Consider the following 72,089-nt stretch of genomic DNA (forward strand, 5'->3'; position numbering starts at 1 on the left):
TCGATACATCGAAACGGAGGAAGTTCGCCGCAACATCTAAATCGCATCTAGTGACCCACATGCGACGCGCCTCGAGGGCGAAGTGCCGAGCCCATTTTCTTCCCACACGAGTAGTGCTCAGAATTATTAGGTTTTCCTTTTTTCCAGGGGCACTTATCCCCCTATGCGAGTGCATCACTTTGTGCGCGCTTTCGGAAATACGCGCTCAAGTGCCGCCAACTTACATCGCGTACGCGAAAGGATTTCGTTCCAGTAAAAAAAATATACGTGGAGGGGTGTTTGTAAATTAAGCCGAGTTTCTTTTTTTTTGTATTTATGAATTCGTAACGGTACTTTTTGCATCGCGGTGGTCTTGGCCTCTCGAAAAGTACTCCCATGTCTTTCGCCTCCATCTTCGGCGAGTGCTTCCACTTATTGCCTTCCTGTCTTCCACCTTTGGCACCGCCCACTACTTTATAAAGCTTCCCTACTTTCGGCTACACCTCCCTATGCTTTTAAAAAGTCTTTCCGCCCATTACAGACATTTTGGACCAACGATCTGACAGCACAGCAAAATCCACCGAGATCATAACAAAGTATATAAATATATAAGTAAATGTTGAGTAAGGCTTTGGTTCTAATCAGATCTTTGGTGGCGGATTGTTGCTACGAGTGTACTAAACCCTCAAGCTAGAGAAGACCACGGGATATTTCACATCTGGCGTGCCCAGATAATCCCCTGAGATGAATCGTAATCCCCGTGGCTGGCATGACGTCACCGGCGTCTCCAGCCCCGACGCCCGATCTCTAGAGACCCATAACTTAGGTCTCCGCCGCGGTGTGCTAACAAACTCGCGTTTTAATGGTGTTTTCCGGGAGGCAGACGCAGGAACTTGAAAAATTAGGTACTTAGCGGTCGACGTCCGTCACGACTGAATAATGGCCTCGTTGTGTGAGGGTGCCGAAAAAAAAACAACGCACAACACACGATGTGTATGTATTTCTTCGACTCACTTAATAACATAATCTTCTCCAGCGCTCATTCCTCATAATTACCACCGAAAAATTACCGGCGATCAACATTTACAATTTAAATCCGTCGGACTGGTCCGAAAGAAAACAAGAAATCCATTTCAGTAGTCGCGGTGATTAATTCCAAAGAGTTTTCTAATGAGGCTCATCAATCACTGCTTGAAGATGAATAGAGGACGCGGCGGCGGCGGCTCCGGAAGGTCCGGAGAGCTTCGCCAACGGTCACAGAAGGCGACCCCGTTGTCTTGTCACCGATTGAGACCGTTCGGTCGACTGCGAACGGCAACTAATTAAAGAAAACAAGCAGAAAGATTTGTAATCGAACGGAGACCGCAAGAACTGACCTCGAAGGCCCTTTCGACGGCCGCGGACGAAGACGATGTCCGTTTTTGGAGATGAAGCGATCACTAGACGTCAACGCGGACCCGTTCGAAAGGCAGCTGTTCTAGTGCCGAATAAGCAATTCCTGAGAACCGAACGGTCGAGAACGGTCTTTTTCGTGCCGATTGACGAGATACGGCGTCCGCCGGAGCCCACGACACCATCTATAGGGCGTTCTGATAATTCCGGACTGAGGAAATGGGGTAGAGGCACGACATGCACGAAATATAACTTAATTATCCAATAGCTGTACCGTCAAATAGATAACGTACTGTTAGATGTATTTTAAGATGTAAACCGTAAAATTATTAAATTGCATATCTTCTTGTATTTAATTCTAATTAGTACACAATTTTACATGGTAAGTGTATTTGCAAATATCACTTGACCAATACTATCAATGTGAGATTACATAGCTTAAAATTTGCAGAAAAGGAAGAATATGTGTCTTACAATATCTAAACAGAAGAACGGTCTTTGGAATAACAATGAATGAGGAGGAAGAAAAGGTAGCAGAAACGTTTGTGAAAAACCACCTAGAATCAAGTTAATCTTCATACTTTCTGAAAAACAGAGAGATAATGAAATAGGGTTGCACTCAATGGACACCAACCGAAGTAATAGAGCAAATCGAAACGTGTAAAATCATTTAAATTGTAAACCATGGAAGAATTATCAATGAAATATGTAAACCATGGAAGAATGAGATTGCTTTATTTCACTTCATATACAGGGTGATTTATTAGCTCACCATCAAACTTTGACATATGATAGCTAATCCAATGACCAAAAAAAAATGTTAATCAACATATGTCCTATTTCAATTATTTACGAAATTATAATAGTTTAAAGTTATCTGCAGCGAATTTATTAATAGTCAGTAAAGTCAAACATTCAACAAAAACAAAGTTGTCATTGTAATATGTCAGTTTGCTGTAAGGTTTAATTATTAGCGTCATTTGCCATATTATTCAGTTTTTAGCGATTCTTTCAGAAGACTTCGAGAAACAGGTAATCCTTCTCCAGCCAAAGCTATTCGACCGCATATAGTTAATGTAGAGGACGAAGGAGCTGTAATTAATGCTGTTATTGATAATCCTTCCATCAGCACTCGAAGAATAGCACACAACATACATGTAAGTCAAAATTTTGTATCTCGCGTATTGAACCGCGAAATCCTTCATCCGTATCGTAAACAGAATGTTCAAGCTCTACAGCCAGGAGATAATCAGCAACGGTTAGCATTTTGTGAATGGTTATTACAGTAACATGCCCAAAATAATGACTTCATTTCAAATATTCTCTGGGCAGATTAATCATGTTTTACACGAGATGGTATAAATAATTACCATAACGAACATTACAAAATCCGCATGCGATTAGAAAAAGGAAATTTTAACAACGTTTCAGCATCAACGTTTGGGGTGGAATATTTAACAATAATTTACTAGATTTGCATGTACTTGATGGACGTTTGAACACTGTAAATTACAGATTTTTTTTGAACAATACAGTTTTTGATTTACTTGAAGATATACCACTTAATGTTATTCAAAATATGTGGTACCAGCACGATGGTGCCCCACCTCATCGCGGAAGAGTTGTTGTCGAGTGGTTAAACCAATATTTTCCAAACAAGTGGATTGGTAATAATGGTCCATTTGGCCACCTAGATCCCCCGACCTGAATCCATTGGATTTCTACTTATGAAGTCATATGAAACAAATTGTGTATCAAGTGGAAATTAACACACGAGAATAGTTATTAAACAGAACACAAATGGGCTGCTACTGAAATAAGAAATCAACCAGACATTTTAATTCGGCTGAAGAACTCTTTAATTCGTCGTTGTGAAACATGATCGTTTTGAACAATATTTGTGTTTTAAAAAAAATATAGCAGTTAATTATGATATAAAAATTAAAACTTTAAAGTGTTATAATTTCGTAAATAATTAAAATAGGACATATCTTCATTAACATTGTTTTTTTTGTAATTGGATTAGCTATCTTATATCAAAGTTTGATGGTGAGCTAATAAATCACCCTGTATTTTATAAGAAAGAACATTTTTGTTGTTGAGTATTATATTAAGGGTTATAGAAAGTTCTTTGTGATGTGTCGATATAAGTATTTCCAAAAAGGTGAATTTTATGTGGATTGAACGTTCCAGATGCTTCCTGAGTATCATAAATCTTTCATGGGGCCTTTGTCTTACGAGTCACGGGCCACATCTACGCATGTAACGGGCTCTCGTTTCATCCGCAGTCCATCGAAGTCGTACCGAGGCACATTTTGCTTTGGTTAGTGCGGGATCGGCAAAGTTTTATAACTCAGTCCGGAAAAACCGGACCGGGAAAGTTTTATTTCGTCTATTCGAGACCTTTTTTGGTCCCAGTACGTTGAACTTTTCTCCGTGGGGACGGGATGAAATTTATCAAGATCAATACTGCGTGCCTAACCGAAGAAATTTTTAATTTTCTTTGTCCAATTAACAGTACGAATTTCTTGTAGTAAAGTTTTAGAGAACACCTTGAACTTTAAGCTAATCTCGCCTCGCTTTTGTATTCAAATTTCACTTTAGCCGCGCGCGTTGCAGCGTCTACTCTAATTAAACGTTGTCACAAAGTACCGTCCCGTTGTGTACACCATCTTGTTTACGACTGTTTGTAGAATAGACGGCCATTAGGTGCACTGCAGTGCTCTTACTTCATTTGTATCATTAAATCTTACTACACCGTTTTCATTACACCTTACCTCGGCTCGCCAAGGTGCCGGTGAGTGCAACTATTTCGTAGTTTCCGACCGTAAATTAAATTTACATTTATCACGAAATTCACGAAACAAGCCATTTCCATTTTGTGTGCTGGTATCTCTGTTACATTAAAATTGTGCACTAATTTCGAAACGTTGTAAAAATAATACTCTCAATCCCACTAATTTATCAAATGTGGAACGATTTATGATTCACGTGTAACCGCTTAATTTATCGAATTTAACTGAATTTAAATTGTTATATTTAAAAACTGTGTTATAACTGATCGAAACGTATCTATTAAACAGTACGATATTATTTTACATGTAAATTAAAAAAGTTATTATTCATAGTCGTGATTAATCTTTTACCGTTTACTCACTTCGACTTGAGTAATTGCACCGATTGATTTGTACCGTTGTAAACTTTCCGCTAAATACATTGATTACTCTGACTGGTACTTGCGTAAACAAATAAATAAATCGGCTCACGTTAATATATTGCGGTCGACTCAAATCGAGCAAGTGAACCATGGTATTGAGGTCACAAGCTTATAGACTACAATTCGGTTGCGTACGTACTCAACATGTCCACTGACAGCGCAAATCGATTTGTTCAAGAACTGGCGAACGTAATCGAGTAATAATTCGCCGTGAACGTAAACTAATGACTTCCCGTTTTATATTCTATCAACGTCCTGTGCGGGTTAAATACTCCGAAATAAAAACGTTTCCTTGAAAATAATAACATTTACCGTATTTCAGATTTCAGATATGATCTATAAGGGTTTGAAAGTCATATGAGAACCGCATGTTACTAATTAGAATGGGACTTCCTACGCCATTAGCAGTTCCTTCCCAAGCACCGCCTGTTCTAATAACAGACAGCAGCTGCGAGCATACGTTTCATTTCCGTTTGCAGTTTTTGATTCGACGCTGCCATACATCATCTGCATGTACACGTGGAGTCTCCGACAATGTCATCTCTCTCACAAGTCCAAGGGGCGGCCCGAGTGAGTGGGGTTGAGTTACACGTCTTTAAACACGTGTTGATGAAATAAATGAAATAAACAAAGGAGAAATAAAACTCGTTAAATCCACTGATAATAGTTATACTTAATAATCGTATTTACATTTTAGCCATGGGATCTTTGACTATAGACTATGTAGTGTGTCACAATCGCTTTTCATAATAGAAAAATAACTTATATTGATATATAATAGATAATTATAATACAGAAAAGTATTTACAAATAAAAAATAAAATAATTTATGATTGGGGAAATAAGAAAAGAAATTAATATGTGAAGAATTCGTTTGAAAGAGTATTTCGAACGGGCGGTTAATCTAATTAAACATTCAATATTCTGGCTAAGAGTCGCTCCTAACGATTTTCGATTCGTTTACATATTGACAGGGTTACTCGTGTCTAAACATGTACAATATTTATATAAAAATGAGATGTTTCGAAAGCATTTTAAAATACTTTGTTTCGTAAATCTTTTGTTTTGTAAAATCGGAGGTATTTCACTCTACGTAGTTGGCATCAGCGATATATTTAATTCTCCATTTAAAATAAATAGTCGGTTATTTAAAAGTGATCATCTCTCTTTTTTGATTAGACTAGTTTTTTACACATATAATACACATTGAATACAGAGTTCGTCGAGTTTGTCGAGAACGACGCGGAGAAAAAAAAGCACTAGATTAGTAGTCTCACAGTCTCTCGAGTCACTAATTAGAAATTTATCACTCACTTGTTTGCACTGTCACCACTGGTTACCTTTCTTTGTCTTCAATCAATAACTTAGGAACTTTTTCTTTAAATACACATACAGGGAGGGAACAAAGAAAGGAAACTAAATCTTCTCTTGTGTTTGTTTCACGGTTTGGCATGGGATACTATTACGTTATCGCAGCTATGGCGTCACACCTGAACGTTTCTTGACTGTTTCTCTTCGTTTGCGTCCGAGAAAGTTACGTCCGGCGTGGCACAGGATTGCGTCAGCGATTGCCTCTCGTTAACCGAACCTACCACCGTCATGATCGGTTGAAAACCTAAATAAAGAACAAATTCATTACACAAATTTAATAAAACTCAACAAAATTTACTTACTTCTATAACACGTTAAATCTTCAACCAATTTGTGACTCCTTATTGAACTACTTCCCGTTATCATATTATCTATACCGTTCCCCCTTCTTCGACATCTCCAGAAATTAACCGCTAAGACAAGTGCAAAGGTTAACACGGCAGCACTACATCCTAAAATTAATTCCATGTTGTGCCACTTTTCTGTTTTCTCTCCTTTTACAGCGCTGACTAACACCGATAAACGAGGCGAGTTTAATTCATCTCTTGTTTCTTCGGGGATCATATTCAAATCATCCTGACTTTCAGTCGAGACTTTTTGTGCCCTCCCTGTATCCAAATCCATCATTTCGGATTTCAAATTTTCAACACCTGGAGTTCTTGAAACTAATTCCACTTGGATGTGATAAACCGTATCAGGCCATAAAGAAAGTGTAACACAGGTTGAGTCGGTGAACAGATTTCCTTTAAGACCTCCCCCATCGACTTCCCAAGTTACCAAATAAATACCCCTCGTCGTTTTCGGTTCCCAAGCTATCTCGCCGATAACCAAAACTTTCTGATGGATTAAAGACACTTCTCTTAAAGTCCACGGAGCGTCATAATCAATTTGTGTACTACGACTAGTCGTTGCTTTAATTTCAGTATTAATCGTCTTCTTCCTCTTTCGATTTTCTCTCGCTACAGCTTCGTCCGGACTATAAATAGTGATTAATCCTTGAGGATCAACAACCAAGACTCGGAGCATAGAACCCGGTTGATCCGAATTAAGAGGAACCCTAGTGGTTAAATCCAACGTTTGAATTATTTGACGCCAAGGACCCGATTGTGATTTTCGCATAACCACGTAAACTAAAGGAGTAGAAGGGTTTACCAATGTAGGCCGAGGCCATCGTGCTAAAGCCCCTGATACCCTGATGACCCCTTCCCCTTTCGTGTGGATCACCGGCTGAGTCTGTTGGATGTTAGCTGAAGCTTCAGCGTGGAAACGGCACGCTTCTTGGCAACCAGGGAACTGAAACAACAAAGAAAATCGTTTTAGAACGCGGAATAAACTCGACGATGGTATGAGTCACGGGAGGTTAAAGCTCCGCAAATTATGCTTGGCGTTTTCTGATGAGCCTCGAGATATCGTAAACATAGCATGCCGCGTCCGACATAGAAGCTGTCCGACAATCGGTAATTATTATTGAACTGTCTAATTTACATTCGAGCGAACCGACCGAGGCGAACCACTCTCCGATGGCAAAAGAGAATAAAGAAACTAAGTTCGCGAGAGAGCAACTCGGAACGCAAAAATGAACTGGCGATAATGCTAGAAAGCTAAACCGGTCTAATTACATGTGTACACCTGAAGTCAATTAGAGGGGCACCGGCTCTATATGAATAACTTAACGGCTCGATTACGCGAACGCATCCGAGCAGCGCAGTACACACTATATTTTCTATTATGCAACAAACTGGCTTATTGTGCTTTATCACGCAAATTTCCCGCTTCCGGTGGGAACTTTGCTGTCTGATTCGATTGCGTTGGCGCTATCGTGACTATTTTTAGTTTAAAAAATTGCTGTGAAATTGATCGCGTTCACTGTTTTAAACTGCGCGTATAATACTAATCACGATGCGTTATGAGCGATATTTATGAGTCGCTAAGTGCACATGTTACACACTCTACCCGGTTGCCATAAATATCAATTACCAGTCCCGGTATACTACGTATACACCAATAGCACCATCAATAATACAGACAACGCCAAATCAACTGCTAAAAATTAAAAAAAAGAGAACTACATCCATATAGACAAAAACTGGTTTTAGTCAACAAAAGATCGTCTAGTTATTACGTCACGCTTAATGAAGCGTACATGCTAAGTTATCTTTATGACTGCAGTAACTAGGCATCGTTATGGTGCCTGCAAAAAACGTACCTTGACGGAAATGTATACAACTAGTTTAATGTAACAATTAAAATAACAAAAAGAAGTTATGTAATATTATTGCAAAATATTTGCTTGCACAAAGATATATCATGTTGTGGAAAAATTATGACACCACTTCGACACCACACAGCCTATTTAATATTGTACCCATATTCCATAAGTTGCAAATAAATTTGAGAAACTAAGACGAACTAAGCCAAAGACAGCATTTTTACAATCAATAATATATTGTTATAAAATTGTTTAGATCTTAGAGCTGCAATCGAACAGGTACTAGATATATGGAAACTAATTGAATTACAAATCGGCCCAATGTTGATATGGATAATTACGAGCATAAATATAGTGAGAGTAGTTGGTCAAAATGGACATAAATCCGAAATTCCCAATGGATAAGGGAGTCAAGCAGCTGCTTCTTTTCATAGTATGCATAGACATTATGAAAATCAGAAACTAAAAGAATAAGAACAGGATATGAAAACATAATGTAAGTAATGATTGAAATCCTGATATATGTGAAGAAACTCCAAAATAAGATAAACCTTAGGAAGGAAACTCAGAAGAAAAGGAGATGGAGGTCAAATAATAGCAAAATAATGTATGTCATAAAGGAAAACTGAAATATGTGAACCAAATCGAATGCTTGGGAATGTTAATTAACAAATATGGAAGAATTGAGGAAAGGCAACCCAATCCAACCCAACCCAACGCAACTCAACCCAACCCAACTCAGTAATAATAACCAAAAACAAATCAGCGTCAAACTAAAAATACACTTTTACCAAGTAATATATACCTGCGCTGCTACATAGGTTTGAATCATGGGCATCTAAGTAATGAAGTGTCTAAGAAGAATGATAAGTAGAAGCAGAAAAGATAGAACCAGGAAACATAGAATCAGAAACAGAAGTTTAAGGCAATAACTAGACCAAAAACCAACACTGGAAGATTTACATAACCACTTACTTAGTATTGACCTCACAATATGAGAGAAGAAATATACTCAAAGAATGTTTTTGAAATGAGGTCAGACCGACAAAAAACAACTAAGTCAAGTAAACAAGAGAAATCAAAAGGTAGAGTTGTAATCACTGTTACATTATGAGTCAAATGACTACCATTACTTTTACAAGGTTTCGAAAAACAATGAGGTATTTCTTAAAAATGTATCTTGTATTTATCCACAAAGACCTCAAAATCTCCATCTTATTCATTCATCATGATGATAAACATCTATATTTGGGGTTCTCAACAAATCAACTCAAGTTATAGAAGACGAATTTTTTTAAACATATTTCTCGTAATTTGGGTTCCTATTTTTGTGGTATTTCAATTTCGAAGTGTTGGGTACCATAATTTGAGTTGGAGGAAATATATAATTACGTATTATTATGCCACATAATGGTTTGGGTTGATTAAAACAACTTATATTTAATTGTCGGTAATTAGTAGAAAACAAATTGGTAGCAGAGCACTAACTCCGAATAAGGCGGCATATGCTAATCAGCAAATGGATGATGGTAGATGTGCTACTTATCTTGAGAAAAAGCTTAGGTATCTGCATAAGATTACCATTTTCATGTGGGCCGTGAGTGACTTCGGTGATAAAGCGAGGAATTATGTGTAGTAATTATTTCTAATTTACTGGAATGAGCTTAACAGCAACCGTTCTACTTAAATAGGTTTCCAGAAAGAAGAAATAAAGTGCGGAATTTAGGTAACAGTAACAGCAATTTCTCGCCTAATATCTGTAAATTGAGTTGTAATTTAATTTCTTGCGAACGTAACATTTTCTTTGATTGTCAATTACTTCTTAATGGACGTACGGCGAACATACCTCTGTGAAATCTTAAATTACGGGTGTTATTAGTTCAGAGTTTTTTTTTTCGGATGCCCATTTAAATTAAGTGTATGTAAACCGGAGTTTCTTTTCCGATTAGAACGAGGAAAATCACTTCGCCCGATTAAAATACCGGGGGACCCCTAAATAATGGCCGCAGCCTTAGGAACACGGCAAACCTTTTAATGTACAATGGTTAGGATTCACTTGTGCCATTGCAACCTTTCCCATAGCAGCGTAGTTAGGAACGGCGCGTATTCAGTCCCGCACATAAATCTAACCCGGTGCTGTTGGTTTTTTTGTCGTGATTTAAATGGATATCGTAAATTTCGAGCGGGGCACGATTTTTTTTAATTCGCCGATGGCGTCCCATCGATCTGCAATATCTGCACAATGACGTGCAATATTTCTATTGAAAAACGTTGGAACGCGAACGTAGTTTTCCCATTTGCCTAAAGGATGGAGTCGTCCGGGTCAGATAATTCGAAATTAAAGTCATAACTCTTAACTTCCAGCGCGGGTGCCACTAAATTACACGTTTAATGCCCGCTTTACTGGTCCGGGTTTCCGGTACTGAGAGCTTCTATCTCAAAATCGGCACGTTACAGTAAATCGCCGCTTAATAACAACAATAATATTGGGGAGAGCCATTGATGTCCTCTCCTAACAAATTGAATGCTACTCGAGGTGTTATCTAAATTGCATCTAGAGGATTATCATCAAAGGCCTTAATGTGAAACCGTTCGTCGTGGCTTATTGATTCGCATATTGTAGGTAATCATCAATACCGTATTAGTATTTCCTTGGTCATTTCTATTCATTCTATGGGAAAGGTAAGATGCGATATTCCACAATGTAAATTATTAATGTAAATCACCAATGTTAAATAATCAATATAAAATTATCAATGTTCCGTTACAAGTCTTCTTGTGTAAGTTTCGATTCTTATTAAACCTGATGTGAGCAAAATAGCAGGGCAAGGATTCCATTAGCAGCAAATTACCCGCTCCGACGTTACGATGCCGGTACGTACCGCAAGTTAAGTGCGTTAGTTTGCTTGTTTATACCCGGTGGTTTGGAAAAATGCGCGGTTTCCGTAATGACCCAGCTGATGTTGGCCCGACCTTATGGTTAAGGTAAAAGAAAAACAAAATATACTTACACATATTTCTTTTTCCTGGCACATGGCGCCCCAAACCTGGAAGTTGGACTGCAACAGCTCGCAGTTCTCCCAGCACTGAAATAGAAAAGAAAATGCTTGTCAAAAAACCGAGGTAGAAAACCGGAGTCAGTAAACTGAGTCGTAAAAGTTATGTCGCGCCAGACATATTTGTATTCGTGATATAAAACAGGAGAGCGCAATTATATGCGTCGGGGGACGTAAACGATTAAATAAACAGACAACAGATGACGATCGCTTTACAAGTTTTATTTCTAACACATGTTGCGTCTGCGGGAATTTTCAAACATCACTTGGTTACAAAAAGCAGCAAAAGCGTTTAGTGTCCCGGTTAAATAGCTAGTTAAAACTTCTAAAAATAGCCCAAATTCATCCGTCTCCATTCGCCGAACGCCGGAGGTCAAAAGCGACGTCCCGTATAGTGACGCTAGTTAATCCGTCCCTCTAATCCAACTTCGAACGCTGTCCGGGGGGGCAGAGGATGAGGGGACCACAAAAAATCAATTCCAGTGAGCGCGGGGCCGTCTCCATTTCTGTTGGCTACGTGGCAGTATTTTTACATACAATGATGTGTACGAACCGGTCCGTTTGGGGCACAATGGACCTGCCTTAGCCCGCGCTTCCACGCGATGGGAAGATTCAATTTTCGAGCACAATACGAACCTTCGGCTACCTGCGATCGAGGGCCCCTGCAAACTTATGCATAGGCGCGAACATAACTTCACCTTCCTGAGGATTTAGGGGCCGGCTTTCGCCTTTCCATCAACCAAGACAAATTGGTGAAGAAATATTTCCTTTCGTTTTTACTTAAATCACCATCACAAATATATACTCTGAGAATGTTATAGATATTTTGATTTGAAAAATTAAAATGAGATATTTATTAACTAGTTTGAAAGGAAGAATTCTTCGTCTGCAAATTCCCACAGCACGAGACCTCCGCGGGTAAAATCGGGGGAATTAAGACGACATGGAGGCAGACGCTCGCCTCATAATGTAGATTTATGGCGGCGCCGTTGGGTGGGTGGCGATCGTCATGCCCTATGGCGGGATGCCGATGTCGGTGCCGCCGCCGCAATTCGTGAGATATCGGCATTAGGTAATGGCCACAGCACGAGGACGCGGTCTGCAATTTGTTGTTCCGATGCCGTTCGATTTAGTGCGCAGGACTATCGCCGAGTCTAATCCTGCCGGGCGACAAGATGGACACGTTCACGACAAAGAATATGCCTTCGTGCCCTCGACCGTAATGCTGCAATTAAAGTTCGCCCACGGGTCCCGATCGGTATCGCACCCAAAGAAAATCAACATATTTCATGTATTAGAAGTATCTTAGACATCGTATGTAAGATTTATAGTTGATTAGGTTTAAATGTTAGCGAAACTGGTGGACACCGTAACCTCTACGCAGCATACAATATCAGGACAAAGATAGATTATTTGAAATGCCAACGTTAATCGGACTGTGCCCTCTGAATGCAATGTAGCTCCGGTGTAAGCGGTTGGAAGGAAACCGTGAGCATGCAATTTCAATTACGCAACACGGCTCCGTAGGTACCTACTTATTCGACTAACTTTTTTCACCGTCGTCTTAACCGACAACTAGAGCACAGTAGCTTATATCTCGTGTTTAACACTGAATGCCTTCTTGAATATTAAAATCATTTCTTTGATTCGTAATTGCTATAGAAACTGATTCATCGATTGCATTGAGGATTGATTTAATTAATTTCATAAATAACATTTTGTTCGTCGAGGATTATATAAAGCAGGCAATTTTGTGATCGATCTTTTTAATTAATCTTTTAGGATTAATCTTTCATTGCGTAGCACGAAGTGTCGGTGCGTGATAAAGAATTTCGGGGTAGATACAGAGTCACCCCAAGGCAGTTAATAAGGATAAAGTCGTCACCCCTTCGAATGCAGAGCCACTGCAACTGTATCAAGCGCTATCTGGCACGCAGCTACGCGGGGAGCACGCGAACTATAAATTATCCTGCAGGACATCAAAGGGAAGGGAGAGATGCGGACGGCGATACCGTGATCGTGGTCTTGGTGCGCATTGACGCAAACGTTTGTCATGCAGTTGGATTACCGTATTAGTTGCGTGAGAATGAAACTAAAGAATACAAGAATAAAAATGAACCCGGTCCTGTTGCTGTATGGGGACGTCAGCACGCCTGAAATCGATACGGATCCGCCGGTATCATTACCGACAAAGACTTGAGTCTCGGTGACCGCAATCTTGACCATCTACGCTCGTTTATAATAGTAATAATAATAATTGTATCTGATAGCGGCCAGTACTTCTTTGAGAGGGGACCATACACACACGCGGCAATAGACGGACCATTTTATCCTGTCTACAGATCGCTCGACTCTCCGTAGTATAACTAGCGAACAATACGGCCATTGTCTCCTTGGCTCGAGTGGATAGAGGTCAGCAGTTCCAGTTCGTATCGAGCGTGCGCTTTATAATCGAAGGATTCTCAAAGTTTCTTCGACAATATTTCCTTCCATCTGGCCGGACTCCATTTACCATGTAATAACTCATGAGAAGAATTGTTGATGTTAAGCGATTAAGCGCTTTTAACGTCTTTCAATATCCTATTTGTCACCGCTCCGAATGCTGCAACCCCCTTTGATGACCCAGGTGTTGACTTACAATACACAGGTACGTCGCCTCGTCTCCCAAAAGAGCCGAATGAAAGAGGAGTTTACGCTGTAGTCGTCCGCGACCCATTCGCCCGAGTAATTTGTATATAAGGTTTGTAGCGGGTTGTCTTTTGTGAGGCGCAGATGTTTCTGCAAGGCTCGAGGCAAAAATCCCGCGCAGTCTTGCACGAGATTAATAGCCGTCGTGGAGTTACAAGGGCTTTTCAGGAAAATTAAAACGAACGCTTAAAAGTTCCAACTGGGCCGTGTTTTTTTTTGTACGACCGCCTCGTTTGTCTTAATTCCTACGTGGACAGTGAAATTGAATTACGCGTCCACGCATCGCTCTTACGATCGATACAACTCCGTGTATCAGACGACGGGGACGGCTAAGAAGAACTTTGTAGCGGATAGAAAATACTTTAGCGAGGTCCGCTGACTCCTGCATTTTCCGACCGGGTTGCTCTCAACAATGGACCCGCTTCAAAAATAAGTTAAAAAGTCAGTTGGGGGGAAGAGGTTTGCAGACATATCGTGGAAATGTCCGACGACCGTCCTAAACCCCTCTTTCAAGTTGAAGATTTCGTCTCGAGAAGTTTGTATTGATCAAATTTCGTGGTAAACCAACATGAATTTCTTGGATTTTGACATTCTACTTTTAGTCTTTAATCCACCTTTTTATTTTACATGCAGACTTTTCTTACAAAAACTGTTTCGACGATCGTATACTTTGATCACGAACATGATCGACCCGCCATACACAAAAACAGTTACCGTTGGAGTCCAAAAAAGAGACGTAAGACGCTCTCTGCCAGGCGGCAAGAGATTACAACAGGAAACGAAGACAAAAAAGCCCAGAGCCCCAAGTCGAAGGTTTATTTTGAGCCGCCATTGTGTAATCTGGACGTTTGCTCTTTTTTCGCTCGCGATGGAGGCGTCCGATTAAATAAATATTTCAGAGTTCATTAGAGGATATGAGCGCGCCACAATAATAACAATGCGTCGTGTAGGATTCCGTCGAAATCCCTACGGACACGGAGGCGAGCGGGCGATGATGCGATGAAGAAGGTATAATGGGCGGCGAGCGAGAAGCAGGTCCGTCCGTCGTGCTCGTCTCTTTTTCACCGTCTCTCTCCCTGCCGACGCGGTCATAAAGTGCATTAAACCCGTCATTATTTCAATATCAAAGCCTGTATTTACCTAAACGTCTGTATTGAAAGGAGCACGACAACGTCTGTCCGCCGCAACAACGAGAAATATTCAACAATAACGCCGTCCGAAAAAATCGACGGACCCCGAGCGATAAAGAATGGAAGAGAAGGTTGCACTGAAAGGACTGCTTCGTATTGTTGCCTCCATATATTTGCATTCTTCCGCCCTTTTTCTTCGCTGCCGTGTGTTGAACAGTGACATTGCAATTTTACTCATTAACTACTACTTGAAACAAATTCAGAAGTTCACGCTTTCTAATGGTTTGTCTCCTGATACTTCTTGTGCCCAGCGGGGTAACTCAAGAACAAATAACCCTGATTGCGTCGCTCCGGGGTGTACATTTCGGGGTGGGCTAACGCTATAGGGGGTGAAAATATCGGGGACTTTATTTTTAACATACTCATGGGAACAAAAGATTTTTTTGGTACGTTTATGCACCACCCTCAAGTAATAGTTACGCGATTATAGTATTATAACAAGATTCGATGGCTAGAATCGAAAGTACAACACTAACAATTTTCTCGTCATAGAGTAGTGTTCAGAGGGGAAGATCCATTATTGATGAATCCCGTGTTTTTCTTACATTAAGGGCCGCAAACGTGTATTTACAATCGATTGAATATTAATGTTACTCCTCTACCGGCGAGAACGAGTTCTGTTTGCGTTGCATTACTTATACGTGATCCGACGCATTTCCAAACTGACATCTCCGCATCGGTTGCGTCATCGGTAGGTACATGTTTACACATGAGCGGCCCAAGCAACATCGATAAATTTATTACGGTAGGCGTATCGGTTCGCCGAAATTAAAAAGATCCATCAACGTGTCGCAACCGGCGCCGCTCCACGCGGCCATCTCGCGGAGAAGCTACCGCTATCTTTTTACGATCGCGCGGCAAGATACGCGACCGCCGTCCAATGTATATGTAAATAACGGAGATTCGAATCGCGGTAGGCGTGGGCGGCCTACGCCTTCTCGACGAACCACTACGCTCTTGTTCTCGCCGAGTCCAAGCTCCAAGCTGAGACAATGTGGGTACTATTAACGCCGTCGTTACGTTCGGACGGCGTAGGAACTAATTCAATTATGCTCTTTTCCTTCGTCTGCTGGCATGCCGTTATTATGAGTGACGACCGTTGTTAACAGATCCTGTCTACGGGATGAAGAATTGTTTTCTGCTGTGATTTGGAAGCACGACGCTAATTGTTCTCAATGACGGAAACTACTCAATAGCTCACATTATTACCGTTAAACGGGTAAATGAGCAGTTTAACACATCTTATACGTAAGTCAGTTGAAAATCTCTATATTGTAGTGTTTACCAGTTATGATGGACTTTCTAGAAAAAAAAACTAGAAAAAAGTGTCAAAGTGATTTGATACAAGATACAATACCGTTGTATCCTTCGGAGTGCATTGATTAATTAAGGTGACTGAAGTGACTTAATTAAGTTGCTTAAGTATGGCGGTTTTGAGTTACAAGTTTGGATTATAAACTGTTGTATATGTTGTATCTGAAGTAGATACATAAAATTAATTTTTCGAGAATACAAGCATATCTGCTACAATAACCGGTAGTGGTTCTTTTCACTGAGTTCTCCAAAATGTGCATTAGTTAGATCATTGGTACAAGCGACATGCTACTGGTAGCAAGAGGAAACCCCTTCGCAAGAAGAGGAAATTTGAATTGGGTAGACCAGCACGAAATTGGGACCTCGTAGAGCCCAAACATAGAGCTTTAAAGCTTTAGGTAACTTTGCTACGGGAATAATGAATTGGTCCATACCAAAACTACTCAATAGCTCACATTATTACCGTTAAACGGGTAAATGAGCAGTTTAACACATCTTATACGTAAGTCAGTTGAAAATCTCTATATTGTAGTGTTTACCAGATATGATGGACTTCCTAGAAAAAAAAACTAGAAAAAAGTGTCAAAGTGATTTGATACAAGATACAATACCGTTGTATCCTTCGAAGTGCATTGATTAATTAAGGTGACTAAAGTGACTTAATTAAGGTGCTTAAGTATGGTGGTTTTGAGTTACAAGTTTGGATTATAAACTGTTGTATATGTTGTATCTGAAGTAGATACATAAAATTAATTTTTCGAGAATACAAGCATATCTGCTACAATCACCGGTAGTGGTTCTTTTCACTGAATTCTCCAAAATGTGCATTAGTTAGATCATTGGTACAAGCGACGGCGACGTGCTACTGGTAGCAAGGGGAAACCCCTTCGCAAGAAGAGGAAGTTTGAATTGGGTAGACCAGCACGAAATTGGGACCTCGTAGAGCTCAAACATAGAGCTTTAAAGCTTTAGGTAATTTTGCTGTGGGAATAATGAATTGGTCCATGTCCATACCAAAACTTTGGTAAAAAACGTGATTGTTGTTATTGAAAACTGGGAAGGTAGCGCAACATCTGAGGTATGTCAATGTGCGTGACATTGGTTTTGCTGATAATGACGTTGAGCAGCTCTGGGTTTTGTTGTCATTCATGCCTAAAAGTTTAGCTTTCGGGTCTTTCGTTAGCTTGAGTGTATAGGTCTTCAAGTTCAAATGTGCAAAAATGTGTGTTCAAATGTGATATAAATATGTTTGATTTTGATAGAGGAGCCACAATGAGATTTAATATATTCTTAAACGAATTGTGTCTTGATCAGGTAATTAATTTACTCACTAGAACCACCACAACTTTGGTTTCTCTGATTGATTGTTTAATTACGGACCATTCAGAGACGGACCTAATCCAATGTGATATAGTCTTTTCAAGCTTGAAGTCCGCTCCGATGGTCAGATTGTGCATTAATGTATCTGGCATAGGTGACTCCGTCTTAAGTCGTGATCTCGCTTGTTTGCCTCTTCATAACATCTATCATATGAGTGATATTAATCAAAAAGTAAATTTCTTAAGCCCCCATCTGTCGATACTGTTGAATCTATATAGATGGTGCCTCCTCTTAGGATCGCTAAGCCCTTCTCTCCATGGATAACGCCCAATATTACAGCAATCTCAGAGAACATGCTCTGGCTAAATATAGGAGAATAAAACTAGCCCCTCATTTCGATTACTACAAATCTTTGAGAAATTTAGTTACATCGGCAATACGTCGTGAAAAAAAAGTTTATTTCAATAGTACATTTTAAAATGGACCTTCAGTGTAGTTGGAGGCTTTTAAATACACTAAGCGGCATAAAAACGCATCACCTAAAATGTGTCCACATAGTGTCCCAATACCTGGATGGTTTGGATATCAGCAGAATGGAGTGGCCTGCACGTGGCCTTGATTTAAACCCCATACACATGTGGGATATGCTAGGGAGACGAGAATAGCGCTAGAAGAAGAGTCGAACCAGATTTTTAACATGAAAAACCTGAGCCGAAGTATGTCTCTAAGGATGAGAGGACCCATTCAAGCGAGGGGAAGAAACACCCGTTAGTAACATTTTGCTTGATTTACTTGTCACAGTTTAACACACTACAGTACATTTCATCGACATCTATGACTTGCTTTAATTTCCGATCTCGCTGCCGAACAAGCTGCGTTATCTTTTAGAGCTTGCAACTTTGGTGTAAACAACAATAGAAACTTGAACAATAAACAGAAATAATCAGAACAAACAAGACTACAAGCTCCTTATGTTTAAAATTAATATCTTTTGTCGGTGCACTACATAGCAAGCTTCAAAGTGTAGGAAGAAAAAACGCATTAGCGTTATGCACCATTGCTGAAATTGAAGATATACCAAAATGAGGAAGGCGCGTACAAAAATATTGGCACAGGGTAGACCTTTCATTTTAGGTGATGCGTTTTTTATGCCGCTGAGTATACGTTGAAAATTAATGATTATTGGTTGATTGCCTTCAGAAATCAGTATTCTTCTAGTTCTTTCCAAAGTCTTAGAAAGTTGTATGAAGGTTCAGCTGCGTACTTACATGGATGAACACAATGTGTTGCCTCCTTTTCAATCCGGTTTTCGACCTAGTTATAGTTGTACCACCGCCTTATTAAACGTCACTGACAATCTCTTGAAGGCTCGCGATGATGGTCAGAGTGGAGTGGTTGTGCTCCTAGATTACAGCAATCCTTTTGACAGTCAACCACCGAATGCTGTTATCCCTCTTGCATTATGTTACTATATCTGATTCGGCAGTGTCTCTTATAAACAGCCCTTAAACGTGGAGGCTTGGGTGCCTCAGGAATCTTCTCAGGAATCGCTACTATTTACTCTATACACCTTTCAACTGCCAAAATGCGTCAATACGCATGTACACTGATGATATTCAGCTGTATTTGACTTTTCAAAGAGAGCACTCTGCCTTGAAAGCTTTCATGTTAGATATATATCTTATCATTTTTACTAAGTCATTTCTTTTTCTTTTTTTTAAATTGTATATAAGTAATAGAAAACACTTGTACGGTGTACATGTACATAAGAATAGGTTAAAGTAGAAAAGAAAATAACAGGAGAGAACTCTTGTAAAAGCCTTTCAACATGCAAATCCGAGGTTAGTAGTAGGTGCTTTATTATTATTGCGCCCCGAAGTTCGCGGGCGTTGAAAAATGGCATCGCACTAAATCTACGTGCGGTTCTCAATCGAATTTCCGCAAACTTCCGCACATCCATCTAGCAGGACGGGTCGGTCGAGTAAGTGCCTGCTGCGGCAAATTTTGCCGGGTGCAGGAAGAGTGAAACAAATTCGAGTCATTCGGCAGCGACCTGGAATGCCCTGAACTTGACGCTAATAGCACCTTTTCATATAACCTGGAAACGCGGTCCGCCCACTCGCGGAAACTGGGTACTATTAATTGAAATATATCGGCACTTTAGCACGCGATTCACGCTCGGCCGGTCAGCGCAGATGGCCTCATAGTTTATAAACTAAGCGACGTAGATAAATTTTCGTGTGCGTGCAAAGTTTTTATCTGCCTTGTCTAGCCGCCGTTGCGTTTATCTAGATTCGGCGAGACGTGGAAAGGCGCTATCAGATTCTGCCGGTGACACCTCTGTGGGTAATTACAGAATTTCTGCCACCAAACGACGATTTTCTTCCCGATACGGCGTTACCGCGATCTTAGATCCGCTCTCTTACGGACATCGCACCCAGATGTAAGCTCGCTAGTCTTCCAACTAGAAATTTCTAGTGACCTCTTGAGCTCGGCTCGTTCGGCGTGAATCCATTAACTGTTTCGTTTGTCGTTTCAGCAACACCTCAACCTGGTAATGGCAGCATCGTGACATCACCGTCGGTTAGAACAGTGTTCCAAGGAACTGTCGACTCGACGACGTCTTAAAATGGACAGAACACGAGTTGTGAAGATCACGAATGTATCCATCGCACACTTCCTACTCTCACTATGACAGGTGTTTAGCAATTAGCGATGAGCGACGAGTTTCGCTCCGTTAGATGAGGTGCAGCTCGTCGTCTTTGAGATTATTTCTTTGGAAACGCACTCTCAATCCCAGGGTTTGTTATCTGCCCCATTTATCTAATTGAGGAAGTCCCCGTAAGGTAGCCAAGCCGCGGAAGCACGCTAAACGGTAACATGCCCAGTGGCCAACTACTAAGAGGCGGCTTGCGAAAGCTGCAGATTTTATATCTTGGAGATATCGCGTTTGATGTTCCCCCGACATATGAAGAGGCCATCTTTATATAAATTAATGATCGACGTGATATAAAATAACGCTATTAACTTAAGCACCATCATACACAAATACTTTACCGCAACGGCAAGCACGATAAAAATAACTTTTATTTCTACTTTAATTAAGTTTACTTCGAAACAAAGAGAAACTGGAATTATATACGAAGAACCTTGAAACCATCCCTAAACCACCTTTTCAATTTCTGAATTTTATTACATCGCACGAAGCCGTTACAACGATATTAAATTAAGTGTTAACGCGTTTCATAATGCCAAATGTCGCTGTATAATTTAATTGTGACCGTAAACGTTTGGATATGATGCTCTCGGTGTTGGTGTTAAACTCCCTCGATTCTGGTGACACACAAGAAAAAGACGAACAATAAAGTGTTGATAGTTGCATGCGATGTGATCGAAAATCCTTGGGCGAGGGCCTATTAATATTAATTGAATCTTTTAATGCACATAAACGCGTCGCATTTATATGTTAAGCACCATGTAACGCGTTGCCAGTAGTTTATCGTTTTAAATTGATTGTAAACCGAGCAATAAATCCAATAGGCGCGTTGTTGTTCGAACGATCTATGCTTGACAGGAAAAGGTTATCAGTTCACCACAACCACACGTATAAATATTGAAACAATACAGCGGCTGATTAAACTCTAAACCAGTGTACGTTCGTAAGTAACCTTTAGTTTGCTTTATAAGTTCGCTTTATACAAACCGGTATAAATCGTTAGGTGAAAGGTTATATTGAATTTAGAACTCCTCAGATCTCGGTGAGCAAATAAAATGAAACGAGGGCCAGCAGCGATCGTTCCAGAAACGGGGTAAAACATAGTGGAAAAATCATTAGCGAGCTCAGCAGAGGTGAAAATTGCGCCGATCTTCAGCGATAAATGTTCCAGGGAAGCAAAAAAGGGTTTCAAGGGGAAGTTTTCTTTGTTGGCTTAGAACATATGTGTTCGTTTTGTTTGGCAGAGTCCTCTTTTAACCTGGGTGTACGTGCCCTGGTTATTCTTGTTACGGTAAATTCTTGTTACGACAATGATGTTTCAGAAGAAATTCAACTAAAAACACCGCTAAAATAGAAGCGGGAATGCGATCAAAGTGCCTTTAAATTTAAATTTAAAGTCTCCTAAATAGATTCTTTGATGTACGTACAATTAAAACGAAAGAGAACCTTTGTTCTTTTATAAACACTCGCCGAACGACTGAAAATGAGGCCGTACAGTGAAAAGTTATTGTAATTTGTGGTTAACTTTGAATTAAAACAAAGTTCAAAAAACTCACCATGAAGCAATCTGGTCCTTGGAGGCACATCGATTCCCCATTTGGCCCATCATTTGAAAACTAAAACAAAAAAATTTATAATTATAATACCAAAACAAAAGTGATTCATAAAAAAATCATTCGAGGTGTATGAATATGGTTTCGAAGTTGTCTAGGAAATAAATAATTCCATTAGAAAAGTGTCGATTATGTCTACCGCCAGACATGAATAGGTACAACAGCCGATAATCGTATTTGATAAATTTCATTAGTGCATATTTAACGAGGTTAAGAAACTCTCTAACGGCATATTTAAAACGCATTTCAAGATAAATTCACAAATTAATAAAAAAAAAAGAGATTGTGCTAGTAGCAATTAAAAGCATTCGTGAAACTAGTTTCGCTTCGTTCGATATCATTAACCAACCTAACGATTCGAAGTAAATTCCCCAAAGTAATACATTATACTGCGACCGATAAATAATTTTTAATTGAAAGTTTCTAATTGGTCGTAATTGCAGCTCTGCGGACGTTAAATCAATAAAGTAGACGTTAGATTATGGCCGATTGCGTTGCCCTACATAATTATGAGATGCGCTGGAAAACTATCATCAAGGCCACGCAATTATTTATATCGATTAAAAATTTTAATATAAGTACTTGATCAACGTTAGAGAATAATAAATTTTTAAGTTATACTATTAATATTATCTATTTAATACATCAGAGTATATTTAAATATAAATGTTAGCATTTATAGATAGAATTCAACTTGGGTTATTCCCCAATTTGCTATATTTCATGTTCATAGATAATTTTAGATAAACTTGGGGTATTCCCTGAGTTGTATATTTTTCATTGAACTAAAACTAGAACTAACATTAGATCTAGAACTAGAAACATTCGGGTTTAGCCGTCTCAAGAGACGCTCGGTTTCTTTGCTGAAACCCAATGCCTAACTTAATATTTCATCGAAGAACTTCCTATCTTGAACTTTCTTTTTGAAATTTCGAGCCATCATACTTTTCATCAAACTGCCAATGTTTATTATACTTCTTTTTAAATCTTCTCCGTAACATGCATAAAAAATCAATTAAATTAAATCAATTAACTAAATTTTCCAAAAGTTTTTCAAAATAATACAGAGATACATAAAAGTTGTCAGCAGTTTTGATTAAGTTCAAAAAATTGTAGCTCAAAAACTAAAAAATACGTTACAAAACGGACTTCATTAATGAAAAGTGGGTGCTTCAATTAATAGATGACAATCTAGTAACAATTTTCTAAAAATTTTTAAGTTTACTCTAAGAAAACTTGATAAGTCAAAAATTTCGATTCTATTTCAAAATCTAAAGATGATTTTTGAAAGCGGATTTTTTCATTAAAAAGTGCATATTTTCCATGACAATTCGTGCCAACTTATTTTCATCATTGACACACCAAACCAGACTATGAGTACCAACTTTTGGTTTAATGTTGTAACCTGCACGGTTGTATCAAAAAGTAAAACTGATTTTTCAAAACAGACTTATTCATCGATAAATAAAAGCTTTCAATTATAATTGGTGATAATTTCAGAACAATTTTCCAAGATTTTTTAAACATTAATGCAGTATAACCTCGATATAACGGATTAATACGAGAAGGGAGTGTCCGTTATATGAAAAATGTTTAATTTGCACCTTAAGCTGTTTGAATGAATAATTTTAACACTAATACTAGAACCAACACTAAATCTAGAACTAGAATCATTCGGATTTAGCCGTCTTAAGAGACTAACGGCTTAACTCGAATGTTTCTAGTTCTAGGTCTTGAGTTGGTTCTAGTTTTAATTCAATGAAAATATTCTAGTTTTAGGTCTTGTGTTAGTTCTAGTGACAGTACTAGTATAAAACTAGAACTAACACTACGTCTGAAGACGAAAGGCTAAACCCGAATGTCTCTAGTTCTAGGTCTAGTGTTAGTTCTAGTTTTAATTGTGATTCAGTTCTAAGTTGTTATATATTTTTATTGAACTAATACTAGACTTAGAACTAGAAACATTCGGGTTTAGCCGTCTTAAGAGACTAACGGCTAAACCCGAATGATTCTAGTTCTAGGTCTAGTGTTAGTTCTAGTTTTATATTATTAGAACTAACACTAGACCTAGAACTAACACTAGATCTAGAACTAACATTAGACCTAGAACTAGAATCATTCGGATTTAGCCGTCTTAAAAGACTAACGGCTAAACCCAAATGTTTCTAGTTCTTGGTCTAGTGTTAGTTCTAGTTTTATATCATTAGAACTAACACTAGACCTAGAACTAGAATCATTTTCATCACTCAGAAAAGATTTGTTTTCTTCTGATTTAGTACACTATTGATTTAGTTGGGGTTATAAGTGACCTCAATTACGCTTAGGATCGCCATTGACCCCATGATATTATAAGGCTGAAGAAGATGTACACTTTATTTAAACAAAAACTTTCACCTAACCCCCTTAATATGGTCGTAAATCTTGCCGTTCGCACCCATTACTCTAATTAACGTCAAAGTAAAACAGTATAAGCCATTAGAGAAACGCAGCAAAGAGAAACTTAACTGTCAAAAAGCAAGCGTAGCCTGAACGCAGCAAAAGTTCTTACGCCGCCGCCAATTCGCGGGCCTGTGCATTAGGGCCATTATCCCGCGGCAGGTTATTATTACCGGCTAATTTCGTAATGTGACTTTAACGATTTAAACTTTGCGTCGCAGTCGGAGGCAAAAGCGAGGGGGGATCGGTGGGGAAAACAGGTCCACGTAGGGAAATCTGACCTTAACGTTACGGTGCAGGCGCGCTTTATAATTAAACGTATGTCCTCGGTATACCTACGTAGGTACAATCGTCTAGAGACGCGTACGTGCAACATCGAGTGGCCGTCACGCCGTTTTATTTATCTACGGCATTGTGCCTCTCGTCCCGCGTACAATATTGCCGACTTGTTTGCACAAGAACCGCTCGCACCATAGGACAAGTCGTCGCTTGTTGTTGGCGAGTCGAAGACGTTGGACAGCTGTGATTGAACGGCGACGGGGCATCTATCATCGTTTCGAGACACGATTTGCATAAGAGAGCCTTGATATCTCAATCGATAGGGGAGATAGCAATTTTAAACACAAATCTGTACTTATGCTTATACACGCAACGAAAAGACGCAAAATAATCACTTCATAATAAATTTTATTGTTTATTATGAAGAGAATATTCGTCGAAATTACCAATTTGGTTTTAACGTGCAAAAGTTGTACTTTTCTTTAAATTGCAACAGCTGTTGGAAGATTATATTTTGAATCATAAAGTAATCATAGTAATTGGAGGAACGTGTATAAGGGCCCACAAATTGGGAGAGCAGTTTTCGGGCGGTTTTTATTTATTTAAATTGTCGCGATTAACAGCTTGGGACGTTGGTTCGGGTCCGGGAGGGGCCTCGATTTATATGTAAGAATGCCGGTCGACAATTGTCCATAATAACAGGGGTTTCAGCTATTAAGCCGTGGCGTTCGGACGTTAACCACCACGCACCCGACTTGCCCATTAACATGCTAATATCTAGAGAATTCATTACCGGTGCCCACGGCCACATACCGTAGAGGACGACGGTTGGGAAAGATTTACAGTACCAGGCTAGAAACGAAAAAGAAAAAATCCAACATCATCGAAAAAATGAATCGTGTTCGCGGCGTTGGGGATCCGTTTGAAACATCAAAGTGAGAGCAAATTATTTAACAAGTTTAGCGTTCCACATACTGTGGTGCCGCCGTGGCTATGGTCACTGACGGTACCATCAAAGGGACAGCGCGACAGATGGGGTATTATCCTTTGTATCCCACGCGAGACCGAATGTTTAAACATCGTCGAGGGTTGTGTTTACACATAACAGCCCCCGGTATCAATTTGAATACGCATCAGGCCAGAATGATTTGAAAACGGTCGGCTAATATTCGAAAATTCTGCGGCCGTACTGTCTCTCTATCCCTCCATAATCCCACGGGATTATCGTCAATTGTGAAAAACGGCATCAATATGCATTGGTTTTTGCTTTCTCATGGAAATTTCCTCCGAGATAATTGAATTACCTACTTTAACCAAGCGTCAATTTGAGTTATTTTTTGATCAGTTATGATATTGAGGGAACTTATTTCAACGATTTGGCATTGAATACTACTTTTAAATAAAGTTTTTTTTTTAAAGAACAGGTTCATTTACAACCGGAGGGTAAGTTACAAAGTTTGTTCGTGTTTCCCCAGGAGAATTCGTCGTTAGTAATCTATCCTTGTATTCTCGAAGGATTTTGTCTTTAAATCTTGCAAAAAATCTTTTTTTGTGCCATAATTAGACAAAACACGTTTTTTTTCAAAAAGGAGTATATCTACCTATCGTACTATTAATTAAGTAATCTCTATTAGGAGACTTTGTTGGATTTTGTTGATCACAAATTCAAATACTATGGAAATCACGAAATAATATTGAACAGGGAAGAAGAAGCATTCTTCGAGCGAGGTTGCATGAGATTGAGGGGCAATCGCAACTCTTGACTACAAAACATGATGTAGCGCCTCGCTCGCAAGCGACCTCGGCTTATATCAGAAATTGTTGACGAGGCGTAATAAGGAAACACTTAAGGATAAAATGGTGATCGAAGTGACGTCTTAACACATTCGCTACCATGCTTAGTCTCTTTGATTTCGGGATTCAGGTTTGTGTTACTTACATGTTGGTTTATTGTATATGACGTTTTTACTAAATTTTTGTAAAAAAAGAACTAGTCCAGTTTACTGGACTTTGAATTTCTAAGTTCTGTACCAAGGTCCAATCAACTGGACACACCTGAATTTCTTCAAAGTCTCTGTTTTCTTTTTCTACATACAACGTAATGTGTTATACAAACCAAAATATATCCCAAATTCAAACTACAATTTTGAAACTTCGGTAATATAATGCTTTATTATCAACTAAGAAACGATGTTTCCGCCGAAAAAACTCAACTGTTATGTTTCCTGTACCATTGCTATCTCCAACTTTCAACATTTTCTTCCTAGCAATTAATGAATTTCTGCCTACGACATGTCAGTTTATTTGATTTTCAAACTGTCAAGTAGACGCCTTGTAATGCCTCCAGTGCGACGTGGTCGAAATTTTGCCCATATTAATGACTTTGATAGGCCGAATTATCGGTATGAAAGAGGCCGGTCTCTAATTCCGAGAGATTGGGAGAAGTTTGAATCAGGACCACACTACAGTTGCTCGGATTTGATCTTTATGGTCCGAAGAAGGTATTCAGAGACGCCGTCCTGCTGAAAGACCCGCCCGAAGAAGCAACGCACGTGAAGACCGACCCCTTAGGCGGATGGCTACCAGGGATCGATTTAAAACAACAACTTTTTACAGAAGAACTTCTTCCTTTGGGCTTCATTCATACCGTCCTTACCTTCGGCTTCCAGCAACACCTCCCCATAAAGCAGCCAGACTTGCATGATGTCAAGAACGGCAAGGTTGGGTACATCAATGGATTGACATCGTCTTCAGTGATGAATCAAGGTTTTGTTTATGGGCGAATGATGGTCGTAGAAGCGTGCAGAGATATCGAGGGGAAACACGGAATTTGGAGTTGGTTTAAAGACAACACACAGCCTTAACACCTGGGGTTATGGTTTGAGGGGGATATGTGCTGGACGAAGGCCACCCCTTACGTTAATTCAAGGCATATTAAACGCACGTCGTTATATCGACAACGTTCTGGAACCGGTGTTAGTACCTTTCATGTTAGTTCTGCTGTGGTTACAAGAAGGTTTCTGGAGCAGGTTGGATTGCAGATTTTGCTCTGGCCTTGACGGTCACCGGAATTCTCACCGATTGAACATGTCTGGGATATGATGGGTCGGCGACTAAGACAAGTACCCAGGCCTCCTGGGTACTTTTACCGAAGTTTCAAAATTGTAGTCTAACTCTTAATGGGTGGTGTATTTCATGTAAAAGTGAGTGTATTACAAAAAATAATTATTGTGCACTATTCCAGATTCTGAAGTAAGGATCTACGCAAAAACCGGGGTTTTCTTTACACATCAGGCATACGTATCTGGATTTCTTATAAACTCTACCTCTGCTACACTGGCGACACCTCTTCATCGCAGATTTGTCTTTCTGTGTGGAGGGAACTGTCTCCAGATAATGGAATTCTGATTGTTGGTCTGTGGTTGGCCTAGTATATCCATCATTGACCTTTATAGCTTCTTATCTGAACCTCAAGAGGTCAATTTTGGTTATACCTCTTTCCTTCTTATATGTATATGTAATAGGCATTCCACATTGCAATATCTATAAGATGAAAGAACACTTTTCTTACCATCTTATGGTTTTCCTTGGCGATGAGTAGTATCCTATCATCTGGTCTAATCTGTCTACTTATTGCAGGCGAGAACACACCGAACACTAGTGTAATAATTATCAAGGTATATTTCATGCCGTTTATCCAAAGTCTTTTAGTAACTCCATTACGACTGAGAACGTATGGAAATGCTTTTGATCATTGTCTATTATAGTGCCTTTTCCAGTATAGACAAGTATATTCAAAACAAAACCATCAAATATGGTAAGATCATACAGCTTTATTCCGTACTTATGCCTCTTGTTCATAATATACTGCCTAAGTTGTAGGCATCATCGCCATTGAATCATAGATTCGTCTATAAAAAGTTGTTTCATTGGAGAAACCAACTGAATGTTTTGTATATTTTTTTTCTAAAATAGGTCGTATTTTATGTAAAACTTTATGTATCCACATCGCAATGATTTACAAATCGCAAGAATCTCAGAATATCGCAAAACCTATTCCTGGACATAGTAAACTGGACGCGATTCACCAAGAAAAACCTCTCCCTCCAGTAGACGACGCCGATAGAGAACGTATTAAACAACTGTTGTGTGCCAAAACAGTGAAGGTTATATTTTCTGGTCGTGAAGAAGAAGGATTTTGCATTAATTAAAAATGGTTTTAGTATGGTGATGACGTACTTAAAGTTGTGGTTCAAACTTAACGAATCCCAAAAAATGTTTAATGTAATCCTATAACTAATATATTAAAGTTTTTGATTCATCATCTTTTTGTAACCCTTCATAAATAAAACCATAGTCGTAGTAATCACCTCACTACGAAGTATCTATATAGAGTACGATAATTCTCAAGGGAAAACATTTCCAGAGTATAGAAGGGGACCTAATCAAATCCCTCGCGGATTCTGACAGCATTATTTATGGTCAATTCGACGGTTTTCGCTACAATTTACAGTACATCAAGTCGCCCCTACATCCTGGCGGTCCTTAATCTAATTAGCTGTAAAGCAAGGGGGTGCCACCCTTGCATCCTTACTAATGTTATTCTTCTAAGAGTTATTGGCTTTATTATGTCCTCAGGAACTTCATTACCATCGATCTTCAATTAGAACAAAGCCGAACATCTAACGTTATTAGGAAACGCCACGATTTTCCTACTAAAATTGTTTGAACCGGTTCAATTTCCAATCGAAACTTTGACGTTGGATAACTAAACTCGCAATTCGCATTCCTGTAGTTGAAGAGCAGTTGTGGCAAACTCAGCAAAGTCGACGGAGCACGTATAAACAAATGAACACAAAGATCCATCGCAGGAATCTCGTTACCTGCGCTCCAACTTAAACAATGACGTGACGAGGTTCGGATGCACGGCTACGCAACGCAGTCGCTTTGATCTGAATTTATATTAGCCGGCATCGGTTATAATTCAAGGAAAAAACGAGCAACGAAGGCGGTTCGTTTATACAACAAGTGGCTGTTCGTTTTCAGGTTTTGCAGTTAGAATAAATATACGAGGTGTCGCGTCCGATATCTTCCACTTCGAATACGAATGTCGCATTGATGATGCAAGTTTTCAAGTCATTTGTTTGTAGTTATTTTTCGCTACGTGAACGTTAAATATTAAAGCGCAACACTCAATTGAGTACAGCGTTTTATTTATTGCTATAATAAGGATGTACTCTCGGAACCCTTTTTTATAAACCCGACACTAAACGGTCTCTATGATACCTAGTTTTAATTATTCCATGCGGCTAAATTTCTTGTGGTTAATCAACAATAATTAACGTAGGAGCTCTTAGTGGTTGACGTATTGTCCCCGGGCGGATATTCTAAAGCCGTAGACGCAATCTTGTTGAAACCTTCGTCATGACCTTTGCATATTAAACGGAAGGGCTTTCTCATTACCAATTCAAATGCGCGTTTGGGCCACGATGAACGGACGGACGCGTCGCGACGCGTTTCGCCCTTAACAAGCGACCTTTGCACCTCGTCGAGTATTGGGATTGATAAGGCGTTAACGAGGCAGACTTAAAAAAGCGGGAATCGAGCTCGGGAATCGAAGCGTTCACGCCGGATAGAATCAAATTGCAGCCGCGGGCGTCTCGCTAAAAACGATATTAGAAAAAGACCAAGCGGTCGTGATTCGTGCTGAACTGATCCGGCTCGGCCGCAGTTGAAACATTAGACCCATTCTCGGCTAACGTGGCCCGTTATCCGTTCCGAACTGAGCGCCGTTTTCAGTAGAAAAAAAGGACCGGAGATGATATTTATGGGGAGCGTTCGTTTTGTTGGCTTCAACAAAGGGTATCTCGAAAGCTAACGTTTACATTGGACTGAAATCACGTTTTACGACCGACATTGATGATATTTTCCTTTATTTCTTATCGTGGGATGTAAATTTTTAAATAAATCATTACGTATTTGAAATTGTAATTTTAAGAAATAAATTAAGTTTTCTATATTTAATTTCGTTGAAAGATTACTTAGAATTCTATTACAGCATGTTGATTTTTCGTTTTGTTCTGGTTCCGTTCGTAGGTTGTGTGGTTCGTTTTGGGTATCGGGCCCTGAAGGTCGGGGGCCTTGTGTCGAAAGGATCGGTTTCAGAATTAAAGCAATTCCGAGGCGATCGAATCGATTACGGCGCACCATGAAGGACTCGCCGCGAGTTCGGGATCCGTAAGAGAAAGACAATTAAGAAATAACCGTTCTGCCGCGCGGTTCTCGATCGACGGATGGAATTACGGGGGAATTACGAAGCACGCGCGTTTCGGAGCGTTATTTAATGGAATTTAGATTGAACGCGCACGTCTCCATCGAATTTGGCGGCCACGTTTGCTCTGAAGACGCCCGTCCGGTATCCATTAACATTTAATGCGAATTATTCCCGTCGCGCGGTCGTTTGTCTTCCCCAACAAAAGGAACATGTGTTCCCAGGTTGTTCTCGGTTGTTTACGGCGACCGTTTTTGGACGGTCCACACAAAAAGGGCAGTAATTTTAAGCGGGATGTATCTCGATTCGAATTATTTATTCCTTCTAATCCTATTATCACGCGCGTGTAACTCGAATGCTTTACAATTTATCAAAATTTCGATTCATATTAAATTTCTAATACCCCTCTTTATTACATTCGCCGACCCAAGCCATCAATCACAATCGTCGATTCTGGGCTTTGATTTCCAATACCCCGTGGTCGTTCGTTTTAGTTCGTTATACGAGGGGGCCCTCTCCTTTTGAAAAAGAACCCCGGCTCGCGGGTAACTGACCGTACCGAACGTAATTCCGTTTACTACGTGAGTCAGACCGTGGGGGGTGCCGGAGAAATGATTATTGGACAGATGCCAGTTTAATATCTCCGGCTGTCACCGAGCCCCGCGTGTTTTTGACGCGAGAAATTAGAACTTGTAGAAAAATTACCCCCCGAAAGATTACAATAAGACCACAAAAAATTCTTTCTTTCAACAAAATCTCGGTTCTGGAAACTTCCAAAACCGACGCAACGTGTTTGTACTAGGGTAAGACGGATCCGGTAAACGAATTACGTGGCGTCGACGTCGCGATGGTAACCGTAACTAGATTTCATCTCGCTGCCGAATCCTCCAGACGTGTTCTAAGACAGCTTTGACGTTTACGCATCGATTTTACAAACTTTTCTTTAAGAACAAAAACTACGCAAATCGACCAAGTAAATGCCGTTTGACTGCGTTGGCGTTTAAACAAACATAAAACGTCATAAATCTAATTAACCCCATGAACAAAATAACCTGTCAGACCTCCTCTATAATAAATAACAGCGGGCTTCGGGTAAGAGAAAAAGACTAAAAAAAGGATTGGGCATCCCAAGCTGGCGAGATACCACCACCTGGAAACTAAAAACAAACACTGGCAAGTTCTTCTAGGGAACAAAAACGATAGGAATATAAAAGGGGTTAAGAAGTTATCAATCATTTTTTCTTTTATTTATGTTTACATAATTTAATAAATTACAGAATTAATTAATCTGGATTCGTTTCATATTGATCAAGTTAAATCGATAAATAGTGTTAAGAACGTAACTTCACACGTTGTATATGTGGCTGGCATAAAGGCTAACATGAAAGCTTCTAAAAACAAATTAAAAGCTCTTAGCTCTTTACCACGTTGAACGTAAACAGCGCATTGATACTGAAGTGCTCGAAAAAATGTTCAAGTAACAAAGAAAAGCTTTCTGCCTTATATCCCAGACTTTGGCAGTATTAAAAACAAATTTATTTTCACAAAAATGTTTTTGAGATGATTGTTAACAAAGATAAAACCTAATCATTCAATAACTATTTTATGGTAGAAAGCCAGCACTATTTTTTGGTGTAGAAATACAAGCTTATGCTGATGAAATTGTCGTTATGGTCAAAGCAACCTGTTTGTCGAGGATATCTAAAGTCCTCCAGGTGACTCTAGATACCATTTGCGCTTGGTGTAAGAGAGAGAACTTCTCGATAAACCCACAAAAGACAATTGTTGTGCCCTTCACCAAGAAACAAAAGTTGGATGGACTAATCCGCCCAACTATCCAAGGTGAAGAAATTCCTTTCTCAAAGGATGTCAAATATCTAGGAGTAATCCTAGACAAAACCTTGTCATGGAATGGCCATTTACAAGTAGTTTTGCACAAAGCTAGACTATCCTTGTGGACTTGTAGCAGTCTTTATGACTGTGGGTAGACCTATGATCACATACGGAGCAGCAGCCTGGTATAGGAAAGTCTAACAGACTGCAGTTATTAGTAAACTTTCATGAATTTAACGAGTATCTGGATTGGCAATCTTTGGTGCGATAAGTACAACCCCAACTCTAGCAATGGAGGTTCTGCTTGACCTACCTCCTCTGCATTTGCATATCGAGAAACACCATAGAGAACAACCATTTACAGATTTAAGTAATATGCTCAAAACTGTTCCGACATGTCTTTCTAATGGGCTGCGGAAGACATTATAAGCACTGATACTGTGCTATCAATGCCGTGAGATTTGGCGGGATCACTATCAGGGATTAAAAGCACACCTCAACATGTTGGGTTTAGCCGACGATGTGCGGAGGAAGCAGAGACGGTTGAGCATGTTTTATGTCACTGCCCTGAGGTTAACCGTATCAGATTCTCGATTTTTGGGTCGCAGTTTATCTCCTCAAAGGCTCTGAATGACCTTTCACCGAGCAAGGTATTAATGTTCGTTAAGAGCATTGGACAGCACGGTGAAATTTGATAAAGATTCTATCGGGGTACAATACATAATAATGTAAATGTTATATGGTTGTAACAGATAATGGCCAAGGTCGTCTACGGCCGAGATACACACTAATAAAAACAATACATTACGTTGACGGCTTATGGGTTTTACCCTACAAAAGATCAAACGAACTCACATTCAGCTATACTCACATACACGTTAAAATCATAGTTGTACGAATAAAGCTAAAATTGTACATATAGAATCATATATCACATCTAGTCACACAGAAAATGACTAGACTGCAACCTCTTTTCTTTCTTTTTCAGGTCAGTAGAAGCACGACACCACCAGAGAATACAGGATTCAAAACTTCACAGCCCCATAAGTAAGTATATAAAGCATTCGATAAAATTTGACTAAATTACATTGCATCATCATAGACCACTGACGTCATAGTAAGATTTATCTTTTCTCTTACAGGTTTACATACATTGTCATGCTACAATCTGCCTCCTTTCCGCAAACAACCTATCCGCAAATTCCTTTAAGGCCTTAAAAACCTATTCCTCCTCCATGACCCTTTCCCAATTCATGCCCTCAATTTCATTCATCCTCATTCTCTCCATAAAATCACGTCTACACCCATCATACAACACACACTCATTCAGTAGATAGTTCAAAATTTTCCTTTCCGTACAAACACACCTATCAGACTCTTCCCAACTTAACTGAAACAACTTCGCCCTTATAGATCCATGGCCAGTCAACACAAAACATAAACTCATACTCGGTTTGAACCACGGCTTTTCGACCTCTTTAATATTCTTAAGAAAATCGTATGCTACCCGGTCCTTAGTTAAGACATTCTATCGGTCCTGCCAAACTTTTACTGTCAGTTCTTTGCATCGTTTTCAGGTTTATTGTCTCCGTTGCTGAAGTTACAACGCCAAAAACGAGGTTGTATGAGATTGAGAGGCAATCGAGACTCTTAACGGCAAAACATGATGTAGCGCCTCGTCCGCAAGCGACCTCGGCTTCAACCTCAGACAAATCTTGTGTACCAAGGTAGCAAAGATTATTTATAATTGCTGTAGTACGAGGGATTAAGTCAGAAGTCGTTTGCAGGACTTAATAAAAAAAACACTTAAAGATGAATAGTGATCGAAGTGACGTCTTAATCAGTGTACCAACACAGTGAAGATTATCTTTTCTGGTCATGAGGTCCTAATAGAAGGAACCTTAATGAATAAGTTAAAGCAATAAACAGCCAGTGACAAAATTTAGCAGCATCATTGAATGTTATTCGGAGCAATAGTGAGTCATTTTCATGTATTGATTTATTCGGTTGTTTAAAACCGTTTAAAATCATAACAAAACCATTAAATGCTACAAGAAGCGATTAAAAATTATTGGAATCCGTTCAATATCAATTCCAGGAATTAGTATTTATTGTGAGTTTAATTTCATAGTTGTTGGGAGTCAACGTAAATTTGAATTTAATTAATTGCGATTCATTCTTTATATTTATCCTTTTTAATTGCTCTAAAATGAAGTCAGTTTAGGAAACTGTCGAAGAAAATTTGAATGGATACGACGACCTCCTGACGCATCCCATTAAAATTTTAATAAAAGGCGTCCGGGAACAGTGTCAACTTGACGCCAAGTATCCGAAATTGCTCCGACCCCCATCGTATAAGCCTCAAGGGGCCGAGAAACTACGAATTGCAAATGTGTGTATTCCAAGAGAGGGTGGCGGTTCACCTTCCGCATTTGAATTGTAAGTTCTTCTGCTAAATTAATTTTAGAAACCCTCGCGTGTTCTGGCTGGAAGCCGGAGGGCGACACAACGACTACGGTGGAGAAAACGGGCACCGGGGGAAGGGTGCCGCTTTATTAAAGCGGAATCGCAAAGTTCCAAAACGGAAAAAAAACAAGGAAAAGAAAAAAAGGAAAACAGGCGGCAGTCACTTTAAATTCTTTCGAAAGTAATAACTTTAAAACGTCACCGTTAAATAGAATGCCTTAAATACTTTCGATAAAAGCATTCCTACGCTGGGGGATGCGGAGGGGAACCCCCTCCCCCACAATACCCTTAATCCGGCCCTCGGTACCTTTTGATTGATCTTAGCATTTCGTGTAGTGAAATGCATTCTCGTCAGCCAGCCCTTCTTTGCGGCATTCGGGGAGAGAGATTTAAATTTGAATATATATTGGCGATGACGGTGCTGTTTTCGGGGGCTGAATGAAAATATTTCGCGCACGCCTCTGGCACGTGGACCACATCCCAATAGTCGCCCGGCCCTTATTAAAAACCGATGGGAATTCCGGAATTGATGAGCTCTTCGTTGGAATTCGTCGGGCAATTCACCTGCACTCATCATTTCCTCTCCCTTTTTCCCTGTATTTTTCTGTGCTAAACCCGTATTATTCTCAAAGAAATTCAAACGACCGACGATATTTAGATTGGGGTACGTTAATGAGTTTCAGACCACACATCGTCGTCCAGAATCCGGACTGCATTTCAGTGGTCCAGTGCAGAGGCAATTCCGGCCCATTCCGATCCGGGTGGTCGAAGCCGACCCAGCTACCGAACATAGCACGCGGTTCTCAACCGTTATTAATAAAATGCCGAAAATGTTGCACGACCTAGTAGTGTCCTAGCAATTTGTTCTAGCCAATTGGCGCTTGTATGGTCGCAATGTTAAGTTTCAAACATCCCAAGACAATGATTTATGGTTCGAGCTATACCTATATTCCATTCTCCGACGTGATGCATTTGTCGGCGATTGATTTATATCCACCAGTATTGTAGATGTCCTCACCAGTTAGGTGAGCTATTCACATTTTCCTTGATAATAATAAATCTTTACAGAAATAAAAGTATAGCTAGAAATATATCGTTTCATTTATTTTTGGAAAAAACGTTTATTTATAAACGTCAATAACGTTATTGAAGAGGTAAATTCGTTCCAACAGCTGTCAATTGTAGTTTACTATATAGAATTTCGCGTGAATTGAAACAATAAAATGTTTCAATTTCGATTTATAATCAAATATATTATTTAATATTGTCCCATAATCGTTATTGATGGGTCACACCTTAAAGTTAAAGTGGTTTAAGTTATGGAGAGGCTAAAATAATACAAATACTGAATAAATTAAGCTGAAAGTTGACGGAAGTAGCGCATCGCCCAAAATAATTGACAACTTCGGCTTCCGTACCCTTCAAACAATATCGGCCCAATTCGCGCTGCCCATACATCTTCCGGGCACAATGGTGTGACGATCCGATGCCCGGATAGCCGGGGACAACTGAATGGCCGCCACAGCTCCCCGAATCTCCCCGTTATCCACGATGACGTACGATACGAAGTTGGCCGACAGGTTCGCCTCCAATAGCCGTAAATTACGTATTGCTGCAGGTAGTAGCCGAAGAGTGCGTCGCCGCCATTTCGACCTTCCTGGGTGACGTAACAGTAATTGCCCTCTGGAAATTGACTACGTTGAATACACTCCAATTCTCGCAGTGTTGTTTTACAGAAGAGTAAGCACCTCCGGTAGTATTGAGAACTTGAATATTGATCTTGTGTTGTTCGTGTAACCCCATTTCGCCATCTCTTACCTAATGATTCGTTATGATTGAAAACCATATTTTATTACACTCATCATTGTAACCTCAAATGGAATTCTATGGATTTTAGATAAGTAGGTCTTCATTAACTTGTGCAGCCTAGCAAATCGAAAATTTCATATTTGTTTTTATTTATAATACCCGTTATTTGTAAGACATTGAAACGCGGTCATAACGGCAGATATTAGCCACGCTAAATGCTTGCGCTATTCTTTAGAGTTATAAAGCGGTTTAGAACGTAAAGATTTAAAGGGCTCAGAGAATAGGAAGGCGAAATCCTTAATAGAATTCCTACTATTTTCAAACAGGAAACGTATAAAAGTGTCCCCCAAACCAGATATATCACGATATTATCGTACGAATGGCCATAGAAGAGAATGGAGGGAAGAAGAAAGCCTTAACTTGAGAAACCCCTCTTCCTATATCTTTATTCGACTGTCGCGAATTAATTATACGCATTGATTGTTCGCCCCATTAGCTTAATTCCATCCCCGTTAATGGTAATCATAAAATATCATCGGCGATTACGTTTGATTTACGGTTGAGTTGACCTTGATCCTAACGTATTGTTTTATTAGGTTTTCTCGTTCCTTATTCCGATTCAAGGACATTTTCGAATCGAAATGCTTTCCGATCCCCGAAACATCCATTATCATTAATTAAAGAGTAATAAATCACCGTTGTGTAAGCCGTGAGGGAACGATCGAAGGAGAATTTACGAAAGGAAACGGCGACAGGAAAAAAATGGCGCCCGCAGGATAAAAACTTAGGGCGGGGAAAGCCGGGCCATTGTTTTCGCGAAGTAGAAAAATCTCTTGCTGTCGAGGCGCTCGCAACTCTGCTTCCGCAGTGATTCTTTCCGTTCGTCCTTCCCGTTCAGGCACAATCGGTCGGCAGACGTCGTCGTCCTTTCAGTTCAACTCCTTTTTCCCGTCCCCGCCAAGTGAATATTTCAATCGAGCCGCTGCGTTCATATTCATGAACGTACCCCTAATAAAACGCATTTTATTTGGCACAGCCGCGTGCGATTTATGCGAACCCGTCCCGTTCTTTGCCAACGACGTATTGCATTCAATGTAAATCGCCAAAGGGAAAAAATCGAAACTGAAAGAACCCAAACCTAAACCCGGATAGATACTCACTTTTGACGCTCATCGACGAATTCGGGGGCAACATAAATTGCGCAAGATACCATCTATAATATGACGCGAACAAAGGATAAAGAACATCCAATTTTCGGCGGGATAACAATGATGTGAAAATCTAATAAGCGCCCGGCGTGGCGCGGCGAATATAAATTTCGCATCACGCTCCGGACCACTGCACGCCGGCCTGGAACGAATTTGTCCATCAATTTTGCATCGAACCGCTCCGCAATATATCGTACGTGTAATTTTATTACTGACAGAACGTTGAACGTCACATAGCGCTTGCTAGCGCGTGTATTTATAGCACAACGTTCGTCTCTCTTTCGATGTTTAGCCTCTAATCATCCAGAATTCATCTTTAATCATAAACCTTTCAATTGAAATCACTATATCACCACATAAATCAATTTCACAACAAACCCAACAACTCCTAGTAGGTAGTAATAACACCTGTTTATGTTGCTCACATTGAAAAATTTTAAGAATATAAAGAACAAAAGAATTTTAAACAATGACAATCGCACTTAATGAATAACAAGAGTTTATTTGAATAAAAATATTGACTTTCATAATAAGTTTGTAAATCGCCTTTTTATCTTTCATCTTCCTTTAAACAATAAACACTGTAATTTCGTCATGCAATGTAAGCATCTTTAAACGTAACAATCATCAACGGAGTCTTTATCAAACGGAGTCATCATCAAACGGAACCATCATCAAAGGTAAGCATCATCAAATGGATCCATTATAAAATAGAACCGTACGGAGTTTAAATAAATAGAAACCGATGATAAGTAATCAAATGAATGAGACTCTTGAAGATTTACCGCAAGAAACAGTTAGGTAACCACTTCTTACTTCTTTTAGTAAACGAACTCATCGTTTTTGAGACGCGTGTATGCAGATGGTTGCCGACGGCGACCGTATGTCAAATAATGGTCGAAGAACGAAACAAAGTGTTTAATCAGATACCGTTAGCCTGGCAGCAGCACCTTCGGCGTGAGCAGCATCGATTCTGGAGATTTATCTGAAGCAATTTTACGCCTACTTAGACCTTCGCGCGCCGGCCAATACGTCTTCCGTTAAGGGAATATCTGAAATTAACCTCTTCTCCCTTCCGCCGTGGTTCCGACCCGGATGGGGAGCCCATCGATTACTGGAGCAGCTTTAGGGGCCATTTCCAATTCGTTATATTTGCCTCCCGAATCAATATGCAAATGGCGGCCATAAATCCGAGGAGGCTGTTGATGTTTCTCGGACGCGCGTTTCACCTCGAAATGCTCACGCAGTTACGATCCTGGAACTGTTGCCGATTACAATTTATAATTGGGGTCCGCGGGATAGTGTCGAAAAAAAGCGGGACATTAATTGCTCTCGGGCAAAAGGTATATAGCAGAGAGGGAATTTTATGGGACCAACGTTTAGTTCGAGTTTTGTTGTTTGCGCTTGTCGAAGATTTATCGGCGCGGATTAATCATTCATGAGGCACTGGGACGGAGATTATGAGGTACAGGCGACCGTGTTTACCGTATAGATACCGCTAAATATATATCATACGCGCCCCCGTCAATGGTTAATGTAACGAAAGCACGGAATGCCATAATTCAATTAAAATTTATGTCGATCGCTTCTCGCGGACCTCTCGATTTATTATACCTCGACACGGACCACGGTACAATACGCCGATTAATTAAAGCACCATCCTTTTTAATTGGCGCAGAGGCGCCGTCTAACGGTCCTCCTTGTAAGGCAGGATTAGTTCTCGACTTGTGCGTACGAAAGCGGATTTTCGCAGAAGCGGTTACATCATCGTTATTCAAATTGCGGCCTTATTATTCCAATTACCGTTTAGAATAACGCGAAATAGATGTCGTGACCATCACAGGACAATTTCCTAAGGATTATCTCAAAAGATAAGTGTTCCAAAAATGTTCATCATTTCTTTAACGTCTTTGCAATAATGAGACTCACACCTAAGAGAAAACTAACTTAACATCATTATTACTTGTAGATTCAATTTTCTTTAAAATGCTTTTTATTTCATTATCATATTTCAATTAATTCTTGAAATACGAATTTTTTAAGTTTTTATTATAAATACATCATCCATAACAATCAAAGGTGTAACGTTGGATTTAAATATAGAATGAGGCTATTTCTGTTTGGTGTAGCTTTACCTTTTCCTTGTCTATATAACCTGGTATCTCTTTGCTGAAACCCAAAACCTAACTTAATATTTCATCGAAGAACTTCCAATCTTGAACTTTCTTTCAATCCATAAAATTCCGAGCCATCACACTTTTAATCTCACTGCCAATGTTTATTATCCTTCTTTTTAAATCTTCTCCGTAATATGCATAAAAAAATCAATTTTCCAGAAATTTTTAAAAATAATACAGATACATAAAAGTTGGCAGAAATTTTGATTAAGTTCAAAACATTTTATCTCAAAAACTAAAAGATACATTACCAAACGGACATCATTAATGAAAAGTGGCTTAAGTGAAAGCTTCTATTAATAGATTGTAACAATTTTCCAAGAATTTTTTGCCAATTTCAGAACAATTTTATCAGGAATCGATTTTCCATACATTTTTTAAATTGAGTCTCTAAACCAGATTTTGAGCACCTTAATATTAATATTAAAAACTGAAAGGGTTGTATTAAAAAGTAAAAGTGATTTTTCAAAACTAATTCTGTTCATTGATAAATAGAAGCTTTCAATTACAATTGGTGATAATTTCAGAACGATTTTACAAGAATGTTTAAACATTAATGGAGTAAACTCTCGATATAACGGATTAATACGAGAAGATTAATACGAAATTTTTAATTTGCTAGAACTAGAACTAACACTAGACCTAGAACTAGAATCATTCGGGTTTAACCGTCTTAAGAGACTAATGGCTAAACCCGAATGTTTCTAGTTCTAGGTCTAGTGTTAGTTCTAGTTTTATATCATTAGAACTAACACTAGACCTAGAACTAGAATCATTCGGGTTTAGCCGTCTTAAGACACTAACGCCTAAACCCGAATGATTCTAGTTCTAGATTTCTAGTGTTAGTTCTAGTTTTATATCATTAGAACTAACACTAGACCTAAATCTAGAATCATTCGGGTTTAGCCGTCTTAAGAGACTAACGGCTAAACGCGAATGTTTCTAGGTCTAGTGTTAGTTTTAGTTTTATATCATTAGAACTAGCACTAGACCTAGAACTAGAATCATTCGGGTTTAGCCGTCTTAAGAGACTAACGGCTAAACCCGAATGCTTCTAGTTTTAGGTCTAGTGTTAGTTCTAGTTTTATATCATTAGAACTAACACTAGACCTAGAGCTAGAATCCTTCGGGTTTAGCCCTTAGTCTGCTAAGACGGCTAAACCCGAATGTTTCCAGTTCTAGTGTTAGTTCTAATTTTAGTTCAATGAAAAATATACAACAATCTAGCGCTGAATAACAACTAAAACTAGCATTAGAACTAACACTAGCCGTCTTAAGAGACGTACGGCAAAACCTTTCTAGTTCTAGATCTAGTGTTAATTCTAGTTTTTTTTCAACGAAAACCACCTTGTTTGATTTATACATCATATAGACAACTGGGGGAATACCCCGAATCTATCTATGAACATAGAATAGAACAACTTGAGGAATAACCCGAATTGGATTCTAACATTTATATTTAAATATACTGATGTATATTTGATGTAGTTTAAATTAAAAGAATCATAGATTATAAATATACTTTCTAAAAAGACTACAAATTAATTTACAACACAATTAGACATTTAAGGTTTGGTTTCGAATCGAATCACTCCCTATTTGATTGACCTCTCAATTATCGTTACTTGTACCTATAATTATGCTACACCCACTGTTATGTAAATGTAATTGAAAAACTTTAATATGAATGGAACCATTCCTTTTCTGGTTATAACAAGAAAAATAGTGCTCGTGTTCAATAGGGTGTAACAGGTCAGTGTAGAGCAATTTACTTTTTGATCAAATCCATCGATTGGGTCCCAAACACACCCAGCCCTCATTCTTTTAGAAGTTGAGAGCATGTGCTAGCCATACGGTTCAGTTGAAAATTTTCTTTCGGGTACAAGATAATGTCAAACATGTGGATGGTTTTTGGAATACAAAGGGTTTTTGTGGTTCGTGTATTTACCTCGTTCGGGTTGTGAGTTAGGGATGTGGAACAAGAAAGATTGGTTCCTGAAACGAGCGATAAGCGAGTAGGCACCTCCTTCCGTCGTAACGGACAATTTAAAATAATTATTATCGCATAAGGGGCTTCTTCTTGGACAACATGAGCGGTATATAATTGCGTGTCGGTCGTCTGTCGGTTTTTATTAGTTTTTCCCATGGTTCTTCAACGTAATGACAGTTGACTTTTATGTCTCCTACGTTTTTAACAATTACTCGGTTAATTATGCTTGAAGGAGTATAATTAGGGAGACCGACTTCCTGGTCGTTCTGTGAACTATCCCCGCGTATAACACATCGTAACGGTTCATTTTGTTTTCGAATATAATTGAAGGCCGGAACAAATGTAAAATGTTCTTCGACAGCTTGTGCAATTACGTTTTCATTGGAGTATTTTTTGAAACCACATAGCGAACGTTAGGTTTAGAAGAAAAGAGATTCCGATGTTGTGGCCTTCGCAAAATTGGTTTTAGGGTTTTTGTTACCTGAATCTTCGTTAAGAGGTGGGTTTGAAATTGACTTAATCGCCAAGTCCTAATCGCGGTGAGTTGAGCAGGTAGGTTCGACGTAAAAAACGAAGATGGGATCCGGCTTCGCCGTGCCGTACAAAATTTATTGGCCAATTTAAACCAAATTGACCGGCATCGGATTTTTATTCAATAAGAGCCTTTCGAGAGACTCCGAAGAAACTTTCAATATAATAGCTCGTGCAACACTCTTCTTCGGGGATATGACCGGGGCAAATCATTTTTTCCTTAGTTGACAGGACGCCATGCAGATTATTCATGTCCAAGATTTGATATTCCAGCTAAGATAGCGAGCTGTAATTCACGACCGACCGCGCATGAATCTAAATGAACATTATGCAAAAGTTCTTGGAAATCAGCCCCGGCAATTGAGCGCTATTTGTATGTACAGATGTCGGTCTGTTGGTTAAATATTTAAAAGTTGAAGTCGTGAAACGATCTAAATATTTATCTCAGTTCGAAATCGTCATGCGAGGCATGCAAAAATGGTTCTTTGTGTTATTGTGTTATTAATTTGTTAGCGAGGATTCTCATTTACAGTCTATTAAACAAGTAATAAAACGGTTGTTATCGATGTAATCTCATCATAAGGTACTGGAAGAACCGATTATAAACTTATCGTTCCGTTTAAACGTCAATAACGTGATTGATTCTAAATAAAATAATTTTACGGCAATAAGTTATGACAAATTATTGCGGCATTTTGCATGGTTACTCGTGCAAACAAACTAAACCGACGAGGACGACTTTTCAACACCGTTTCGTAATTAACGACGAACCGGGTTAACGATGATTTATGCTTCGATTGTGAGCCGGTAAACGGCGACAAACAAACAATATCGGCGGCGATCCGCGGAACATTGGCAGCCGTCGTCGTAGTCCCAACGTATCTTTGTTTCTAATTGCTGCAAAGTTGGGCGCTATCAATCATCGCCGCTTAACTGCCTTTCAAGATGACAGGAAACCAATTTAGCTATATTAAATCACTTCAACTCTACCGAACGAGGCGGCGCACAGCGCGGCGGAGGCCTCCCGGAGGAGGAATTGAATTGAGGAGGCTTTTGGCGAACGTGGCGCCCTCCGTTGGTCGATCTAAAGCGCACCAACGAACGCCTACATTAAGGAATAGGTTTATTACCCGCTTTATTACGCCAAGTTTCGGAAAACGCCCCTCGGATTCGACCGGAAACTTTCCGACAAGTAATCCGGAGGTATCGTTTCTCACCGTATTCGTGAGTAATAGTTTTAAGTTTTGCACATAAGATGATATCTATTGTAAATCAATACATTTAATGCTATTTATTACAAAGTCAACTTAATTCTGCAATTATCTCTAATGTTTATTATACTAAAACTAGAACTAACACTATCACTAGAATTAACACTAGACCTAGAACTACAAACTTTCGGGTTAAGCCAAGAAACAAGTTCGAAGTGAACATCGAAGACTTTGAACTTGTTTCTGAAGAAGGTTGCAACATGGCATCCGAAACGTTAAACATTTTTTCAAAAAATGCACGGCTTAACCCGAAAGTTTCTAGTTCTAGTGATAGTTCTAATTTTAGTTTAATTAACACCGGCTGTGAAAGCCTTTGTACTTATATCTCTAATGTTATTATCAATTTAAGAAATTCTAAGAAACATCTATATCATTACAGAAAAATAAACCAATTAGTGCAACAAAGTCAAAACACTTTAGAAATCGATTATTACCTTCTAAGAATACAATCTTAATTACTCCGTGTACTCATTTCGATTTCTGCAAACCACTTCTCTCTGAATTTCTCAGAAACGAATGTGTAATTAAGTTGCAAGCAGATTAATTATCATCAAGTAGATTTTACTCCAGATTGTTTTCCCTCTTTTAACATTAATATATTAGTATTTTGTATTTAATTACTTCATTATTATGTAAGAGAAGGATATAACGCAATTAAAAGGAAAGTTGATACATCAAAAGTTGGAATAATGTTTATCTGATATAAAGTGAAAAGTTTTTTCATGCTTTTATAAAATTTAACCACAAAAAGGAAGTGAACGCGATGATAAAAACCTTGAAAAGTTTAGAATGTATAAAAATAATGCAAATACGAACACGTGCAAAGTTTCTGTAGAATCGTCAAACAAAAAGATGTTAAGAAAAAAGATTAGCTTTCAGCAGATTACTTCCTGTTTCAGTTACCCAAAAAAGCTTGATACAAGTAATTGAATATTTAAAAATATTATTTGTAAAATGGTACAAAAACGTTATTATAAGGATCTTACCCTTTCTAAACACGTAGCTCGACACTGAGCAACCCTCAAGGGACTGGCGACGTCCTGCTCGCCGCCGATCAAGATAGCCATGGTGGAAGACACTGTAGCAAAAGCAAGCACCGTTCGCCAAAACAGCGACATTTTATCGTTGGTTGTTGTACGAAGAGACGATAACAAAATCGAACCAAGTGAAAATAAAAATAAAAAAATAATTAACGAAGAACTCAAAAATAAAACGGAAACACAACGTCGCCTCCGATGGCCGCGCACAAAATACACCTGGTGGTCGGCCTTTTTACGTATCGAAAAGACCTCGACGGCACAACAGCACAAGATCCAAAAACTGGGATCTAGTTTATTTAAAATTCCGACAAACACCGAAATTTTCTTTAAAAAATATAACAAACTAAAATCCGGTTGCGATCTCTGAACGCATCTCCCGTGGTTTCATAGGGCGCACTACTGAAGCGAACGAAATCAGCGCACGACTGACACTGAATCCAAACGGACGTCGCACGAAGACTGAAGGCGCCGATCGCGTTCGGGTTCGGTTCGGGTGACGCCGTCGTCGGCGACGATGACGATGCCGCCGCCGGTTTGGAAGGGGACTTCGAAAGGGGTTACACTCGGGTTACACATTACAATGCTGCCACCTCCCTACCATTTGCTGAGCCACTATCTGCGACATTCGCACTTTTGATGCGGGGTATAAAGACGCTTTGAACCCCCCTTGTCCCTGCTCACAGTGGTGGACATTTGTCGGGGATACGCCTATGGAATAACTGGGTGGTTCGGTTGACGACGGTTTCAGACGCACGATGAACCCTAATAAGCGAACACGGAAGAAGTACAGTCGTCCGGAAGATAGGGAAGATTGATACGACTACCATAATGAAAACTTTTTCGTTTTATCATAATTCCAAATTGATCTCTTTGCTAACCATCTTGTTTAATTATATGATACAAGAAAATTAGAACATTTCCTATAAGATCTATTTAGCCTCAAAACTAACCTATGTGTTTCAAAATTACTTGCGATTTGTTGCTCACCGAATCTTACGTAGCCAGATAATTGTTGTGTCACGTTCGTCACGTAAACGTCATGTCTTTTCAAAATAGAAAACGGATTATTGCTATTACCAAAACTTTCACCTCAGTCTTTATTTAGAGTAGTTTCTAAACGATCTGGGTAAATTAGTAGGATAGGAAATTTAGGATGAGGGATACAAGACAATATGTTTCTTATCCCTGTTCTCCTATCTCAATGGTACTAGAAATTGCAGTTATGATTATGGAAAAGTTGATGGATAAAAACACGTTTGTATGTATAGTTTTTTTTACATGACATGCATAATGATGTCGTATTAGTGCTCTGATGTTGGTCGTTTCAAAATGGGCAAAAGTATGCAAAATCCATAAATATATATAAATTAATATAATCATTAAAGACTCAAATTTGTTTCTTACAAAATAAATGCATCAAAGCAACCCAATCCAACTCGTCTCACCCCAACCGAATTTAAAAGCATCTTAATCATAAAGTAACCCAAATCCAACCACAACTAATCAAACTCCAAAACGAGCCAATCTAACTTGGAAACAACTCAACCATAAGAATACTGAAGAAGTCAATAGAAGCCAAAACGTTGTAACTCAAATTTCATAACTTAACATAGCCTTAATCAAACTCAAGAGCAATTTAATCTGAAAGATCTCTTAAACTTGACAATCTAACTCAAATCAACTCGTAGTAATTCAAACCTCACAAGTGATAGGGTTAGATTGCCATGAAGAATGTAGAATCATGTTCTAACCCAACATAACTCCAATCCAACCTAAACCAACCCAACTCTAAACGATCTCAATTAAACCCAACCTCAAAATTACTTATTCGCACAACTTAATCGATTAAAACGGAGCTGCCAACGCATCCCAATCGCAAAGTAAGTAATTCTTCAAGAAACCAATTCAATCGCAGTAATTTGTTCTTGAAAAATAAGCAGTTAGCCAATTCTGCAACAAGCTAACACAACCCAAACCTACCCGTTGTGATTCAAGCTTGGTACGAGTTTGAGTTGCTTAAAGAAATCAACCCAATCTTAAAAGAAGCAAACCCAAAAACAACTCAAACAGAAAAGAAGCCCAATTCACAATATACCAGTTTAACACTGAAATAATTCAAGCAACAAAGTAATCCTAGTTCGAAGTTAGTCATCTCAACCCCAGAAAAATCGACTACAAAGTGACACAACTTCAAAGAATTCAATCTCATAACAAATCAACTGAGCTCATCCATTATAATGCAAACTTAAGTCATGGTTGGATTGGGTTGTTTTGGAAAATCCATCCAACCTTAAAATAAGCCCAACCTTAAAGTTACTTAGTCGCACAGTAACCCAATTCTTTAGTAAGCTAAGGTAACTCTAATTCAACCCAACCTTGCCCTAAATTAAGCTAATCCAAGGCCAACGCATCACAATCACAAAGTAAGTAACTCTTCAACAAACCAATTCAATCGCAGCAATTCGTTTTTGAAAAATAAGCAAAGTTGACCAACTCCATAACAAGGTAACACAACCCAAGCTTACCCGTTGTAATTCAAGCTTGATACGTGTTTGGATTACTTAGAGAAAAACGATCATAAAGCAAACCAACCCAAAAGCAACTCAAACAGAAAATAAATCAAATCGATAGTAAACCAGTTCAACACTGAAATAATTCAACCAATAAAGTAATCCAACTTCAAAGTCAGTCATCTTAACCCCAGAAAAGTCGACAACAAAGTAACATAACTCCAAAGCAACCGAATTCAGTACACAACAAGCCAATCTCTTAACAAATCAACTGAGCTCACTCCATTATAATGCATACTTAAGTCATGGTTGGGTTGGGTTAAATTCATCCAACCTTAAAGTAAGCTAACTCAACTTTAAGTTAACTCAACCTAACTATAAATCAACTCATCTCAGCTCGAAATCAAATCAGCCCAACTTAATTCAAAGTAATATGAGTAATTTTGCTGCAAAAAAAATAATGAAATTCTATAGTTGGCTCATCTATTTTCAATGCAAGGTAACTTATCCTTAAAGTAAGTTAACACAACTTAGAAAACTTTTACTAAGGTGCATGGAAATTAGTGCGGTGATTGCCAAACATAACTGCAATCCAATCTAAACCAACCGAACTCTAAACGAACTCAATTAAGCCCAACCTCAAAGTTACTTAGTCGCACAGTAACTCAATTCTTTAATAAGCTAAGGCAACTCCAATTCAACCCAAGCTTGCCCTAAACGAAGCTAATCCAAGGCCAACGCATCCCAATCACAAAATAAGTAACTTTTCAACAAACCTATGCAATTCGTTATTAAAAATAAGCAACGTTTTGGATTGCTTAGAGAAATCAACCCAATCATAAAGCAAGCCAACCCAAAAGCAACTCAAACAGAAAATAAATCAAATCCATAGTAAACCAGTTCAACACTGAAGTAATTCAACCAACAAAAGCGATACAACTCCAAAGCAACCGAATTCAGTACCAAAACAAGCCAATCTCATAACAAATCAATTGAGCTCAATCCATTATAAAGCAAACTTAAGTCATGGTTGGGTTGGGTTAACCTTAAAATAGGCTAACTTAACTTTAAGTCAACTCAACCTAACTCTTTATCAACTCAACCCAGCTTGAAATTAAATCAGCCCAACTTAATTCAAAGTAATATGAGTAATTTTGCTGCAAAACAAAATAATGAAATTCTATAGTTGGCGCACCTATTTTCAATGCAAGGTAACTTAGCCTTAAAGTAAGTTAACACAAGTTTGAAAATTTTTACTAAGATGCATGGAAATTAGTGCGGTGATTGCCAAGTATTTGATCATGACTCTATTCTGACTTGGAAGACTTTCTGTAGGAAAAGGGGATCATGTTTGTTATTTGATTTGGAAGATTTAGAAGTTCGAAATTCATCTTTAGTTAATTAAAGTCAATATATTGTCTGCATGGATGTATTAAATATTTTTAGGATTCCTGATAAATTATTTCTTAAAATACAAATCTTTCAGTTATCAAATGTCTTTTAACATTTAAATTTTTCAATAGAATATTTTGGCTTTAATTTCATGGTTATTAAAAATTTGTCAGGCTAGATTGCGTAAGGATTGGTCAGTTAACTTCCGGGTATTCAGTACCGACAGAGTCAATGGATTTGTACCCCCATTAAAAAATCTTTTTGAAAATTTTTACAAGCGTGACCGGAACCCCTGTCGATAACCTTTTGATAGAAACGTTGGTACAAACCAGGTATGACGTCTCGTTGCGTTTCTCTTTGTTTGTCGCGTCGTTGACGTCGATACGGCTACGGATAATGAGTAAAAAGGTTTGATTTACAGCCGGGGTCTTTTCGTAAAGCTCAGCAATTTAGGCAAAAAACTGGCATTGTCAAGGCTTTTCGGCGCGCAATCACTGTAATGCATGCTCGGCTGGTTACCTGAAAATTACCTCGGCAAATATTGACGTTGTTGGACTGGACGGCGCTCGCCTAAATTAAGTATTATCCACTTACTGCGTACGTGACATGCCTCCTAAATGTCCAACGCACGCGGGTGATAAGGAAGCTGTCCACTTTGCGACTGAAAAAGCTCAGGTAATTACCGGTGACCTTGCGGTCTCTCTCGCGGGATTACGAGAAGGAGCGTTTTATCTCCTTTTTAGATTCAACCGACCGTTGGGGAAGGTCAACTTTTTCGACCGACCACCGAGACAAATTGTGCTCAGCACCCATCGTCGTACAAAAATAGACTTTCAGAAGGTAGCTTTACCATTTTTTATTTATTTTTATTACTTATCTAAACTATAAATAAGCAAATACTAAAAGAAATGTATTTTTATTGTGTTTTTTATGATAACGATAAGAATACAATAAGTATATTGATGGTAACTGGTAATAGATCTTTACCGATCAAGTTACGCATTGTATTTATAAAGCGATTCGATAAGCGGTGGGAAATCCATGGAGCACATTGCAGACATTAGTTTTGCGGTTTGACGCTACACCGGGAAGTGTAAAAAGTAACTGTGCTTTTATATCTTGTGCAATAACGGTCAAACCCGAGCTCTATGTCGGTTTATTAAAGCCTGCTCAAAAATAGGTACTTTCCAGTTTGATTAGGTGTAGTGGGATATTCAATGATCGATGTTGTTGTCCATGATATCATCGTTTAACGGGTGGCTTAATTAATTTGCAAAGTGTCGGTGATTGGATCGTTGAGGTTTGGTCAAAAATTAAAGTCAATGTGACGTTGATCATTTATCTCGGATTGGTGCCGGACCCGGTGACAAATTATTCGCGAGTTAGCCCGTATCGGCCACGATCGGCCCCTATCGCTCGGTATTCGTCCATAATTACACAGTCGATTTACATATCTGAGCGATTAGTTCTCTTGTACAGTTATATACAGGTTCGGCTTAAGCAAAAGTAAAATATTACAAGAAAATTTTAATTTTTACATAACAATCACGTTTATGAAGGTTTTTCGCTTTAAGATCGTTTCGTTTCTGTGTAAGTTAATCGTAAAAATTCTTATTTAATACCATCCTGTTTAATTGAGGAGTTACTGTAGATCCTTTATATGGTTCCCGGGCCGGCCCATGAACGTCGCGTTGTCCCGACCGGCCCTGCCCTCTTTTTCGGGGCCGCTTCGGCTTTTTGCACGGGGCCCACCTTAATTACATATCGGGTCGGGCGAAGACGCTAATCTTTATAATTAATACCGTCCAGAATTTGCTAATGTAATCGTGAGCCGTCCGCGGTCACTGTCAATATATGGTTAGCGGCGTCGCTCGGTATTCTCTTACAATAAACTCCTCTTCTTCTTCTTCTTCCGGGAAAATTAACGCGTAACATTTTATCTTTTAATTTTGTAAGAACCAACACACCCATTTCAGACAAATTTATCTTTTTTTTTGTGTTGGGACCACACAACAAAATAAATAAAAAAAGTTTAAAATTATGTATTATATGGTATATAAGCGATAACACGAGAAATACGAATGATTCATCGATTATTTTCCGCATACGGTACAGATATTATGCCCATAAGTTGACGTGTGTTAGAGTGAAATGGAACACGACGAGTCACTCGCACTTCTGGTGGTATTGACTATGTATGTTACAGTTAAATTCATTACGTGAATGTACTCATTGTCTAGCAATTACTAATGACGCCCAGTGAAAGCTTAAAGTACGTTTACTAGTATGTTACATAACGAAACCCAAGCCAACCCAAGCCAAGCCAACCTAACCCAACCCAACCCAACCCAACCCAAAAAATGGTTACCACTATACTTAATTACTTACTACTTGTATCACATGCAATCCCTTCCATTAAAAAAATTATACCGTAAATGTACTTTGTTATAACTTTGACTAACATCTGTTAGCAAATGCATACGCTGCCTAGTTTATATACATATTCACTAGTAAATGTATACACTCTATGACTGATAAATACTTTCACTAAAATGTTACGTTAATGTATACATTGACTGGCTAATGTAATTAAGTGAGATGCACGCTTTACCTGTAACATATATAATTTCCGAGAAAAACATTTTTTGCCATATTTGGTAAAAAAACAACGAGTGTATTATACTGCAGAAAACATGGCTGTAAGAACTGCTTACAAAACTGTTTTTTGGAGGTATTTAATTGAAAACATACCAAAGAATAAAGTGTGACCATTTCAAAAATATCTTTTAAAATCAGATAAAACATTATGAATTTTACTTTAAGCCTACAGCCTAAAACTTTAAGCCAGATGTTTTTTGTTTCTCTCAAAAAGTCCATTTATTTCTTTAAAATCTTGGACATTTTCACTGTAGTAGATTTTAAAAGTAGATTAAGTAAAAAATATTCCTTCTAAGAAACTTTACATCTTATACCTGAGTGAAATTTGCATATTTACACGACGAAACTGTTGCAGAAATGAAAATTTTGCAAATTGCTTTTATCCTTCCCGGTATACAATTATGTAATTTTTCTTAAAATGCTCTTAAAACCAATATTTTATGTATTCGTCTAGACATGTGTCCATTAATTAAATGATTATACCCAAAAAGTAGGGGATCGTAGGAAAATAAACAGGCGTATTTACACGCCTCAACAGCTCTTACGAAGCAATAACATCTCGAGCGAAAGAGTAATGAATAGGCTGTAGATTAATTGCTACTATTGTTCATTGTTCTGTATTTTTGCAGCCGCATAAGTAATTGGAGATGGTTACCGATAGCTTCGCAATTTCTGGCGGCCTATTGCCGCATAATGAAGTAATTATGTAGTTGGGACGAAGTATTTTTCCCCAGTTCGTGGAATGTATCAATTGAATGAGGACAACACCTTCTACTTAAGTTGATGAGAAGGGATTAAAGACGTTGGACGTATAACGGTATTTGCTGATTTAGCCAAAACGTTGGGGTATCGCGTGACTATAAACTTTGTGGCATCCTCTCGAAAACTTTCGCAATATTAAACCGGGCAAAAAACCGTGCAATATCTGAGGGCGGCACATTTTGCCCTGTGCGGCGAGAAACAACATTAAAAGAGTCGTTTGCTGGCGCGTCGAAAGGGGTCGCCGTCGAACGGATTGGGCAAGCTTTTTCTCAAAGCCGGCCGAATTAATTTGCCGCCGGATTCGCGAAAGCGACCCTTAAGGATAAAATATGTGTATTAATATACCCTTGGAAAATACGTAATTACGTCTCATAACGAAGGTCAGAATTCAAGTTTCTTTTCGAACATTTACTAGTAAATTTTTTATTCTAAATCCGTTTTAAATCCTTTTTACTTCAAACCGGGCATCCTTAATTTGATATTCAACGGGACTCAAACGAGAGCGGTTATTAGCGTCAACTGTCATCAGAAAAAAAAACCAAGACGTCTGAATCGGCTCAAAATCAATTTGGATTTGTCGTCGCTTGTCCAGTGCCGTGCGACAACACAAAATTCGTCAGATTAACGCAATATCCGTTCCCTTATTGCAACTCGGTCAGACCGGACTAGAGCGGAAGGTTTTAATCCGAGGAATGCAATAATCCGGGCTTAGATCGCACGTCCTCACACGAAACTGATACCCAAAAAATGGAGCTTAAATCGCCTTATAAGTCCTCACGGTGAATGCTCAAAAAAAAGGAAAAATAACGACCGTCACGAATTTGAGTTCTTAGAGAAACCAAGACGAAAAAGGAAAGATGAAAATAAAAAAGATTAAAAAAAAAGATGGAATAAAGAATGACGAGAGAGTGGTATGAAATCTAACCACTCGTTCAAACACGAAATAATGCCACAAAACGGTATCAATAATTTAGTCCAATTTTCTTCTGATGGGAGTACAACTTTGCGTTTAACTTTGTATGTGCAGATACATGTGTAGAACCGTTAGTTCTATCTACAGTTGTTTCCTGGTAAAGCAGTTTACCACGTTCTACGCAATTTGCTCTTATTGTTCCATCGAAGTTAACAAAGAAAAGCCAGATTGCGTAAGGATTGGTTAGTATATTTCCGGGTATAACAGGTATCTTGAGAAAAAATAAATTTTTTATTGTTTTGCGTTATATTCTTTCTTTAACATTTTTTAAAGGATTTTTTAAAAAAAATTTTCTAAAAAAAGGGTTCTTTTTTTCGGGGGTGAAACCCTTTTTTTGTGCTATATCATAAATCGTAAGTTGTTTACTAAGATTGTTTTATGGAGAGTTTCAGAATTTTTTATGACGAGTTTCTAAAAATATTATAAATTATAATAAAAAAAATACAATTTTAAATTTTACCTAAAATGTAAGGAAAAATCATCAATATTTAAAAAATTATGGATAAAATACTTTTAATAACAAAGCAATTATTTTTAAAAGGGATTAAAGTATGAAATCTGCTCTTTAAAATGATGTATCGTACTTACGAAACTACTATGCACTTGTACTGTCCCACATAAAATGCGACATAGCTTAATATTACTTGCATTGTACTTGCATATTAAAAAGTATGTATTAATATACATATTTTTATTGAACTGAAAGTAGAACTAACACTAGAGCACAACTAGAATCATTCGGCTTTAGCCGTCCTATGAGACGCACGGCTAAACCCGAACGTTTCTAGTTCTAGGTCTAATGTTAGTGACAGTGAAACTGTAAAATTAGAAGTAACACTATACCTAGAACTAGAATTATTCGGGTTTAGCCGTCTTTAAAGACGTGCGGCTAAACCCGAATGTTTCTAGTTCTAGATCTAATGTTAGTTCTAGTGACTGTGCAAGTGTAAAACTAGAACAGTAGAAAACATTAAAAACATTAGATTTAGAACTAGAAAGATCCGGGTTTAGCCGCACGTCTCAAAAGACGATTCATAAAAATTTTCATCTAAATTCTACATTTTTGTTTACAAAGAGATTACGATATGTGATCGATATTTAAAAAATCATGTATAACATAGTTTTTATAACAAAGGCAAATCTTTTGCGCCAATTTGAAGATTGCAATCTCCTCTTTAAAATAATATATGATATAGTTATGTAATGTTTTGGAGAAAAACTATTTTTCCCTAAACTCTGCATTTTTGAACGTAACTTAATATAAGGAAATATGATCGATATTTAAAAACTCATATATATCTATATGTATATTTATATATTATATATCTCTACATTTTTGATCGTAACCTAACGTAATAAAATATGATAGATATTGAAAAACTCATATATAAAGGCAAATCTTTTGCACCAATTTAAAGAGGAGGTTTCATCCTCTAAAATAATATCTAATGTGTTAAATATTAATACAAGGTTTCGGATAAAAATGTTTTTTGGCAAAGCTCTACATTTGTAATCATAAAAACATTTGCGTATCTTTAAAAATGATATCTTAATAAGTAGATATTGTTTAGTAAGCTTTTAGTAACCGGTTGATTAGTTCTTAGAAATCCCTGAAAATTTCAGGAAAAGTTTTTGTGATCTTTGTAAATCCATAGAAAACGTGGACCATTGTTAGAAATCTCTGAAAATCGATTTGAAATCTTAGTTAATTCGTTGATTAATCCCAATATATCCTGTTGTACAGGTAATGGATGTATTGCCTACTCACAAAAAATCTCTTTACATTTATTTACCATAACAGTTTTATTTGAAACTGTTGAAACTATACATTGAAGTTATCCTTCGATTTTTCATAATAAAATGTAAATCAACACGTCGAGTATCCATAAATTACCTGTATTTCCCATAGTCGGTGGGGTTGTACACGGTCGAATCGGCGAAGATATGTATTGCAGGTGAACTGCGATTTTATTTTACCTTTATTGCGACGTCATGTCCCGCTGATTTATCGTTTCCACGCAAACGGGTTGTGAACGAAACCCGCGTGTTTCGCTTGCGACACTGGAAAGTGGGACAACGGAAGGGGAAAAAAGAGACCGAGAGTTCGGAAAATCGAAAGAAAAAGTTGCGTCGGACGTCGGCAACGATTTTACAGTCGATCGTTGCCGACTTGTTTACGGTTTCGGGCGGTGTCAATTAGGAGAGCGATCTAAAGTCTGGCGCCAGTCGGTAAGAATTAAATTTTACACCCTCTAGAGGAACCCCCGGAGATTTATGTATCGAGACTTAACATTGTTCCCGGCGTCGCCGCTTGTTGTAACGATGTCGTTTGATCTCTCTAGTGACACATAGAGTTATCAAATTCCATATAGATGCAAATAACATCGAGAGAATCGAGATCGCCGAGTGCGTACGCGTACAGATTCGCAACGGCGATACAATGGGCTCATTTAATATTAATAAAGATGACGCCCATCCCATCGTCGAGAATATTCTGATTCTCCATGTTCTCTCCATTCTATACATTGTTTCAAGATGACGGTATTTACCTGTGATATTTGAATTTCGACGTGATATTCCCCGTCTCTTTAGCGATTAATACAGCAACTTGAAAACTTAAGGGCTGAGAAGTTACAATGTGATTACTGACAAAAGCGAACGAGGGTGGCAAAGTTGCCGTTCGGCAATTAAAGTAAGTTCGCGTTTAGTGTTTTACCTCGATGGTAATTAGGTAATTGTATTTGCGTAATTTTGCTACGGTAGCGAGGTGGGAATTGGGCGTTAAGTGCAGGTGAACTTTAGCGTTGCCGTCAACTAATTCGCGATTGGTTTTGCAAGGGCAAACTTGTTTTAATTGAAAATAAATTAAACGGAAACCATGAAAAAATTGTTATTTCTACTTGAGGAAGGAGCGATAAATTAATCAATTATATCATAATGCTGCACCTATAATAATAAAACGGTTTTATAATTGTTCTTCAAGCCACCTTTCTAATTCTTTTATTTCAAAGCGTGTCTTTTGTGGTTAAAACGTCGCATTGGTTTATATCTATAACAATCGACTTATTGTGATGTAGTTTTTTATTAGAAAATTATCACTTTGTCCCCTAGTTACGGTCGCTAATTTAATTTACAGTTCATAAAATAGAGTCACCAATTATCGCACTTGATTATTTCTACAAATGTGTGAAATTTCGCGTTCATCTTCTAAGTGGGGATAATTAGGATAAACTTGTTTTAGACGTTTCAGTCTAAAACTACTTGTATACCTGACTATATTTAGACATTTTTGAGAACCAAAAAATAAAACTGAAAAAAGAAACGATAAAGACGAACCTTGTCATCTTAATGTAGCAAAAAAGTGGATATAAAATTACTTAAGCTGACGTGGCTCATCCACTGCGGCTTTCTCACAAGAGTACTCAGACGAGCATTCAAAGCAAATTACAAGAAAATTGCCGTGTTTTTCCTAAGAAACAATGCTCGGCTGAAACGGTGAAATTGGTACTCTCAAAAAAATCTTATATTATGCACGCTACTTCAATGATCTCTATCTACCACTATTCCGAGTCTCGGTATAAGAGATAAAGAGGTATGTAGATGTCAGCAGAGAGAGCACACACACGGAAAAAAGCGGAACACAGTACAACCGACGGGGAACAAAAAGCAACGCGAACGGGCGCATTTTCTTGAAAGACCAAACCCACTTGACAGGAACTAAGACTGCTAATTACCTCTTTATGTCCGCTAGGCCATTCTTGACGGTGGCGGTGCTTTTTTGTATATCCCCCGACAACGGGCTCGCACAGACTGCGAGGGCGTCCTGAAGGGGAAAAAGGGGGCTAAATGCCCCCGCAATGCCGGAAAAAAGTTTCGTAGTCACCTGTCATCTTGACATGACAAATTAATGCCGTGTTCTGAATAAAGTCCCTCGTAATGAAATACTGGGTCTCGGGACGACGCCGACGCGACGCGTCGCGAAGCTTTTGGGACGCTCTCCCGGACGGACTTGTAATGAATTTTTATGACGCGTCGTGTAACGCTTAGATAAAATTGTAATGAGGGTCGGGACGCGAAAATATTAATGCTTTCATCTTGGGCAAAGCTATAAAGTTCATACAACATCCAGGCTATTTATAGAATTTAGAAGTGATATAAAGATTAAAACTTAAATAAAATTGTTATAGTTAACAAAAAGATTATATTTTTTTAGTGTTAGTTCTAGTTTTAGTTATTATTAAGTGTTGTATATTTTTATTAAACTAAAAGTAGAAGTAATACTATATTTACATAAATAACATATCGGGTACGCGGTCCAACCAACCTTGCACCGCGACCTAAGGATCTATTCTAACCCGATAGATAACAGGGAAATAGATTAGATAGATGATCTAATCTTAGATAAATGGAAAGTTTTGTTTAAATTTGAATTTTGTTTTTGAAGTAGAAATTTTAATTCTACTGCATGCACTAGTAAACAAATTGCAACTTCAAAAAAATAAAACCAACATTGATTGGACCCCACAAGAAGAACACTCTTTTATTAAAGCAAAAGAATCCTTAGGAAACGCTACCACTCTAGCCCATCCAACTTCAACAAGTATTTATTCTCTATGCACAGACGTATGGGATTCAGCAATAGGTGCTGTAAGTACTTTCCGAATAATGGAATTACATCACCAATGGTTTTCTTCTCTAAAAAGATGATCAATGGTCAAATGAAATATTCCACATTCGATAGAGATCTGCTATATATCTAGCAGTAAAACATTTTCGACAAGTTGTCAAGTCCTCTCAATAAAATGCAATTTTTGCGTTATATTTTGTGATCAAGCAAGTACCTATATAATGGTGCAGAGTGCCCCGGAAAATTATTATTGACTTCTAATATTCATTACTATACTTATTGTAAGTCAATAATCTATTATTGAAATATTCCGAAATGGTTGTAACAAAGAAGCAACTAGAAAACTTTGAAGAGGTAATGAGTGAGCTCTTTAAAAAGGAATCATTCGTAAATAATGAACGTTGAACACGAGGTTATGAAGGTCACCTCTGAAAATACAGACATGAAAGCGGAATTACAAGAAAAACTCGACTGACAAGAACAGTATAGTAGACGAAATAATATTCGCATCTTTGGAATAAATGAATCTAAAGATGAAAACACGGAGCTGGTGCTAATAAACACTGTAAAGGAAAAAATGGACATCCAGTTGCTACCTATGGATATAGATCGCTGCTATTCTAAAAATCGACCTATTATTGTAAAATTTGTCAGCTATAAAACTAAACAAAAAATATTCCTATCGAAGACATCCCTTAAAAACTCAGGTGTAATTATAGCAGATTTAGATCATCTGCTATAATTACACCTGAGCAGCACCGTGCTTCTCAAATGCGCCGCCTTATAGAAGAATTGTACTATCTAGTTGTATTGTAGTTTGTATTGTACTATAGAAGAATGTACGATCTTTGGTGAGATATTTAACAGAGGTTGAAAGTTTGATTCAGGAGAATTTGCAGGTATTGGCACGAACTGATACATGGGTGAGTGATTATTTTAGGCTTGATCTAGTCGAGTTACCTGATTTTATTTTTATTCATAAATCGCAGGGTAGTCTCGCAGGGTCGTCCGGTTCGCTTGATTTCTGAGGTCTCTGATGCTTTAGAGCAGATCTGGGTGCCGATAGTTTGTGGGGGTTTTAAGGTGATTGTCGGGGTTTGTGGATTTTTTAAACCAATTTGAGGGGTCTTTATCAGTGTTATGTCCCGTAGCTGATGAATTGGTTTGTATGGGTGATTTTAATGTGAATGCTCTTATTATGGGTTACGATTATAGTCCATTGCTTGATGTAATTGGCACATTTAACTTGAAACTTTAATTGATTATATCATTGCATATGAGGATGCAAACATTTTTCAAACAGGAGTTGTGGATAGGAATATTTCGGAGCATTGCATGGTCCACTGTACATATGATTCAAAAAAAAAATAAGGAAACCAATGTGTCACACAATTAGATCTTTTAAAAAGTTTGATTACGATATGTTTATGTCTGATTTAATGGCGATTCCTTGGTTTACTATGTACGATATTATTGATATTGATCAAAAGTTAACATACTTTACTCACAATTTGCTGTCTATAATAGATTTTCACGCTCTGTTGAGAAACATCATTCTTCCGCAAAAACATAAGTAATAATAATAATAACAAGCAATAATAACATAATAAAAACAAGCATACTTTTTTCAGGAGTTATCTAATGCTGAGAAATGGAAATTACTCCAAAGCAATAATATGATCAAGCCCAAATCTAATTTATCAATACCAGTTCATTTAAATGACGTCAATTGAATCAATTCATTTTTTGATCAATCTGTGCAATCTCATTTTCAACCTGATAATAACATTATAGTTGGATACAATTCATGTGCTATGAAATTCTGAAAAATCATTTCCGACAAATTTCTGCTGCTTCCGCGATTATTTTTATTGGAGAATCGTCAGTGATTCTCCAACACGGCATTTCCTGTGTCAAATGGATGGACAAGCGAAAAAGAAGAGCTGAAAGGGAAGAACCAAAGCCATATGCCTCTTAAGACAGCTAAACCCGAATGTTTCTAGTTCTAAGTCTAGTGTTAGTTCTTGTTTTAGTTGTTATTAACCGTAGCATATTTTTCATTAAACTAAAAGTAGACTTTATGCTAGAGCAGCTACAGTTGACTTTGACCAATATCTTTCCACAAAACAATCCTGGATTCCATCAATTTACATCTCACCGCATAAATCATAGTTCACTGTAATTGACAATCGAAGATGTTTATCAATCATCGACAAAATGACACAAATTCGAATATACGCATTAAATTAACGTAATGAAATTAACTTCAGTAAAAAGCTTTTTACTCGAATGTAAAGTTCAACGATTATTTCCATTAAATATAATAACTTTTAGTAAACCCACACTCAACTTTGTTACCTTTATTGGTTGATTGTGTTAATATATATTTTTTATAAATTTTTTGTTGAGATAAAAATCCAGTAGATTCATATTATGAAAGTAAATTCACTCAACCCCAACTTCAATTTAAGCAAAAATTGAAATTTACACACCCGGCGATTACAACTTTCCCTTTTTATAGCATGAAGGGGGGAAAATGTCGAAAAATAAGAAATAACCGCCCTCGCTGAAGGCGCTGTGCCGTAGAGCGCAATGTCCGTTGGATAAACTGAAAGGTATAAGGGGAGCCGGGAAGAAAACTGCGGGGGACAAACTGTTATTAGCGGTTTACGAGGGGACGCCTTACCGAGTTAGTGTCCACACCGTCTGGGGGTTGTCTTTTGCGCCAATCCGCAGCCCCAATAAACAGTGTAACCGGCTTAAGATTGCCACCTTGTGAAAACAACGTAGACGTTGGGATTTGTGTAATGACCACACAACAAAACCGCGGAAAACGTTGCAATGTATTCTCGAATATAACAAAGAATGCAGGTGTACGTTAACCTAATTCAACGCGTTTAAAACGAGGCGTAAAATCGATTTCGAAGTAGAAAATTAGATAACACCTGCGTCACCCGTTTGATAAACTGTTCGCGATTAATAAACGCGATTTAAATCTAAACTGCTTGTACGGTTTTATTCGTTTTGCGTAGTGCGGTAAACGATCTATGAATTGTATGCATAATCTATAATTAGCTGTATAACGTTCTATCGCTTCTTATTTTTATGGTTTAAAACGGCTCGTTTAATGGGTTAATTATCTTAAAATCGCCACAGGATGTCGTTCCATTCGTCATCATTAAAACTGAATTTTTTATAATTTTTATAATTCGGGCGGTAATAACGGCCGATGTCCCAAAAACATTAAAAATTATTAGGGCTAATCATCTGAAATTATTGTTTTCCCGTTCGAACGAAAACACCGATATAAATCAACGAGTAATTTAAGCCCTTCCTCGAAAATCCAATATTGCTCTATTCATAATTGGCCAATTATAAGGTAATAAAATTTATTGGGCATCCAAGAGAACCCAAGCGTCACTCGTGGCCTTCATCGTCCACTTTTAGAAGACCGGACCGGAGAAAGAGTTGCTCCGAAACAAAAGAGAACCTCAAAAAACGGACGTAATTTTCGATTTTGTTTTTAAGGCAGACCCATTACGTTGTAATTGTGTTTTATTGGCCAATTACGTCGGAATTGCATCAGTTAGAGGACAGGCGTGGAAAAGCAACCAAATAAAGGTAACATACTCCAGTTTTAGTTGACTGAAGTATTATTATAGGTTTATTTTTTTTAATTAATAAAATTAGCAAAAGTTAATCCTACTAGCCTTGCGCGTAATTATAGAGATAATTCTAGATGAAAATGTCAAGGAAAGGTTTAATTTAACTACAGGATTAATTTATCAGTAGCATTAATTTACAATTTATACTTAAGATTTATTTTAATTTACAATATAAAAAATTAGAAATCGATTTAGTGGTTTTACCTGCTTAAAAAAAATGTAGGTTGCCCACAGGTCACAATTATGTGCCTTTATTATTTATAATTGCAACCCTCTAACGTACGGGCGATGTAATTGTGGTGGGAAGGGCCATCGTCTCTTTTATTTCTCCCGCCGTGTCCTAAGTATACCTTGTAGAAAAGACCGAAGCCGGCGCCTTCCAAATGTAAATGGGCGACAATTATAATCCTGAAATTGTTTTAGTCGGCGAATACGTCGGTCAGTCATCGCTTTTAACGATCTTGAGATTTCTGAAAGTCGTTACAGACCGAATTTAAAAAGTCATCTCATAGTTTACAAGAACCGCCCGTTCCGGTTCGTAAATGTTTCACCGGCTTCATAACGTTGCAGACTCGTCGGAATTAACTATTAAAGCGCGGGTAAAAGGAAGCGAACGGCGCATTGTCGACTCATCCATAATGCAAAAATCCGGTGACGATGGATTATTAAAGAATTCCGGAGCCCGGAAAGCCCGCGGTCCGCATTGCCGTACTTCCATATTAAACCGTAATTATGGGCATTAGGGCTCTGCCGGTTGGCAGCCGGAACTACCCTCCGTACGGCGACTTCCGGTTAACTCCCCCCTCTTCAACCTCCACCCACAATTTCTGCATCAGGTGGATACCCATTATCTTCACGAACGGGTACGATCCAAATTTTAAATCCCTTCTAAATCCCAAACAGGAAATTAGCTAGTGTTTATTATTTAAAGATCTCTCTCAGGAGGTCAATTCGCTATCCTCTTACTGCTTCTAAGCCGAAATGACGTGGTCCCATTAACGATAAAAATTACTGATGAAGGTCTACAGTCGACCGGAAAGCTAATTCCAAGTTGATTGTAAACCACACGCTACCCCCACGTCAATTATTATGTCGTTTATCGGTATTTATCGTTTTCCACGGGATCCTTTGATTCCAACAAAATAAGGATGTAGCTTTTTATGTGGTTGGTATATAACCCAGAAGGTATTTTTAACGTAATGATGGTATTAAGATTTAATGGATATGATGTTATACACTAGTATCGGGGTATTATTACATTATAATTGTTTATATGTGGATAAATTCGATAATTCTTAATTTATTAAATTTTCTATCAGAATCGGTTTCGAATAATCATATTCATCATCAGCTGAATCTAAATTAAGTATGAAAACCATAGTTCAAAAATGTATAAAAATAACAAAGAAAAAAAGTCTTAAAAATAAACTTACTGTCAATATAAAGGTTATATAAAAGAAAATCGCAAGAAAAGACGAACATACTATTTTTTAGAAATCAGGTGTTAAAATTTGAGATCTTATTTAAATAGTTGAACAGGGATTTATAATAATAAGAAGTTTGATCATTTAGAATTTCATATTCGGGCAAGCTATCTTATCTTTTTATTTCTAGCATTTCAAGAAAATCCAATTTATAGCCTTTGGGTTGTTTATGGATTAGTTTTACGTTATCATAATCGATTTTACGTTCTGTTTCGATGTTATGTTTATAAATGTTAGACTTATTATCAGTTTTGTGTTCTTTGATTCTTGTTTGAAGCTTCATACCCCTTTGCCCAATATATACTCCGTTGCTCTGCAAGGAATTTTGTTTATTATGGTAGTTTGAAAGGATGTTGCTTATTGCAAAAATGACTTTAGATTGAATAGTTAAATTATTGTAGGGTATGGATTTATAAATAGTAAAAGATCTCCTTTTAGTTTATAGTTTTCTATAAGTTTATTGATTATGGTGAGGGGGAAACTATTGACATTGGCAAGGTTTTCAATAATTGGCAACTTTAGTTCTACATTTCTCTGCTCGGGTTTGAAGGGATAATCGAACGCTCCGTTTATTGGAGAACGAAAATTGGCAAGTCTATGTGGTAAAGGTGGGCAGAATCAAAAGGTGTCGTTATGAAGGTTTACGAAAAATGTTATACTCAATTTTATCATTATTGTTTCGAGAGTAAATTTTAGTTTTTCGTGTATGTTATTAATTTGTTTATTTTGCTAATTTGTATTAAAGTGTTGTGATTACCTTCACAAATGCAAAAAATGTCATCTACATAACGATACCATTTTTTAATATTGCTAGAAAAAAGGGTTGTAATTGTTGATTATGAATTCGTTTTCTATGTGGTTAAGGTAGATGTCAGCAAGAAATCCAAATAATGCACATTTTTATACTGAATTTACAAGGGATGAAGTTCAACTCGTGAATAAGGGACATAAATTTGCCCTCCACTCTAAAGTTGACTTAACAAATACTGCTATTGATTTCGACGTTGCCATTAGACGTTGCTTCTTTAAAAAAAATCCGAAAGGCAACAAAAATTTTAGAGAAAAACGAAAATATTGGAAGATTGTTAAGGATCTGAAGTAAAAATTTAATGTATTTAATATATGTAAAGACCGAGTAAAACGCTGGTATAGTTATTCTAGAAAGTTGTGAATACATTAAGAAAGCCACGTTTTTCATGAACAATAATAACTATAATAGACTACACAAGGATTCTTTGATAATATTATCAGAAAAACAAATTCAACAGTTGTAAGAACACATTAACTAAATTTTCCCCTCACATACAAAAACCAAATTCTATCTCAAAATATTTTATTAATATGTTTCCTTCAATTCCAAAACTATATTTCCTTCCAAAACTTCACAACCAAATAACTTTCCCAACAGTAAAACTGTCAAAATTCATGCTAAACATGTTTCTCTTAGATATCTTCGTTCTCCACTTTGTAACATTCATTCCAGTAATTAAATTCTAATTTGTGCTTAATTAATGCTTCAAAGTATTTTAAAATTACATGAGAAAAGTTCGTCTTAAACTTGAATATGTGCTTCTTGTTATAGACCATTTCCTCTTTCACCTGGACACTTATTTGATTAGGTTTTCTAAGATGTCCTTTGAAATTCGAGTAGACCATTGTTTGTCGATCGAATTAAGCTCATGCTAGAGCCGCTCTAAGACCATCTAAAAGACAGCTGTATCCACTACTTTTTTTTGTTATTGAATGGCTTTCGAAATTTATTTACCTGTATCTAAAAAAAATACGACGACAATTTTTTTATTGGAAGGGAAAATTTTGGTGTTGTAAAAAAACATTTTTGGTGTGTGATAAAATGCAACCCATTCGGGTACGATCGTAGACATGTGGCCCGTATGAAATACAACACCATAAAACTATTGATCTCCCCTGAAGAGAGACAGCAGTGGCTCGGTTCGGACGAATCTCCGGTTATTTCGGGGTGTACGCAGACAATGCGGTCCCGAGGGTGCTCTTGCCTATGATTGCGGCGCAGCGTTACCAACATGGCCGAAAGAAAATTGTTGTTCGGCCTGTTAGATGGTTAAAGGGGGGGAGAAACATAGCCGCGGAAGACAAGGTGGGTTTACAATTCCTCTCCTTTTCTTTCCACGCTGAGGTTCCCTGAGGTGGGCTACTTTTTGACGGAAATTGAAGACGAATTTTCTTTGTCCAAAAACTCAGTCATTTATTTTCAGGATGTGGTAAAAGATATAATTTGATGTTTTTTTTGGGCTAGAGCATCCGAATGAAACAGAGGTAGGTATTTTTAGAAAGCACGAAAATGGTTTGTTCAAGGGGTAATTCCAATGATTAAAGCTCAAAATACTCGTTCAACCGTCGAGTGGAAAGAGGCACGAGAGACAGAGACGGCACATTGGCTGGGAAAAAACGAGAACTTCCGATTTTAATTTACATACGGAGAAACAAATAAAGCGGCGCCCCGCGGCTTCGACGGCCGTATTTCAGTCGCGACCTACGTTCGCCTGTAATAAAGGTGGAGGGGGGCACCGTATTTCATTTTGAGGACCGATCGCTGTGCCACAGAAGGACCCAAATGGCTCAGAGATACGGAAAAGCGATCGTTTTCCATCCTTTGCCAACTAACGGCATGTGTGAAATGCACAATTTAAAATAAACGTAGAGTTATTCACAGTCTGCTGCTATTTTACGAGAATATGGTATTGTAGCATCCATTTTTGGATATTCAAATGTCAAAACCGTTGCATCTTTGTTTTGTATAGATTAAATAAAAAGTTATCGAAAAAAAAATAAAATATGAACTCATTAAATACGTTTAATTTAGTATAAAAATCAGAACGATAACCGGTTGGCTGTATAAAATAGGAGACAAGTAATGAAGGAAACAGCGGGGCAGAAACTTACCAGATATATAAATTAAAGATTAAAGGAGACGCAAGTACCAATTACCGTGGAGTCTAAAGAAGGGAAGAAAGTGAAGTGAGGTTTGTTATAGCGCTAGTCGAGGAATGTTGAAGCGTTTTAACACAATCTTAGCTGCGTGTAATTCTTCGTAGACACAATAGGAAATAAGTTGATAATTAGCAGCAGCTTCGTTCCACATTTCGCTTCAATGTACAGTTAGAATAATGTATGCAAATTACCACGATTTTTTGTGAAAGGTCCCCTTTCCTGTTGTAAAATTAATATCTCTATAGGTTTTTGTGGTTCATTGCTGCGACTAGATATTAATTAGATATTTACAATGACTTATTATCGTTTGAGAAAGGCATCATGCGGAGTTCGTTCCTGGGACAATGATCCGCTTATCCGATGGCCTGTATGACGTGTCCGTTAATTAATAAAGGCTGAACAAAATGTTCTAGTAACCAGCGTATTGCGGTATAATTTAAGTTAATACTATAATAACGCCGAGTCTAGTTTAACGATTCTACTAAATCAAATCTGACTTTTATTTATAGTAATTACGTTTATTACTTAGAATTTATTTACAATTTACTTACCTTCACTTCCTTTAAGAAATAAAGAGCAAAACGCCAAAAGTATGTCGTAGTTGAATTTCAAAACATTCTGCGCAGTTATAGAGACAAAAAGCTCAGGTTTTCGAAGCCGCATTCCTGCAGAGTAGACCAGATCTAATGAAGTCTTTAGGTGTATCAGGTTATAAATACTCGAAGCTGTCATCGACATTCCTCACCGCGCGACGTAATTTATGCCTCGACCCTTATACGAGTAGTCGTATATCAATCTAATCTGATAGTAGTAAAGTATAACGCATTTGGTTGGGACAGCCGAGACTCTCTTCGGCCTGTCCTGAACCAAATACGGCGACGTGCGCGGACAATAACGCGAGAACGAACAATAAACCGGCAAAGTAAGAAATTTCTATCTTTGTAAAGAAGTTGTACTTTATCTATAAGATTGGCCACAAAATTAAATTACATAAATCACAATCAAAAAACAGTCGATCGTCGGTGGAGAAAGGACGAGCACGGGTCCTTCAAATCGCCATTGTTATTGGTAAATCAAGCCTGCGGCCCGCTCGACAGGCGCCCATAAATTATACAGGCGACTCATTCCGTGGACGTCTTCGACAATCGAATCAATTCCCGCGTTTCTCCGTTTCCCCGTAGACAATGATTATCGTTATGTCGAAGAACGTGGGCGCTCGCCTCCTACCATCCTGTCGGTATCGGTTTGCATCTTCCTGTCAAAAGGTTGTTTGTTTTTCTCCCGATGTAATAAATAACAACGCGTACGCTCCACGTTCACGGTATACCCAGGATTGAAAGCCTCTCTAACGAGACTTTAAAAACCGTTTTCTCCCGTCTCGTTGGTTGTGTATGCGTTCTCTTCAAGAATGCATTAAGTATACTACGATGATCCTCTTAATCATTAGATAACCTTAACAACTTTATTAAGATGATTTGGTCCGAAATTGAATTGAATATTTCGCTTTGGTAAAGCCGGACGTTAAGTCGGCGAAGATAAATTAGATCCGAAACTCCGTGTGCAAAACCTAATGCTCCAATTAGACCTACACCGTACCGGTGACCGCAAATCCTCCATTTCGAAAGCACCCCCCTCACGACGTGGAAATTATGCCATAAATTCTAGCCCCTTCCTAATTGCAAAGGCGAGTTCAATTCGTCTCAAGGAATTGAACTCCTCTTTTCCATGAAGACTTAGGTTTCGCGATAGTACGATACCGACGCCATACATCAAGTTGCGACCAAAGAGCTCGGCCCAGAAGCCGTAAATCAAGATCGCGAAGGCTTCATCTTGCCCCAGGACGGGGTGTAGTACTATCGCCTCTTCCTTTCGGCATAAATTGAATTCTAGTGCATTGTGCGTGCAAGAAGGGACGGGACAGGATAGATAAGGATAGTAAAAAGAGAGTTCTGAGGGGTGTTAACTGTCCGCGTCGTTCGCGACGACATCAAGGGGTTCATTTGTCCCTTAAATCCACAACCGGAGCAGTGAGGAAACCGGAATGGCGAGTAAAATACTCAGTTCGTTTCACTGTCAATTCCGGGACCGAAATGCACTGCCCATAAATTTCACAGCTTTTAACTCCGACTCGCTCGGTACAGTTCCGGTCGAGAAATATGTGAGCCGTTAAAATAATTTATTCCGGCGAGCGTAATCAGTTGACTCGAACGAGGATCTAGGTGCTAATGGAACCGAACGCGGGCGCAGCGCCACCAACGCCCCGAAACACGAGGCGAGCTTTTAAGCTGCTTTCGTGTGCCCGTCCGTGAAAAGTTGCCCCCTCGTTCTCGTTGTTTTCCTTTGTGCCTTCTCCTACGGTTACTTAGGACGCGCCGCTTGTTTTGTTCGCGTTTGCATATCGAGCGGCTCGCCTGAGATGCGAATTGTGGCGTTTTATAGAGAATCCAATCGGGACGAAAGAAGTACGCCACTTTTCAAGGCTACAAAGCCCCTTCAGTCACAAAGAAACCGACGCCGAGAGAAAATTTTCATTTTTCCGAGTATTATCCGTTACAGTAAAAGTTAGGGAAACTGTTTTAAAAGGCACATTTAGATTTTAGAATTCTTTTTCACATAAAACTTATAAATCCAAACTTTTAGCTAAAATGTTAACTCAGATGGCAACGCATTCCTGTTTAGCCCGTGTTGGGCCCAACACCTCACCACAAAGAAACGGGGTCGTGCAGCCATTGTAACGGCAGCTTATTTGTCAGAGTGCGATGCTATAACAATACCATAGACCCGCTCCAGGTGACCGTTCACAAATCACCTTTTCGGTTTAATCTCCGGTGAAATTTCTTTGTGCGAAGATCCGGTGACACATTTTCCGCTAAATATAGGGTCCGATTGCCGAAATATCGGCCTTCTACACCAAAGATTATACAAAAGATTAAATAGCAGGTAAAAATTCTATCTTAATCTTACCCCATGAGTTATGCAAAGCTATAAATCACAAATATTTGACTTTATTTTTTAAAATGAAACCGAATCTCCTCTAATTGTTAAGTCAAGGGCGTACAATTATTTTGCAGAAAGAAAAGCAAAGAAACAAACCGTAAGTGTCCCTTAAATATTCAACATCCGGAATATCAGCTCCTTTCATTTCGACGTCCGAGGCGAATTTTAAGCAGCGCGAAAAGCACTTAGCGCCCGCCGCGACGCAATTCGGTAGCGGTTAAAGTTAAAAATCTTGTCGCTTTTTCGGTGCTATTATTTCGCGGGCAGGCGCCTTCGCCCCGTCCGTCTTATTTACGGCCCACAAAATGCAATTTTGAATAGGAACGACGCCTCCTCTCTCCTAGCATTTGCATAACTCCGAGACTCGAAACAAAATCTTTTAGTGTCTCCGTTGGAAATTCAATTCAAACCGTTTTAAATTAAAGAAAAATAGTTTTGTGACTTTATTCTATTAAACGTTAAATAAGACGATGATGATTCTTCTTTCCACTTCTTCGCAGCTTCAACCATATATAAACCGAGATACATCCTGTTCATTGTATATTTCAATGCATACAATTACTAGGACCGCCCTAAAAAACGAACCCCATTCACAGTTTCGGTTTTTGCCGACGTAGTAAAACCCTGGGATCTCATTCATATGACGCCCACCCAAAGATCCTGTAGTAAATAGGACAGGAAACGTGTCGTATAATGCGCGGGCCGCCCTACAAACTTGCTACAATGTCCTGGATGTACACTCGTGATCTTTTTAAATGAAAATTAAAGAAGGATGGCTAGCTCGAAGTCGGAGAAGATCGGGTTGGTTTACTTTGAAACCCTGCGCAAGGCTAAGGGGCCGGAGTAATGACGACGGCCAAAGCAGGTAGAGAAGGAGTAATTTAGAATTTGTCACTACGGGATTTTTAAATAGGTTTATTGTAATAGAAACCAGCTAAATATTCGATTAAATTATCGAAAATAGCATAATAAATTATTTAATGTATTATGTTTTATTAAAAAATGATTTTTGGAAAACAAATAAAAATTGTTCCTAATTTAAATCAATTTTATGATGATAACTATTAAAATATAAATACAGAAAAAATATTAAATGATAATATTATTACGTTTTTCAACGTATTTCAATTATTGTTTCTAATTTAAATCAATTTCATGATGATAATATATTAAGATATTAATACTGATCAATTATTAATATTATTACAGTGTGATTCAGCACTGTTTTAATCATTTAATCCTTATTTTGAACATTTTTAGATGACTTCAAGACAATTTTGGATTATCTTAACTAATTTTAAATGAGTTTACTAGATTTTAAGCGGTTGCAGCTAATTTTATGTGTTCCTAGAAGATTTTGCAAGGTTTTAAAACATTTCAGATAATTTTCAACCAGTTTAAATCGATTCAGCAATTTCACGCCATTTTAGATTGATTTTCAACAATCTTAGGTGAGTTTAGATGATTCCAGATGATGTTATAACGTTTTGAACTATTTTTTGAACATTTTTGGATGGTTCTAAGAGAGTTTTAGATGATTTTGACTGGTCTGAGTGGCTGCAGTGGTCCTACAAGATTTTAGAGAATTTTGAATGGTTCAAGTTGATTTTAAACAATTTCAAATGATTCTCAACCATTTTAAACTGATTAAATAATTTATACCAATTTTAAACTCAATTTCAACAGTTTTAAGTCATTTTAAATTCCAGATGGCATTATACCGTTTTAAACTATTTTTTGAACATTTTTGGGTGATTTAAGTCGGTTTTGGATGATTTTAACTGATCTTAAATAATTTTACTAAATATTAAGTTTCTGCAGATGATTTTACGTGAGTATAGAAGATTTGGCAGGATTTTGAACAGTTTTTGACGGTTTGATCTTCAACCATTTTAGATAGTTTCTAAATGATTTTACTATATTTTAATTGATTTTGAGGTGCTGTAAACTGATTTACAAGATTTTTAAACGATGTAAGATGGTCTTGAACAATTTGAGTAGATTTTTAATATTCATTTTAAACGTTTTAATTGTTAACGATTCATTTAAATAGCATTTTTTTGAGTTGATTTAATTTGGGCTATATAAGGTAAATTATTCTCAAAAGCAAATGGAAAAAAAAGCTTCTTTTCGACTTCAAATTTTATTTTATGGTTTCAGATTCACCATTTACTGGTGAATGGTCCTCTATTATCATCATAAAACTTATTTATGAAATTAATGAATTCTTGTATTGACAAGGAGGTTTACCATTAATAGAAACAATTAACTGCGCACAATCAATACAATCGAATCAATTGTTCGAAAATCATGTAAATTAAGTTTTACTGTAATAATATTATTATTTAATATTTTTTCTGTATTTATATTTTAATAGTTATCATCATAAAATTGATTTAAATTAGGAACAATTTTTATTTACATTAAATAATTTATTATGCTATTTTCGATAATTTAATCGAATATTTAGCTGGTTTCTATTACAATAAACCTATTTAAAAATCCCGTAGTGACAAATTCTAAATTACTCTTTCTCTACCTGCTTTGGCCGTCGTGATTACTCCGGCCCCTTAGCCTTGCGCAGGGTTTCAAAGTAAACCAACCACGACCGTCCCCGACTCCGAGCTAGCCACCCTTCTCTAATTTTCATTTAAAAAGATCACGAGTATATGTAT

General features: G+C 38.1%; 1 protein-coding gene across 1 annotated transcript; it reads right to left on the minus strand.

Annotated features, from left to right (window-relative positions):
- Window positions 1–5,760: 5,760 nt before the first annotated feature.
- On the minus strand, window positions 5,761–45,831 carry LOC111429016 (uncharacterized). The gene is made up of 5 exons (XM_023064804.2): window positions 45,323–45,831; window positions 22,009–22,068; window positions 11,180–11,254; window positions 6,262–7,252; window positions 5,761–6,203 (listed from the first exon to the last, which is right to left on the minus strand). The coding sequence occupies exons 1-5, from the start codon at window positions 45,452–45,454 to the stop codon at window positions 6,073–6,075; spliced, it is 1,389 nt and encodes a 462-aa protein (XP_022920572.1). The 5' UTR covers window positions 45,455–45,831; the 3' UTR covers window positions 5,761–6,072.
- Window positions 45,832–72,089: the final 26,258 nt, after the last annotated feature.

This window comes from Onthophagus taurus, chromosome 11 (assembly GCF_036711975.1).
Source record: "Onthophagus taurus isolate NC chromosome 11, IU_Otau_3.0, whole genome shotgun sequence".
NCBI classification, from domain to species: Eukaryota; Metazoa; Arthropoda; class Insecta; order Coleoptera; family Scarabaeidae; genus Onthophagus; species Onthophagus taurus.

Bases quoted from the DNA above. Each gene is read 5' to 3' on its own strand.
- LOC111429016 (XM_023064804.2), bottom strand. From the start codon at position 45,454: ATGTCGCTGTTTTGGCGAACGGTGCTTGCTTTTGCTACAGTGTCTTCC. The intron at 22,069-45,322 runs GTAAGATCCTTA...TTTTTGTTTTAG, and splicing joins GAGCTACGTGTTTAGAAAGG to TTTTCAAATGATGGGCCAAA. The intron at 11,255-22,008 runs GTGAGTTTTTTG...TTTCTATTTCAG, and splicing joins AAGGACCAGATTGCTTCATG to TGCTGGGAGAACTGCGAGCT.